The following is a 71,325-nucleotide window of genomic DNA, read 5'->3' as shown; positions in this document are numbered from 1 at the left end:
TGGAAACAGAAGGCTTTTTATCACAGGACAAGAAATCAGCCCTCAAAAACCTAACTGGCAGAAAATATTTTTTTGAAAAAATCCCTAAGCCCCGGGGTCACAATTTCAGCAAAAATCTAACTTTTGGGTGTTCACTCAAAAATGGTGCCAACCGGTTGCAAATGCTCCCTGAAAGCTTTGGCGATGGAAACAGAAGGCATTTATCACAGGACAAGAAATCAGCCCTCAAAAACTTAACCGGCAGAAAATATTTTTTTGAAAAAATCCCTAAACCCCGGGGTCACAATTTCAGCAATAATCTGACTTTTGGCAATTCATTCAAAAATGGTGCCAAAAGCTTGAAAATGCTCTCCTGAAAGGTTTGGCACTCGAAACAGAAGGCTTTTTATCACAGGACAAGAAATCAGCCCTCAAAAACTTAACCGGCAGAAAATATTTTTTTGAAAAAATCCCTCAGCCCCGGGGTCACAATTTCAGCAAAAATCTGACTTTTGGCAATTCAGTCAAAAATGGTGCCAACCGGTTGCAAATGCTCCCTGAAAGCTTTGGCGATGGAAACAGAAGGCTTTTTATCACAGGACAAGAAATCAGCCCTCAAAAACTTAACCGGCAGAAAATATTTTTTTGAAAAAATCCCTAAGCCCCGGGGTCACAATTTCAGCAAAAATCTGACTTTTGGCAATTCACTCAAAAATGGTGCCAAAAGCTTGAAAATGCTCTCCTGAAAGGTTTGGCACTCGAAACAGAAGGCTTTTTATCACAGGACAAGAAATCAGCCCTCAAAAACCTAACCGGCAGAAAATATTTTTTTGAAAAAATCCCTAAGCCCCGGGGTCACAATTCAGCAAAAATCTGACTTTTGGCTGTTCACTCAAAAATTGTGCCAACCGGTTGCAAATGGTCCCCTGAAAGCTTTGGCGATGGAAACAGAAGGCTTTTTATCACAGGACAAGAAATCAGCCCTCAAAAACCTAACCGGCAGAAAATATTTTTTTGAAAAAATCCCTAAGCCCCGGGGTCACAATTTCAGCAAAAATCTAACTTTTGGGTGTTCACTCAAAAATGGTGCCAACCGGTTGCAAATGCTCCCTGAAAGCTTTGGCGATGGAAACAGAAGGCTTTTTATCACAGGACAAGAAATCAGCCCTCAAAAACTTAACCGGCAGAAAATATTTTTTTGAAAAAATCCCTAAACCCCGGTGTCACAATTTCAGCAATAATCTGACTTTTGGCAATTCATTCAAAAATGGTGCCAAAAGCTTGAAAATGCTCTCCTGAAAGGTTTGGCACTCGAAACAGAAGGCTTTTTATCACAGGACAAGAAATCAGCCCTCAAAAACTTAACCGGCAGAAAATATTTTTTTGAAAAAATCCCTCAGCCCCGGGGTCACAATTTCATCAAAAATCTAACTTTTGGGTGTTCACTCAAAAATGGTGTCAACCGGTTGCAAATGCTCCCTGAAAGCTTTGGCGATGGAAACAGAAGGCTTTTTATCACAGGACAAGAAATCAGCCCTCAAAAACTTAACCGGCAGAAAATATTTTTTTGAAAAAATCCCTAAGCCCCGGGGTCACAATTTCAGCAAAAATCTAACTTTTGGGTGTTCACTCAAAAATGGTGTCAACCGGTTGCAAATGCTCCCTGAAAGCTTTGGCGATGGAAACAGAAGGCTTTTTATCACAGGACAAGAAATCAGCCCTCAAAAACTTAACCGGCAGAAAATATTTTTTTGAAAAAATCCCTAAGCCCCGGGGTCACAATTTCAGCAAAAATCTGACTTTTGGCTGTTCACTCAAAAATGGTGCCAAAAGATTGAAAATGATCCCCTGAAAGCTTTGGCGATGGAAACAGAAGGCTTTTTATCACAGGACAAGAAATCAGCCCTCAAAAACTTAACCGGTAGAAAATATTTTTTTGAAAAAATCCCTAAGCCCCGGGGTCACAATTTCATCAAAAATCTGACTTTTGGCAATTCACTCAAAAATGGTGCCAAAAGATTGAAAATGATCCCCTGAAAGCTTTGGCGATGGAAAAAGAAGGCTTTTTATCACAGGACAAGAAATAAGCCCTCGAAAACCTAACCGGCAGAAAATATTTTTTTAAAAAAATCCCTAAGCCCCGGGGTCACAATTTCAGCAAAAATCTGACTTTTGGCAATTCAGTCAAAAATGGTGCCAACCGGTTGCAAATGCTCCCTGAAAGCTTTGGCGATGGAAACAGAAGGCTTTTTATCACAGGACAAGAAATCAGCCCTCAAAAACTTAACCGGCAGAAAATATTTTTTTGAAAAAATCCCTAAGCCCCGGGGTCACAATTCAGCAAAAATCTGACTTTTGGCTGTTCACTCAAAAATTGTGCCAACCGGTTGCAAATGGTCCCCTGAAAGCTTTGGCGATGGAAACAGAAGGCTTTTTATCACAGGACAAGAAATCAGCCCTCAAAAACCTAACCGGCAGAAAATATTTTTTTGAAAAAATCCCTAAGCCCCGGGGTCACAATTTCAGCAAAAATCTAACTTTTGGGTGTTCACTCAAAAATGGTGCCAACCGGTTGCAAATGCTCCCTGAAAGCTTTGGCGATGGAAACAGAAGGCTTTTTATCACAGGACAAGAAATCAGCCCTCAAAAACTTAACCGGCAGAAAATATTTTTTTGAAAAAATCCCTAAACCCCGGGGTCACAATTTCAGCAATAATCTGACTTTTGGCAATTCATTCAAAAATGGTGCCAAAAGCTTGAAAATGCTCTCCTGAAAGGTTTGGCACTCGAAACAGAAGGCTTTTTATCACAGGACAAGAAATCAGCCCTCAAAAACTTAACCGGCAGAAAATATTTTTTTGAAAAAATCCCTCAGCCCCGGGGTCACAATTTCATCAAAAATCTGACTTTTGGCAATTCATTCAAAAATGGTGCCAAAAGCTTGAAAATGCTCTCCTGAAAAGTTTGGCACTCGAAACAGAAGGCTTTTTATCACAGGACAAGAAATCAGCCCTCAAAAACTTAACCGGCAGAAAATATTTTTTTGAAAAAATCCCTAAGCCCCGGGGTCACAATTTCATCAAACATCTAACTTTTGGGTGTTCACTCAAAAATGGTGCCAACCGTTTGCAAATGCTCCCTGAAAGCTTTGGCGATGGAAACAGAAGGCTTTTTATCACAGGACAAGAAATCAGCCCTCAAAAACTTAACCGGCAGAAAATATTTTTTTGAAAAAATCCCTAAGCCCCGGGGTCACAATTTCAGCAAAAATCTGACTTTTGGCTGTTCACTCAAAAATGGTGCCAAAAGATTGAAAATGATCCCCTGAAAGCTTTGGCGATGGAAACAGAAGGCTTTTTATCACAGGACAAGAAATCAGCCCTCAAAAACTTAACCGGCAGAAAATATTTTTTTTAAAAAATCCCTAAGCCCCGGGGTCACAATTTCATCAAAAATCTGACTTTTGGCAATTCACTCAAAAATGGTGCCAAAAGATTGAAAATGATCCCCTGAAAGCTTTGGCGGTGGAAACAGAAGGCTTTTTATCACAGGACAAGAAATAAGCCCTCGAAAACCTAACCGGCAGAAAATATTTTTTTAAAAAAATCCCTAAGCCCCGGGGTCACAATTTCAGCAAAAATCTAACTTTTGGGTGTTCACTCAAAAATGGTGCCAACCGGTTGCAAATGCGCCCTGAAAGCTTTGGCGATGGAAACAGAAGGCTTTTTATCACAGGACAAGAAATAAGCCCTCAAAAACTTAACCGGCAGAAAATATTTTTTTGAAAAAATCCCTAAGCCCCGGGGTCACAATTTCAGCAAAAATCTGACTTTTGGCAATTCACTCAAAAATGGTGCCAAAAGCTTGAAAATGCTCTCCTGAAAGGTTTGGCACTCGAAACAGAAGGCTTTTTATCACAGGACAAGAAATCAGCCCTCAAAAACTTAACCGGCAGAAAATATTTTTTTGAAAAAATCCCTAAGCCCCGGGGTCACAATTTCATCAAAAATCTGACTTTTGGCAATTCACTCAAAAATGGTGCCAAAAGATTGAAAATGATCCCCTGAAAGCTTTGGCGATGGAAACAGAAGGCTTTTTATCACAGGACAAGAAATAAGCCCTCGAAAACCTAACTGGCAGAAAATATTTTTTTGAAAAAATCCCTAAGCCCCGGGGTCACAATTTCAGCAAAAATCTAACTTTTGGGTGTTCACTCAAAAATGGTGCCAACCGGTTGCAAATGCTCCCTGAAAGCTTTGGCGATGGAAACAGAAGGCTTTTTATCACAGGACAAGAAATAAGCCCTCAAAAACTTAACCGGCAGAAAATATTTTTTTGAAAAAATCCCTAACCCCCGGGGTCACAATTTCAGGAAAAATCTGACTTTTGGCAATTCACTCAAAAATGGTGCCAAAAGCTTGAAAATGCTCTCTTGAAAGGTTTGGCACTCGAAACAGAAGGCTTTTTATCACAGGACAGGAAATCAGCCCTCAAAAACCTAACTGGCACAAAATATTTTTTTGAAAAAATCCCTAATTCCCGGGGTCACAATTTCAGCAAAAATGTGACTTTTGGCAATTCACTCAAAAATGGTGCCAAAAGCTTGAAAACGCTCTCTTGAAAGGTTTGGCACTCGAAACAGAAGGCTTTTTATCACAGGACAGGAAATCAGCCCTCAAAAACCTAACTGGCAGAAAATATTTTTTTGAAAAATTCCCTAAGCCCTGGGGTCACAATTTCAGCAAAAAATCTGACTTTTGGCAATTCATTCAAAAATGGTGCCAAAAGCTTGAAAATGCTCTCCTGAAAGGTTTGGCACTCGAAACAGAAGGCTTTTTATCACAGGACAAGAAATCAGCCCTCAAAAACTTAACCGGCAGAAAATATTTTTTTGAAAAAATCCCTAAGCCCCGGGGTCACAATTTCAGCAAAAATCTGACTTTTGGCAATTCATTCAAAAATGGTGCCAACCGGCTGCAAATGCTCCCCTGAAAGCTTTGGCGATGGAAACAGAAGGCTTTTTATCACAGGACAGGAAATCAGCCCTCAAAAACCTAACTGGCAGAAAATATTTTTTTGAAAAAATCCCTAAGCCCCGGGGTCACAATTTCAGCAAAAATCTAACTTTTGGGTGTTCACTCAAAAATGGTGCCAACCGGTTGCAAATGCTCCCTGAAAGCTTTGGCGATGGAAACAGAAGGCTTTTTATCACAGGACAAGAAATAAGCCCTCAAAAACTTAACCGGCAGAAAATATTTTTTTGAAAAAATCCCTAAGCCCCGGGGTCACAATTTCAGCAAATATCTGACTTTTGGCAATTCACTCAAAAATGGTGCCAAAAGCTTGAAAATGATCCCCTGAAAGCTTTGGCGATGGAAACAGAAGGCTTTTTATCACAGGACAAGAAATCAGCCCTCAAAAACCTAACCGGCAGAAAATATTTTTTTGAAAAAATCCCTAAGCCCCGGGGTCACAATTTCAGCAAAAATCTGACCTTTGGCAATTGACTCAAAAATGGTGCCAAAAGCATGAAAATGCTCTCCTGAAAGGTTTGGCACTCGAAACAGAAGGCTTTTTATCACAGGACAAGAAATCAGCCCTCAAAAACCTAACCGGCAGAAAATATTTTTTTGAAAAAATCCCTAAGCCCCGGGGTCACAATTCAGCAAAAATCTGACTTTTGGCTGTTCACTCAAAAATTGTGCCAACCGGTTGCAAATGGTCCCCTAAAAGCTTTGGCGATGGAAACAGAAGGCTTTTTATCACAGGACAAGAAATCAGCCCTCAAAAACCTAACCGGCAGAAAATATTTTTTTGAAAAAATCCCTCAGCCCCGGGGTCACAATTTCAGCAAAAATCTGACTTTTGGCAATTCACTCAAAAATGGTGCCAAAAGCTTGAAAATGCTCTCCTGAAAGGTTTGGCACTCGAAACAGAAGGCTTTTTATCACAGGACAAGAAATCAGCCCTCAAAAACTTAACCGGCACAAAATATTTTTTTGAAAAAATCCCTAATTCCCGGGGTCACAATTTCAGCAAAAATGTGACTTTTGGCAATTCACTCAAAAATGGTGCCAAAAGCTTGAAAATGCTCTCCTGAAAGGTTTGGCGCTCGAAACAGAAGGCTTTTTATCACAGGACAAGAAATATGCCCTCAAAAACTTAACCGGCAGAAAATATTTTTTTGAAAAAATCCCTAAGCCCCGGGGTCACAATTTCAGCAAAAATCTGACTTTTGGCAATTCACTCAAAAATGGTGCCAAAAGCTTGAAAATGCTCTCCTGAAAGGTTTGGCGCTCGAAACAGAAGGCTTTTTATCACAGGACAAGAAATATGCCCTCAAAAACTTAACCGGCAGAAAATATTTTTTTGAAAAAATCCCTAAACCCCCGGGTCACAATTTCTGCAATAATCTGACTTTTGGCAATTCATTCAAAAATGGTGCCAAAAGCTTGAAAATGTTCTCCTGAAAGGTTTGGTACTCGAAACAGAAGGCTTTTTATCACAGGACAAGAAATCAGCCCTCAAAAACTTAACCGGCAGAAAATATTTTTTTGAAAAAATCCCTAAGCCCCGGGGTCACAATTTCAGTAAAAATCTAACTTTTGGGTGTTCACTCAAAAATGGTGCCAACCGGTTGCAAATGCTCCCTGAAAGCTTTGACGATGGAAACAGAAGGCTTTTTATCACAGGACAAGAAATCAGCCCTCAAAAACTTAACCGGCAGAAAATATTTTTTTGAAAAAATCCCTAAGCCCCGGGGTCACAATTTCAGCAAAAAATCTGACTTTTGGCAATTCATTCAAAAATGGTGCCAAAAGCTTGAAAATGCTCTCCTGAAAGGTTTGGCACTCGAAACAGAAGGCCTTTAATCACAGGACAAGAAATCACCCCTCAAAAACCTAACCGGCAGAAAATATTTTTTTGAAAAAATCCCTAATTCCCGGGGTCACAATTTCAGCAAAAATGTGACTTTTGGCAATTCACTCAAAAATGGTGCCAAAAGCTTGAAAATGCTCTCCTGAAAGGTTTGGCGCTCGAAACAGAAGGCTTTTTATCACAGGACAAGAAATATGCCCTCAAAAACTTAACCGGCAGAAAATATTTTTTTGAAAAAATCCCTAAGCCCCGGGGTCACAATTTCAGCAAAAATCTGACTTTTGGCAATTCACTCAAAAATGGTGCCAAAAGCTTGAAAATGCTCTCCTGAAAGGTTTGGCGCTCGAAACAGAAGGCTTTTTATCACAGGACAAGAAATATGCCCTCAAAAACTTAACCGGCAGAAAATATTTTTTTGAAAAAATCCCTAAACCCCCGGGTCACAATTTCTGCAATAATCTGACTTTTGGCAATTCATTCAAAAATGGTGCCAAAAGCTTGAAAATGTTCTCCTGAAAGGTTTGGTACTCGAAACAGAAGGCTTTTTATCACAGGACAAGAAATCAGCCCTCAAAAACTTAACCGGCAGAAAATATTTTTTTGAAAAAATCCCTCAGCCCCGGGGTCACAATTTCATCAAAAATCTAACTTTTGGGTGTTCACTCAAAAATGGTGTCAACCGGTTGCAAATGCTCCCTGAAAGCTTTGGCGATGGAAACAGAAGGCTTTTTATCACAGGACAAGAAATCAGCCCTCAAAAACTTAACCGGCAGAAAATATTTTTTTGAAAAAATCCCTAAGCCCCGGGGTCACAATTTCAGCAAAAATCTAACTTTTGGGTGTTCACTCAAAAATGGTGTCAACCGGTTGCAAATGCTCCCTGAAAGCTTTGGCGATGGAAACAGAAGGCTTTTTATCACAGGACAAGAAATCAGCCCTCAAAAACTTAACCGGCAGAAAATATTTTTTTGAAAAAATCCCTAAGCCCCGGGGTCACAATTTCAGCAAAAATCTGACTTTTGGCTGTTCACTCAAAAATGGTGCCAAAAGATTGAAAATGATCCCCTGAAAGCTTTGGCGATGGAAACAGAAGGCTTTTTATCACAGGACAAGAAATCAGCCCTCAAAAACTTAACCGGTAGAAAATATTTTTTTGAAAAAATCCCTAAGCCCCGGGGTCACAATTTCATCAAAAATCTGACTTTTGGCAATTCACTCAAAAATGGTGCCAAAAGATTGAAAATGATCCCCTGAAAGCTTTGGCGATGGAAAAAGAAGGCTTTTTATCAGAGGACAAGAAATAAGCCCTCGAAAACCTAACCGGCAGAAAATATTTTTTTAAAAAAATCCCTAAGCCCCGGGGTCACAATTTCAGCAAAAATCTGACTTTTGGCAATTCAGTCAAAAATGGTGCCAACCGGTTGCAAATGCTCCCTGAAAGCTTTGGCGATGGAAACAGAAGGCTTTTTATCACAGGACAAGAAATCAGCCCTCAAAAACTTAACCGGCAGAAAATATTTTTTTGAAAAAATCCCTAAGCCCCGGGGTCACAATTCAGCAAAAATCTGACTTTTGGCTGTTCACTCAAAAATTGTGCCAACCGGTTGCAAATGGTCCCCTGAAAGCTTTGGCGATGGAAACAGAAGGCTTTTTATCACAGGACAAGAAATCAGCCCTCAAAAACCTAACCGGCAGAAAATATTTTTTTGAAAAAATCCCTAAGCCCCGGGGTCACAATTTCAGCAAAAATCTAACTTTTGGGTGTTCACTCAAAAATGGTGCCAACCGGTTGCAAATGCTCCCTGAAAGCTTTGGCGATGGAAACAGAAGGCTTTTTATCACAGGACAAGAAATCAGCCCTCAAAAACTTAACCGGCAGAAAATATTTTTTTGAAAAAATCCCTAAACCCCGGGGTCACAATTTCAGCAATAATCTGACTTTTGGCAATTCATTCAAAAATGGTGCCAAAAGCTTGAAAATGCTCTCCTGAAAGGTTTGGCACTCGAAACAGAAGGCTTTTTATCACAGGACAAGAAATCAGCCCTCAAAAACTTAACCGGCAGAAAATATTTTTTTGAAAAAATCCCTCAGCCCCGGGGTCACAATTTCATCAAAAATCTGACTTTTGGCAATTCATTCAAAAATGGTGCCAAAAGCTTGAAAATGCTCTCCTGAAAAGTTTGGCACTCGAAACAGAAGGCTTTTTATCACAGGACAAGAAATCAGCCCTCAAAAACTTAACCGGCAGAAAATATTTTTTTGAAAAAATCCCTAAGCCCCGGGGTCACAATTTCATCAAACATCTAACTTTTGGGTGTTCACTCAAAAATGGTGCCAACCGTTTGCAAATGCTCCCTGAAAGCTTTGGCGATGGAAACAGAAGGCTTTTTATCACAGGACAAGAAATCAGCCCTCAAAAACTTAACCGGCAGAAAATATTTTTTTGAAAAAATCCCTAAGCCCCGGGGTCACAATTTCAGCAAAAATCTGACTTTTGGCTGTTCACTCAAAAATGGTGCCAAAAGATTGAAAATGATCCCCTGAAAGCTTTGGCGATGGAAACAGAAGGCTTTTTATCACAGGACAAGAAATCAGCCCTCAAAAACTTAACCGGCAGAAAATATTTTTTTTAAAAAATCCCTAAGCCCCGGGGTCACAATTTCATCAAAAATCTGACTTTTGGCAATTCACTCAAAAATGGTGCCAAAAGATTGAAAATGATCCCCTGAAAGCTTTGGCGGTGGAAACAGAAGGCTTTTTATCACAGGACAAGAAATAAGCCCTCGAAAACCTAACCGGCAGAAAATATTTTTTTAAAAAAATCCCTAAGCCCCGGGGTCACAATTTCAGCAAAAATCTAACTTTTGGGTGTTCACTCAAAAATGGTGCCAACCGGTTGCAAATGCGCCCTGAAAGCTTTGGCGATGGAAACAGAAGGCTTTTTATCACAGGACAAGAAATAAGCCCTCAAAAACTTAACCGGCAGAAAATATTTTTTTGAAAAAATCCCTAAGCCCCGGGGTCACAATTTCAGCAAAAATCTGACTTTTGGCAATTCACTCAAAAATGGTGCCAAAAGCTTGAAAATGCTCTCCTGAAAGGTTTGGCACTCGAAACAGAAGGCTTTTTATCACAGGACAAGAAATCAGCCCTCAAAAACTTAACCGGCAGAAAATATTTTTTTGAAAAAATCCCTAAGCCCCGGGGTCACAATTTCATCAAAAATCTGACTTTTGGCAATTCACTCAAAAATGGTGCCAAAAGATTGAAAATGATCCCCTGAAAGCTTTGGCGATGGAAACAGAAGGCTTTTTATCACAGGACAAGAAATAAGCCCTCGAAAACCTAACTGGCAGAAAATATTTTTTTGAAAAAATCCCTAAGCCCCGGGGTCACAATTTCAGCAAAAATCTAACTTTTGGGTGTTCACTCAAAAATGGTGCCAACCGGTTGCAAATGCTCCCTGAAAGCTTTGGCGATGGAAACAGAAGGCTTTTTATCACAGGACAAGAAATCAGCCCTCAAAAACTTAACCGGCAGAAAATATTTTTTTGAAAAAATCCCTAACCCCCGGGGTCACAATTTCAGGAAAAATCTGACTTTTGGCAATTCACTCAAAAATGGTGCCAAAAGCTTGAAAATGCTCTCTTGAAAGGTTTGGCACTCGAAACAGAAGGCTTTTTATCACAGGACAGGAAATCAGCCCTCAAAAACCTAACTGGCACAAAATATTTTTTTGAAAAAATCCCTAATTCCCGGGATCACAATTTCAGCAAAAATGTGACTTTTGGCAATTCACTCAAAAATGGTGCCAAAAGCTTGAAAACGCTCTCTTGAAAGGTTTGGCACTCGAAACAGAAGGCTTTTTATCACAGGACAGGAAATCAGCCCTCAAAAACCTAACTGGCAGAAAATATTTTTTTGAAAAATTCCCTAAGCCCTGGGGTCACAATTTCAGCAAAAAATCTGACTTTTGGCAATTCATTCAAAAATGGTGCCAAAAGCTTGAAAATGCTCTCCTGAAAGGTTTGGCACTCGAAACAGAAGGCTTTTTATCACAGGACAAGAAATCAGCCCTCAAAAACTTAACCGGCAGAAAATATTTTTTTGAAAAAATCCCTAAGCCCCGGGGTCACAATTTCAGCAAAAATCTAACTTTTGGGTGTTCACTCAAAAATGGTGCCAACCGGTTGCAAATGCTCCCTGAAAGCTTTGGCGATGGAAACAGAAGGCTTTTTATCACAGGACAAGAAATAAGCCCTCAAAAACTTAACCGGCAGAAAATATTTTTTTGAAAAAATCCCTAAGCCCCGGGGTCACAATTTCAGCAAATATCTGACTTTTGGCAATTCACTCAAAAATGGTGCCAAAAGCTTGAAAATGATCCCCTGAAAGCTTTGGCGATGGAAACAGAAGGCTTTTTATCACAGGACAAGAAATCAGCCCTCAAAAACCTAACCGGCAGAAAATATTTTTTTGAAAAAATCCCTAAGCCCCGGGGTCACAATTTCAGCAAAAATCTGACCTTTGGCAATTGACTCAAAAATGGTGCCAAAAGCATGAAAATGCTCTCCTGAAAGGTTTGGCACTCGAAACAGAAGGCTTTTTATCACAGGACAAGAAATCAGCCCTCAAAAACCTAACCGGCAGAAAATATTTTTTTGAAAAAATCCCTAAGCCCCGGGGTCACAATTCAGCAAAAATCTGACTTTTGGCTGTTCACTCAAAAATTGTGCCAACCGGTTGCAAATGGTCCCCTAAAAGCTTTGGCGATGGAAACAGAAGGCTTTTTATCACAGGACAAGAAATCAGCCCTCAAAAACCTAACCGGCAGAAAATATTTTTTTGAAAAAATCCCTCAGCCCCGGGGTCACAATTTCAGCAAAAATCTGACTTTTGGCAATTCACTCAAAAATGGTGCCAAAAGCTTGAAAATGCTCTCCTGAAAGGTTTGGCACTCGAAACAGAAGGCTTTTTATCACAGGACAAGAAATCAGCCCTCAAAAACTTAACCGGCACAAAATATTTTTTTGAAAAAATCCCTAATTCCCGGGGTCACAATTTCAGCAAAAATGTGACTTTTGGCAATTCACTCAAAAATGGTGCCAAAAGCTTGAAAATGCTCTCCTGAAAGGTTTGGCGCTCGAAACAGAAGGCTTTTTATCACAGGACAAGAAATATGCCCTCAAAAACTTAACCGGCAGAAAATATTTTTTTGAAAAAATCCCTAAGCCCCGGGGTCACAATTTCAGCAAAAATCTGACTTTTGGCAATTCACTCAAAAATGGTGCCAAAAGCTTGAAAATGCTCTCCTGAAAGGTTTGGCGCTCGAAACAGAAGGCTTTTTATCACAGGACAAGAAATATGCCCTCAAAAACTTAACCGGCAGAAAATATTTTTTTGAAAAAATCCCTAAACCCCCGGGTCACAATTTCTGCAATAATCTGACTTTTGGCAATTCATTCAAAAATGGTGCCAAAAGCTTGAAAATGTTCTCCTGAAAGGTTTGGTACTCGAAACAGAAGGCTTTTTATCACAGGACAAGAAATCAGCCCTCAAAAACTTAACCGGCAGAAAATATTTTTTTGAAAAAATCCCTAAGCCCCGGGGTCACAATTTCAGTAAAAATCTAACTTTTGGGTGTTCACTCAAAAATGGTGCCAACCGGTTGCAAATGCTCCCTGAAAGCTTTGACGATGGAAACAGAAGGCTTTTTATCACAGGACAAGAAATCAGCCCTCAAAAACTTAACCGGCAGAAAATATTTTTTTGAAAAAATCCCTAAGCCCCGGGGTCACAATTTCAGCAAAAAATCTGACTTTTGGCAATTCACTCAAAAATGGTGCCAAAAGCTTGAAAATGCTCTCCTGAAAGGTTTGGCACTCGAAACAGAAGGCCTTTAATCACAGGACAAGAAATCAGCCCTCAAAAACCTAACCGGCAGAAAATATTTTTTTGAAAAAATCCCTAATTCCCGGGGTCACAATTTCAGCAAAAATGTGACTTTTGGCAATTCACTCAAAAATGGTGCCAAAAGCTTGAAAATGCTCTCCTGAAAGGTTTGGCGCTCGAAACAGAAGGCTTTTTATCACAGGACAAGAAATATGCCCTCAAAAACTTAACCGGCAGAAAATATTTTTTTGAAAAAATCCCTAAGCCCCGGGGTCACAATTTCAGCAAAAATCTGACTTTTGGCAATTCACTCAAAAATGGTGCCAAAAGCTTGAAAATGCTCTCCTGAAAGGTTTGGCGCTCGAAACAGAAGGCTTTTTATCACAGGACAAGAAATATGCCCTCAAAAACTTAACCGGCAGAAAATATTTTTTTGAAAAAATCCCTAAACCCCCGGGTCACAATTTCTGCAATAATCTGACTTTTGGCAATTCATTCAAAAATGGTGCCAAAAGCTTGAAAATGTTCTCCTGAAAGGTTTGGTACTCGAAACAGAAGGCTTTTTATCACAGGACAAGAAATCAGCCCTCAAAAACTTAACCGGCAGAAAATATTTTTTTGAAAAAATCCCTCAGCCCCGGGGTCACAATTTCATCAAAAATCTGACTTTTGGCAATTCATTCAAAAATGGTGCCAAAAGCTTGAAAATGCTCTCCTGAAAAGTTTGGCACTCGAAACAGAAGGCTTTTTATCACAGGACAAGAAATCAGCCCTCAAAAACTTAACCGGCAGAAAATATTTTTTTGAAAAAATCCCTAAGCCCCGGGGTCACAATTTCAGTAAAAATCTAACTTTTGGGTGTTCACTCAAAAATGGTGCCAACCGGTTGCAAATGCTCCCTGAAAGCTTTGACGATGGAAACAGAAGGCTTTTTATCACAGGACAAGAAATCAGCCCTCAAAAACTTAACCGGCAGAAAATATTTTTTTGAAAAAATCCCTAAGCCCCGGGGTCACAATTTCAGCAAAAAATCTGACTTTTGGCAATTCACTCAAAAATGGTGCCAAAAGCTTGAAAATGCTCTCCTGAAAGGTTTGGCACTCGAAACAGAAGGCCTTTAATCACAGGACAAGAAATCAGCCCTCAAAAACCTAACCGGCAGAAAATATTTTTTTGAAAAAATCCCTAAGACCCGGGGTCACAATTTCAGCAAAAATCTGACTTTTGGCAATTCACTCAAAAATGGTGCCAAAAGCTTGAAAATGCTCTCCTGAAAGGTTTTGCACTCGAAACAGAAGGCTTTTTATCACAGGACAAGAAATCAGCCCTCAAAAACCTAACCGGCAGAAAATATTTTTTAAAAAAAATCCCTAAGCCCCGGGGTCACAATTTCAGCAAAAATCTGACTTTTGGCAATTCATTCAAAAATGGTGCCAAAAGCTTGAAAATGCTCTCCTGAAAAGTTTGGCACTCGAAACAGAAGGCTTTTTCTCACAGGACAAGAAATCAGCCCTCAAAAACTTAACCGGCAGAAAATATTTTTTTGAAAAAATCCCTAAGCCCCGGGGTCACAATTTCAGCAAAAATCTGACTTTTGGCAATTCACTCAAAAATGGTTCCAAAAGCTTGAAAATGCTCTCCTGAAAGGTTTGGCACTCGAAACAGAAGGCTTTTGATCACAGGACAAGAAATCAGCCCTCAAAAACTTAACCGGCAGAAAATATTTTTTTGAAAAAATCCCTAAGCCCCGGGGTCAGAATTTCAGCAAAAATCTGACTTTTGGCAATTCACTCAAAAATGGTGCCAACCGGTTGCAAATGCTCCCCTGAAAGCTTTGGCGATGGATCAGAAGGCTTTTTATCACAGGACAAGAAATCAGCCCTCAAAAACATAACCGGCAGAAAATATTTTTTTGAAAAAATCCCTAAGCCCCGGGGTCACAATTTCAGCAAAAATCTGACTTTTGGCAATTCACTCAAAAATGGTTCCAAAAGCTTGAAAATCCTCCCCTGAAAGCTTTGGCACTCGAAACAGAAGGCTTTTTATCACAGGAAAAGAAAACAGCCCTCAAAAACTTAACTGGCAGAAAATATTTTTTTGAAAAAATCCCTAAGCCCCGGGGTCACAATTTCAGCAAAAATCTGACTTTTGGCAATTCATTCAAAAATGGTGCCAACCGGTTGCAAATACTCTCCTGAAAACTTTGGCGATGAAAAAACAGAAGGCTTTTTATCCCAGGACAAGAAATCAGCCCTCAAAAACTTAACCGGCAGAAAATATTTTTTTGAAAAAATCCCTAAGCCCCGGGGTCAGAATTTCAGCAAAAATCTGACTTTTGGCAATTCACTCAAAAATGGTGCCAACCGGTTGCAAATGCACCCCTGAAAGCTTTGGCGATGGAAACAGAAGGCTTTTTATCACAGGACAAGAAATCAGCCCTCAAAAACATAACCGACAGAAAATATTTTTTTGAAAAAATCCCTAAGCCCCGGGGTCACGATTTCAGCAAAAATCTGACTTTTGGCAATTCACTCAAAAATGGTTCCAAAAGCTTGAAAATCCTCCCCTGAAAGCTTTGGCACTCGAAACAGAAGGCTTTTTATCACAGGAAAAGAAATCAGCCCTCAAAAACTTAACCGGCAGAAAATATTTTTTTGAAAAAATCCCTAAGCCCCGGGGTCACAATTTCAGCAAAAATCTGACTTTTGGCAATTCACTCAAAAATGGTGCCAAAAGCTTGAAAATGCTCTCTTGAAAGGTTTGGCACTCGAAACAGAAGGCTTTTTATCACAGGACAGGAAATCAGCCCTCAAAAACCTAACTGGCAGAAAATATTTTTTTGAAAAAAATCCCTAAGCCCTGGGGTCACAATTTCAGCAAAAAATCTGACTTTTGGCAATTCACTCAAAAATGGTGCCAAAAGCTTGAAAATGCTCTCTTGAAAGGTTTGGCACTCGAAACAGAAGGCTTTTTATCACAGGACAGGAAATCAGCCCTCAAAAACTTAACCGGCAGAAAATATTTTTTTGAAAAAATCCCTAAGCACCGGGGTCACAATTTCAGCAAAAATCTGACTTTTGGCAATTCACTCAAAAATGGTCCCAAAAGCTTGAAAATCCTCCCCTGAAAACTTTGGCGATGGAAACAGAAGGCTTTTTATCACAGGACAAGAAATCAGCCCTCAAAAACTTAACCGGCAGAAAATATTTTTTTGAAAAAATCCCTAAGCCCCGGGGTCACAATTTCAGCAAAAATGTGACTTTTGTCAATTCACTCAAAAATGGTGCCAAAAGCTTGAAAATGCTCCCCTGAAAGGTTTGGCACACGAAACAGAAGGCTTTTTATCACAGGACGAGAAATCAGCCCTCAAAAACCTAACTGGCAGAATATATTTTTTTGAAAAAATCCCTAAGCCCCGGGGTCACAATTTCAGCAAAAATCTGACTTTTGGCAATTCACTCAAAAATGGTGCCAAAAGCTTGAAAATGCTCTCCTGAAAGGTTTGGGACTCGAAACAGAAGGCTTTTTATCACAGGACAAGAAATCAGCCCTCAAAAACTTAACCGGCAGAAAATATTTTTTTGAAAAAATCCCTAAGCCCCGGCGTCACAATTTCAGAAAAAAACTGACTTTTGGCAATTCTTCAAAAATGGTGCCAAACGCTGGCAAATGCTCCCCTGAAAGCTTTGGCAGTTGAAACAGAAGGCTTTTTGTCACGGGAAAAGAAATCAGCCCTCAACAACTTAACCGGCGGCATTTTTTTTTTTTTTTTGAAAAAAACCCAAAGCCCCGGGGTCACAATTTCAGCAAAAATCTGACTTTTGGCAATTCACTCAAAAATGGTGCCAAACGCTTGCAAATGCTCCCCTGATACCTTTGGCAGTGGAAGCAGAAGCCTTTTTGTCACGGGAAAAGAAATCAGCCCTCAGCAACTTAACCGGCGGAAAATAATTTTTTGAAAAAATCCCTAAGCCCCGGGATCAAAATTTCAGCAAAAATCTGACTTTTGGCAATTCCCTCAAAAATGGTGCCAAACACTTGCAAATGCTCCCCTGAAAGCTTTGGCAGTCGAAACAGAAGCCTTTTTGTCACGGGAGAAGAAAGCAGCCTTCAACAACTTAACCCGTGGAAAATTATTTTTTTGAAAAAATCCCTAAGCCCCGGGGTCACAATTTCAGCAAAAATCTGACTTTTCTCAATTCACTCAAAAATGTTGCCAAACGCTTGCAAATGCTCCCGTGAAAGCTTTGGCAGTGGAAGCAGAAGCCTTTTTGTCACGGGAAAAGAAATCAGCCCTCAGCAACTTAATTAGCGGAAAATAATTTTTTAAAAAAATCCCTAAGCCCCGGGCTCACAATTTCAGCAAAAATCTGATTTTTTTCCAATTCACTCAAAAATGGTGCCAAACGCTTGCAAATGCTCCCCTGAAAGCTTTGGCCGTCGAAACAGAAGGCTTTTTGTCACAGGAGAAGAAATCAGCCCTCAACAACTTAAACAGCGGAAAATATATTTTTTTTAAATCCCTAAGCCCCGGGGTCACAATTTCAGCAAAAATCTGACTTTTGGCAATTCACTCAAAAATGGTGCCAAACGCTTGCAAATGCTCCCCTGAAAGCTTTGGCAGTCGAAACAGAAGCCTTTTTGTCACGGGAAAAGAAATCAGCCCTCAGCAACTTAACCGGCGGAAAATAATTTTTTGAAAAAATCCCTAAACCCCGGGGTCACAATTTCAGCAAAAATCTGACTTTTGGCAATTCACTCAAAAATGGTGCCAAACGCTTGCAAATGCTCCCCTGAAAGCTTTGGCAGTCGAAACAGAAGGCTTTTTGTCACAGGAGAAGAAAGCAGCCTTCAACAACTTAACCAGCGGAAAATTATTTTTTTGAAAAAATCCCTAAGCCCCGGGGGTCACAATTTCAGCAAAAATCTGATTTTTTTCAATTCACTCAACAATAGTGCCAAACGCTTGCAAATGCTCCCCTGAAAGCTTTGGCCGTCGAAACAGAAGGCTTTTTGTCACAGGAGAAGAAATCAGCCCTCAACAACTTAAACGGCGGAAAATATTTTTTTAAAAAAATCCCTAAGCCCCGGGGTCACAATTTCAGCAAAAATCTGACTTTTGGCAATTCACTCAAAAATGGTGCCAAAAGCTTGAAAATGCTCTCCTGAAAGGTTTGGCGCTCGAAACAGAAGGCTTTTTATCACAGGACAAGAAATATGCCCTCAAAAACTTAACCGGCAGAAAATATTTTTTTGAAAAAATCCCTAAACCCCCGGGTCACAATTTCTGCAATAATCTGACTTTTGGCAATTCATTCAAAAATGGTGCCAAAAGCTTGAAAATGTTCTCCTGAAAGGTTTGGTACTCGAAACAGAAGGCTTTTTATCACAGGACAAGAAATCAGCCCTCAAAAACTTAACCGGCAGAAAATATTTTTTTGAAAAAATCCCTCAGCCCCGGGGTCACAATTTCATCAAAAATCTGACTTTTGGCAATTCATTCAAAAATGGTGCCAAAAGCTTGAAAATGCTCTCCTGAAAAGTTTGGCACTCGAAACAGAAGGCTTTTTATCACAGGACAAGAAATCAGCCCTCAAAAACTTAACCGGCAGAAAATATTTTTTTGAAAAAATCCCTAAGCCCCGGGGTCACAATTTCAGTAAAAATCTAACTTTTGGGTGTTCACTCAAAAATGGTGCCAACCGGTTGCAAATGCTCCCTGAAAGCTTTGACGATGGAAACAGAAGGCTTTTTATCACAGGACAAGAAATCAGCCCTCAAAAACTTAACCGGCAGAAAATATTTTTTTGAAAAAATCCCTAAGCCCCGGGGTCACAATTTCAGCAAAAAATCTGACTTTTGGCAATTCACTCAAAAATGGTGCCAAAAGCTTGAAAATGCTCTCCTGAAAGGTTTGGCACTCGAAACAGAAGGCCTTTAATCACAGGACAAGAAATCAGCCCTCAAAAACCTAACCGGCAGAAAATATTTTTTTGAAAAAATCCCTAAGACCCGGGGTCACAATTTCAGCAAAAATCTGACTTTTGGCAATTCACTCAAAAATGGTGCCAAAAGCTTGAAAATGCTCTCCTGAAAGGTTTTGCACTCGAAACAGAAGGCTTTTTATCACAGGACAAGAAATCAGCCCTCAAAAACCTAACCGGCAGAAAATATTTTTTAAAAAAAATCCCTAAGCCCCGGGGTCACAATTTCAGCAAAAATCTGACTTTTGGCAATTCATTCAAAAATGGTGCCAAAAGCTTGAAAATGCTCTCCTGAAAAGTTTGGCACTCGAAACAGAAGGCTTTTTCTCACAGGACAAGAAATCAGCCCTCAAAAACTTAACCGGCAGAAAATATTTTTTTGAAAAAATCCCTAAGCCCCGGGGTCACAATTTCAGCAAAAATCTGACTTTTGGCAATTCACTCAAAAATGGTTCCAAAAGCTTGAAAATGCTCTCCTGAAAGGTTTGGCACTCGAAACAGAAGGCTTTTGATCACAGGACAAGAAATCAGCCCTCAAAAACTTAACCGGCAGAAAATATTTTTTTGAAAAAATCCCTAAGCCCCGGGGTCAGAATTTCAGCAAAAATCTGACTTTTGGCAATTCACTCAAAAATGGTGCCAACCGGTTGCAAATGCTCCCCTGAAAGCTTTGGCGATGGATCAGAAGGCTTTTTATCACAGGACAAGAAATCAGCCCTCAAAAACATAACCGGCAGAAAATATTTTTTTGAAAAAATCCCTAAGCCCCGGGGTCACAATTTCAGCAAAAATCTGACTTTTGGCAATTCACTCAAAAATGGTTCCAAAAGCTTGAAAATCCTCCCCTGAAAGCTTTGGCACTCGAAACAGAAGGCTTTTTATCACAGGAAAAGAAAACAGCCCTCAAAAACTTAACTGGCAGAAAATATTTTTTTGAAAAAATCCCTAAGCCCCGGGGTCACAATTTCAGCAAAAATCTGACTTTTGGCAATTCATTCAAAAATGGTGCCAACCGGTTGCAAATACTCTCCTGAAAACTTTGGCGATGAAAAAACAGAAGGCTTTTTATCCCAGGACAAGAAATCAGCCCTCAAAAACTTAACCGGCAGAAAATATTTTTTTGAAAAAATCCCTAAGCCCCGGGGTCAGAATTTCAGCAAAAATCTGACTTTTGGCAATTCACTCAAAAATGGTGCCAACCGGTTGCAAATGCACCCCTGAAAGCTTTGGCGATGGAAACAGAAGGCTTTTTATCACAGGACAAGAAATCAGCCCTCAAAAACATAACCGACAGAAAATATTTTTTTGAAAAAATCCCTAAGCCCCGGGGTCACGATTTCAGCAAAAATCTGACTTTTGGCAATTCACTCAAAAATGGTTCCAAAAGCTTGAAAATCCTCCCCTGAAAGCTTTGGCACTCGAAACAGAAGGCTTTTTATCACAGGAAAAGAAATCAGCCCTCAAAAACTTAACCGGCAGAAAATATTTTTTTGAAAAAATCCCTAAGCCCCGGGGTCACAATTTCAGCAAAAATCTGACTTTTGGCAATTCACTCAAAAATGGTGCCAAAAGCTTGAAAATGCTCTCTTGAAAGGTTTGGCACTCGAAACAGAAGGCTTTTTATCACAGGACAGGAAATCAGCCCTCAAAAACCTAACTGGCAGAAAATATTTTTTTGAAAAAAATCCCTAAGCCCTGGGGTCACAATTTCAGCAAAAAATCTGACTTTTGGCAATTCACTCAAAAATGGTGCCAAAAGCTTGAAAATGCTCTCTTGAAAGGTTTGGCACTCGAAACAGAAGGCTTTTTATCACAGGACAGGAAATCAGCCCTCAAAAACTTAACCGGCAGAAAATATTTTTTTGAAAAAATCCCTAAGCACCGGGGTCACAATTTCAGCAAAAATCTGACTTTTGGCAATTCACTCAAAAATGGTCCCAAAAGCTTGAAAATCCTCCCCTGAAAACTTTGGCGATGGAAACAGAAGGCTTTTTATCACAGGACAAGAAATCAGCCCTCAAAAACTTAACCGGCAGAAAATATTTTTTTGAAAAAATCCCTAAGCCCCGGGGTCACAATTTCAGCAAAAATGTGACTTTTGTCAATTCACTCAAAAATGGTGCCAAAAGCTTGAAAATGCTCCCCTGAAAGGTTTGGCACACGAAACAGAAGGCTTTTTATCACAGGACGAGAAATCAGCCCTCAAAAACCTAACTGGCAGAATATATTTTTTTGAAAAAATCCCTAAGCCCCGGGGTCACAATTTCAGCAAAAATCTGACTTTTGGCAATTCACTCAAAAATGGTGCCAAAAGCTTGAAAATGCTCTCCTGAAAGGTTTGGGACTCGAAACAGAAGGCTTTTTATCACAGGACAAGAAATCAGCCCTCAAAAACTTAACCGGCAGAAAATATTTTTTTGAAAAAATCCCTAAGCCCCGGCGTCACAATTTCAGAAAAAAACTGACTTTTGGCAATTCTTCAAAAATGGTGCCAAACGCTGGCAAATGCTCCCCTGAAAGCTTTGGCAGTTGAAACAGAAGGCTTTTTGTCACGGGAAAAGAAATCAGCCCTCAACAACTTAACCGGCGGCATTTTTTTTTTTTTTTTGAAAAAAACCCAAAGCCCCGGTGTCACAATTTCAGCAAAAATCTGACTTTTGGCAATTCACTCAAAAATGGTGCCAAACGCTTGCAAATGCTCCCCTGATACCTTTGGCAGTGGAAGCAGAAGCCTTTTTGTCACGGGAAAAGAAATCAGCCCTCAGCAACTTAACCGGCGGAAAATAATTTTTTGAAAAAATCCCTAAGCCCCGGGATCAAAATTTCAGCAAAAATCTGACTTTTGGCAATTCCCTCAAAAATGGTGCCAAACACTTGCAAATGCTCCCCTGAAAGCTTTGGCAGTCGAAACAGAAGCCTTTTTGTCACGGGAGAAGAAAGCAGCCTTCAACAACTTAACCCGTGGAAAATTATTTTTTTGAAAAAATCCCTAAGCCCCGGGGTCACAATTTCAGCAAAAATCTGACTTTTCTCAATTCACTCAAAAATGTTGCCAAACGCTTGCAAATGCTCCCGTGAAAGCTTTGGCAGTGGAAGCAGAAGCCTTTTTGTCACGGGAAAAGAAATCAGCCCTCAGCAACTTAATTAGCGGAAAATAATTTTTTAAAAAAATCCCTAAGCCCCGGGCTCACAATTTCAGCAAAAATCTGATTTTTTTCCAATTCACTCAAAAATGGTGCCAAACGCTTGCAAATGCTCCCCTGAAAGCTTTGGCCGTCGAAACAGAAGGCTTTTTGTCACAGGAGAAGAAATCAGCCCTCAACAACTTAAACAGCGGAAAATATATTTTTTTTAAATCCCTAAGCCCCGGGGTCACAATTTCAGCAAAAATCTGACTTTTGGCAATTCACTCAAAAATGGTGCCAAACGCTTGCAAATGCTCCCCTGAAAGCTTTGGCAGTCGAAACAGAAGCCTTTTTGTCACGGGAAAAGAAATCAGCCCTCAGCAACTTAACCGGCGGAAAATAATTTTTTGAAAAAATCCCTAAACCCCGGGGTCACAATTTCAGCAAAAATCTGACTTTTGGCAATTCACTCAAAAATGGTGCCAAACGCTTGCAAATGCTCCCCTGAAAGCTTTGGCAGTCGAAACAGAAGGCTTTTTGTCACAGGAGAAGAAAGCAGCCTTCAACAACTTAACCAGCGGAAAATTATTTTTTTGAAAAAATCCCTAAGCCCCGGGGGTCACAATTTCAGCAAAAATCTGATTTTTTTCAATTCACTCAACAATAGTGCCAAACGCTTACAAATGCTCCCCTGAAAGCTTTGGCCGTCGAAACAGAAGGCTTTTTGTCACAGGAGAAGAAATCAGCCCTCAACAACTTAAACGGCGGAAAATATTTTTTTAAAAAAATCCCTAAGCCCCGGGGTCACAATTTCAGCAAAAATCTGACTTTTAGCAATTCACTCAAAAATGGTGCCAAACGCTTGCAAATGCTACCCTGAAAACTTTGGCAGTCGAAACAGAAGTCTTTTTGTCACAGGAGAAGAAATCAGCCCTCAGCAACTTAACCGGTGGAAAATAATTTTTTGAAAAAATCCCTAAGCCCCGGGGTCAACATATCAGCAAAAATCTGACTTTTGGCAATTCATTCAAAAATGGTGCCAAAAGCTTGAAAATGCTCTCCTGAAAGGTTTGGCGCTCGAAACAGAAGGCTTTTTATCACAGGACAAGAAATATGCCCTCAAAAACTTAACCGGCAGAAAATATTTTTTTGACAAAATCCCTAAGCCCCGGGGTCACAATTTCAGCAAAAATCTGACTTTTGGCAATTCACTCAAAAATGGTGCCAAAAGCTTGAAAATGCTCTCCTGAAAGGTTTGGCGCTCGAAACAGAAGGCTTTTTATCACAGGACAAGAAATCAGCCCTCAAAAACCTAACCGGCAGAAAATATTTTTTTGAAAAAATCCCTAAGCCCCGGGGTCACAATTTCAGCAAAAATCTGACCTTTGGCAATTCACTCAAAAATGGTGCCAAAAGCATGAAAATGCTCTCCTGAAAGGTTTGGCACTCGAAACAGAAGGCTTTTTATCACAGGACAAGAAATCAGCCCTCAAAAACCTAACCGGAAGAAAATATTTTTTTGAAAAAATCCCTAAGCCCCGGGGTCACAATTGCAGCAAAAATCTAACTTTTGGGTGTTCACTCAAAAATGGTGCCAACCGGTTGCAAATGCTCCCTGAATGCTTTGGCGATGGAAACAGAAGGCTTTTTATCACAGGACAAGAAATCAGCCCTCAAAAACTTAACCGGCAGAAAATATTTTTTTGAAAAAATCCCTAAACCCCCGGGTCACAATTTCTGCAATAATCTGACTTTTGGCAATTCATTCAAAAATGGTGCCAAAAGCTTGAAAATGTTCTCCTGAAAGGTTTGGTACTCGAAACAGAAGGCTTTTTATCACAGGACAAGAAATCAGCCCTCAAAAACTTAACCGGCAGAAAATATTTTTTTGAAAAAATCCCTCAGCCCCGGGGTCACAATTTCATCAAAAATCTGACTTTTGGCAATTCATTCAAAAATGGTGCCAAAAGCTTGAAAATGCTCTCCTGAAAAGTTTGGCACTCGAAACAGAAGGCTTTTTATCACAGGACAAGAAATCAGCCCTCAAAAACTTAACCGGCAGAAAATATTTTTTTGAAAAAATCCCTAAGCCCCGGGGTCACAATTTCAGTAAAAATCTAACTTTTGGGTGTTCACTCAAAAATGGTGCCAACCGGTTGCAAATGCTCCCTGAAAGCTTTGACGATGGAAACAGAAGGCTTTTTATCACAGGACAAGAAATCAGCCCTCAAAAACTTAACCGGCAGAAAATATTTTTTTGAAAAAATCCCTAAGCCCCGGGGTCACAATTTCAGCAAAAATCTGACTTTTGGCAATTCACTCAAAAATGGTGCCAAAAGCTTGAAAATGCTCTCCTGAAAAGTTTGGCACTCGAAACAGAAGGCTTTTAATCACAGGACAAGAAATCAGCCCTCAAAAACCTAACCGGCAGAAAATATTTTTTTGAAAAAATCCCTAAGACCCGGGGTCACAATTTCAGCAAAAATCTGACTTTTGGCAATTCACTCAAAAATGGTGCCAAAAGCTTGAAAATGCTCTCCTGAAAGGTTTTGCACTCGAAACAGAAGGCTTTTTATCACAGGACAAGAAATCAGCCCTCAAAAACCTAACCGGCAGAAAATATTTTTTGAAAAAATTCCCTAAGCCCCGGGGTCACAATTTCAGCAAAAATCTGACTTTTGGCAATTCATTCAAAAATGGTGCCAAAAGCTTGAAAATGCTCTCCTGAAAAGTTTGGCACTCGAAACAGAAGGCTTTTTCTCACAGGACAAGAAATCAGCCCTCAAAAACTTAACCGGCAGAAAATATTTTTTTGAAAAAATCCCTAAGCCCCGGGGTCACAATTTCAGCAAAAATCTGACTTTTGGCAATTCACTCAAAAATGGTGCCAAAAGATTGAAAATGCTCTCCTGAAAGGTTTGGCACTCGAAACAGAAGGCTTTTTATCACAGGACAAGAAATCAGCCCTCAAAAACTTAACCGGCAGAAAATATTTTTTTGAAAAAATCCCTAAGGCCCGGGGTCACAATTTCAGCAACAATCTAACTTTTGGCTGTTCACTCAAAAATGGTGCCAACCGATTGCAAATGCTCCCCTGAAAGCTTTGGCGATGGAAACAGAAGGCTTTTTATCACAGGACAAGAAATCAGCCGTCAAAAACTTCACCGGCAGAAAATATTTTTTTGAAAAAATCCCTAAGCCCCGGGGTCACAATTTCATCAAAAATCTGACTTTTGACAATTCACTCAAAAATGGTGCCAAAAGCTTGAAAATGCTCTCCTGAAAGGTTTGGCACTCGAAACAGAAGGCTTTTTATCACAGGACAAGAAATCAGCCCTCAAAAAACTAACCGGCAGAAAATATTTTTTTGAAAAAATCCCTAAGCCCCGGGGTCAGAATTTCAGCAAAAATCTGACTTTTGGCAATTCACTCAAAAATGGTGCCAACCGCTTGCAAATGCTCCCCTGAAAGCTTTGGCGATGGAAACAGAAGGCTTTTTATCACAGGACAAGAAATCAGCCCTCAAAAGCATAACCGACAGAAAATTTTTTTTTGAAAAAATCCCTAAGCCCCGGGGTCACAATTTCAGCAAAAATCTGACTTTTGGCAATTCACTCAAAAATGGTTCCAAAAGCTTGAAAATCCTCCCCTGAAAGCTTTGGCACTCGAAACAGAAGGCTTTTTATCACAGGAAAAGAAATCAGCCCTCAAAAACTTAACTGGCAGAAAATATTTTTTTGAAAAAATCCCTAAGCCCCGGGGTCACAATTTCAGCAAAAATCTGACTTTTGGCAATTCATTCAAAAATGGTGCCAACCGGTTGCAAATACTCTCCTGAAAACTTTGGCGATGGAAACAGAAGGCTTTTTATCCCAGGACAAGAAATCAGCCCTCAAAAACTTAACCGGCAGAAAATATTTTTTTGAAAAAATCCCTAAGCCCCGGGGTCAGAATTTCAGCAAAAATCTGACTTTTGGCAATTCACTCAAAAATGGTGCCAACCGGTTGCAAATGCTCCCCTGAAAGCTTTGGCGATGGAAACAGAAGGCTTTTTATCACAGGACAAGAAATCAGCCCTCAAAAACATAACCGACAGAAAATATTTTTTTGAAAAAATCCCTAAGCCCCGGGGTCACGATTTCAGCAAAAATCTGACTTTTGGCAATTCACTCAAAAATGGTTCCAAAAGCTTGAAAATCCTCCCCTGAAAGCGTTGGCACTCGAAACAGAAGGCTTTTTATCACAGGAAAAGAAATCAGCCCTCAAAAACTTAACCGGCAGAAAATATTTTTTTGAAAAAATCCCTAAGCCCCGGGGTCACAATTTCAGCAAAAATCTGACTTTTGGCAATTCACTCAAAAATGGTGCCAAAAGCTTGAAAATGCTCTCTTGAAAGGTTTGGCACTCGAAACAGAAGGCTTTTTATCACAGGACAGGAAATCAGCCCTCAAAAACCTAACTGGCAGAAAATATTTTTTTGAAAAAAATCCCTAAGCCCTGGGGTCACAATTTCAGCAAAAAATCTGACTTTTGGCAATTCACTCAAAAATGGTGCCAAAAGCTTGAAAATGCTCTCTTGAAAGGTTTGGCACTCGAAACAGAAGGCTTTTTATCACAGGACAGGAAATCAGCCCTCAAAAACTTAACCGGCAGAAAATATTTTTTTGAAAAAATCCCTAAGCCCCGGGGTCACAATTTCAGCAAAAATCTGACTTTTGGCAATTCACTCAAAAATGGTTCCAAAAGCTTGAAAATCCTCCCCTGAAAGCTTTGGCACTCGAAACAGAAGGCTTTTTATCACAGGAAAAGAAATCAGCCCTCAAAAACTTAACTGGCAGAAAATATTTTTTTAAAAAAATCCCTAAGCCCCGGGGTCACAATTTCAGCAAAAATCTGACTTTTGGCAATTCATTCAAAAATGGTGCCAACCGGTTGCAAATACTCTCCTGAAAACTTTGGCGATGGAAACAGAAGGCTTTTTATCCCAGGACAAGAAATCAGCCCTCAAAAACTTAACCGGCAGAAAATATTTTTTTGAAAAAATCCCTAAGCCCCGGGGTCAGAATTTCAGCAAAAATCTGACTTTTGGCAATTCACTCAAAAATGGTGCCAACCGGTTGCAAATGCTCCCCTGAAAGCTTTGGCGATGGAAACAGAAGGCTTTTTATCACAGGACAAGAAATCAGCCCTCAAAAACATAACCGACAGAAAATATTTTTTTGAAAAAATCCCTAAGCCCCGGGGTCACGATTTCAGCAAAAATCTGACTTTTGGCAATTCACTCAAAAATGGTTCCAAAAGCTTGAAAATCCTCCCCTGAAAGCGTTGGCACTCGAAACAGAAGGCTTTTTATCACAGGAAAAGAAATCAGCCCTCAAAAACTTAACCGGCAGAAAATATTTTTTTGAAAAAATCCCTAAGCCCCGGGGTCACAATTTCAGCAAAAATCTGACTTTTGGCAATTCACTCAAAAATGGTGCCAAAAGCTTGAAAATGCTCTCTTGAAAGGTTTGGCACTCGAAACAGAAGGCTTTTTATCACAGGACAGGAAATCAGCCCTCAAAAACCTAACTGGCAGAAAATATTTTTTTGAAAAAAATCCCTAAGCCCTGGGGTCACAATTTCAGCAAAAAATCTGACTTTTGGCAATTCACTCAAAAATGGTGCCAAAAGCTTGAAAATGCTCTCTTGAAAGGTTTGGCACTCGAAACAGAAGGCTTTTTATCACAGGACAGGAAATCAGCCCTCAAAAACTTAACCGGCAGAAAATATTTTTTTGAAAAAATCCCTAAGCCCCGGGGTCACAATTTCAGCAAAAATCTGACTTTTGGCAATTCACTCAAAAATGGTCCCAAAAGCTTGAAAATCCTCCCCTGAAAACTTTGGCGATGGAAACAGAAGGCTTTTTATCACAGGACAAGAAATCAGCCCTCAAAAACTTAACCGGCAGAAAATATTTTTTTGAAAAAATCCCTAAGCCCCGGCGTCACAATTTCAGAAAAAAACTGACTTTTGGCAATTCTTCAAAAATGGTGCCAAACGCTGGCAAATGCTCCCCTGAAAGCTTTGGCAGTTGAAACAGAAGGCTTTTTGTCACGGGAAAAGAAATCAGCCCTCAACAACTTAACCGGCGGCATTTTTTTTTTTTTTTGAAAAAAACCCAAAGCCCCGGGGTCACAATTTCAGCAAAAATCTGACTTTTGGCAATTCACTCAAAAATGGTGCCAAACGCTTGCAAATGCTCCCCTGATAGCTTTGGCAGTGGAAGCAGAAGCCTTTTTGTCACGGGAAAAGAAATCAGCCCTCAGCAACTTAACCGGCGGAAAATAATTTTTTGAAAAAATCCCTAAGCCCCGGGATCAAAATTTCAGCAAAAATCTGACTTTTGGCAATTCCCTCAAAAATGGTGCCAAACACTTGCAAATGCTCCCCTGAAAGCTTTGGCAGTCGAAACAGAAGCCTTTTTGTCACGGGAGAAGAAAGCAGCCTTCAACAACTTAACCCGCGGAAAATTATTTTTTTGAAAAAATCCCTAAGCCCCGGGGTCACAATTTCAGCAAAAATCTGACTTTTCTCAATTCACTCAAAAATATTGCCAAACGCTTGCAAATGCTCCCGTGAAAGCTTTGGCAGTGGAAGCAGAAGCCTTTTTGTCACGGGAAAAGAAATCAGCCCTCAACAACTTAAACGGCGGAAAATATATTTTTTTAAAAAAATCCCTAAGCCCCGGGCTCACAATTTCAGCAAAAATCTGATTTTTTTCCAATTCACTCAAAAATGGTGCCAAACGCTTGCAAATGCTCCCCTGAAAGCTTTGGCCGTCGAAACAGAAGGCTTTTTGTCACAGGAGAAGAAATCAGCCCTCAACAACTTAAACGGCGGAAAATATATTTTTTTTAAATCCCTAAGCCCCGGGGTCACAATTTCAGCAAAAATCTGACTTTTGGCAATTCACTCAAAAATGGTGCCAAACGCTTGCAAATGCTCCCCTGAAAGCTTTGGCAGTCGAAACAGAAGCCTTTTTGTCACGGGAAAAGAAATCAGCCCTCAGCAACTTAACCGGCGGAAAATAATTTTTTGAAAAAATCCCTAAGCCCCGGGGTCACAATTTCAGCAAAAATCTGACTTTTGGCAATTCACTCAAAAATGGTGCCAAACGCTTGCAAATGCTCCCCTGAAAGCTTTGGCAGTCGAAACAGAAGGCTTTTTGTCACAGGAGAAGAAAGCAGCCTTCAACAACTTAACCAGCGGAAAATTATTTTTTTGAAAAAATCCCTAAGCCCCGGGGGTCACAATTTCAGCAAAAATCTGATTTTTTTCAATTCACTCAACAATAGTGCCAAACGCTTGCAAATGCTCCCCTGAAAGCTTTGGCCGTCGAAACAGAAGGCTTTTTGTCACAGGAGAAGAAATCAGCCCTCAACAACTTAAACGGCGGAAAATATTTTTTTTAAAAAATCCCTAAGCCCCGGGGTCACAATTTCAGCAAAAATCTGACTTTTAGCAATTCACTCAAAAATGGTGCCAAACGCTTGCAAATGCTACCCTGAAAACTTTGGCAGTCGAAACAGAAGTCTTTTTGTCACAGGAGAAGAAATCAGCCCTCAGCAACTTAACCGGTGGAAAATAATTTTTTGAAAAAATCCCTAAGCCCCGGGGTCAACATATCAGCAAAAATCTGACTTTTGGCAATTCCCTCAAAAATGGTGCCAAACGCTTGCAAATGCTTCCCTGAAAGCTTTGGCAGTCGAAACAGAAGCCTTTTTGTCACGGGAGTAGAAAGCAGCCTTCAACAACTTAACCCGCGGAAAATTATTTTTTTGAAAAAATCCCTAAGCCCCGGGGTCACAATTTCAGCAAAAATCTGACTTTTGGCAATTCACTCAAAAATGGTGCCAAACGCTTGCAAATGCTCCCCTGAAAGCTTTGGCAGTCGAAACAGAAGGCTTTTTGTCACAGGAGAAGAAATCAGCCCTCGACAACTTAAACGGCGGAAAATATTTTTTTTTAAAATCCCTAAGCCCCGGGGTCACAATTTCAGCAAAAATCTGACTTTTGGCAATTCACTCAAAAATGGTGCCAAACCCTTGCAAATGTTCCCCTGAAAGCTTTGGCAGTCGAAACAGAAGCCTTTTTGTCACGGGAAAAGAAATCAGCCCTCAGCAACTTAAGCAGCGGAAAATGATTTTTTGAAAAAATCCCTAAGCCCCGGGGTCACAATTTCAGCAAAAATCTGACTTTTGGCAATTCACTCAAAAATGGTGCCAAACGCTTGCAAATGCTACCCTGAAAGCTTTGGCAGTCGAAACAGAAGGCTTTTTGTCACGGGAAAAGAAATCAGCCCTCAGCAACTTAACCAGTGGAAAATAATTTTTTGAAAAAATCCCTAAGCCCCGGGGTCACAATTTCAGCAAAAATCTGACTTTTGGCAATTCACTCAAAAATGGTGCCAAACGCTTGCAAATGCTCGCCAGAAAGCTTTGTCAGTCGAAACAGAAGGCTTTTTGTTACGGCAAAAGAAATCAGCCCTCAGCAACTTAACCAGCGGAAAAGGATTTTTTGAAAAAATCCCTAAGCCCCGGGGTCACAATTTCAGCAAAAATCTGACTTTTGGCAATTCACTCAAAAATGGTGCCAAACGCTTGCAAATGCTCCCCTGAAAGATTTGGCAGTCAAAACAGAAGCCTTTTTGTCATGGGAAAAGAAATCAGCCCTCAGCAACTTAACCAGCGGAAAATGATTTTTTGAAAAAATCCCTATACCCCGGGGTCACAATTTCAGCAAAAATCTGACTTTTGGCAATTCACTCAAAAATGGTGCCAAACGCTTGCAAATGCTCCCCTGAAAGATTTGGCAGTCGAAACAGAAGCCTTTTTGTCACGAGAAAAGAAATCAGCCCTCAGCAACTTAACCAGCAGAAAATGATTTTTTGAAAAAAAATCCCTAAGCCCCGGGGTCACAATTTCAGCAAAAATCTGACTTTTGGCAATTCACTCAAAAATGGTGCCAAACGCTTGCAAATGCTCCCCTGAAAGATTTGGCCGTCGAAACAGAAGGCTTTTTGTCACAGGAGAAGAAATCAGCCCTCAACAACTTAAACGGCGGAAAATATTTTTTTTTTAAATCCCTAAGCCCCGGGGTCAGAATTTCAGCAAAAATCTGACTTTTGGCAATTCACTCAAAAATGGTGCCAAACGCTTGCAAATGCTCCCCTGAAAGATTTGGCAGTCGAAACAGAAGCCTTTTTGTCACGGGAAAAGAAATCAGCCCTCAGCAACTTAACCAGCGGAAAATGATTTTTTGAAAAAATCCCTATACCCCGGGGTCACAATTTCAGCAAAAATCTGACTTTTGGCAATTCACTCAAAAATGGTGCCAAACGCTTGCAAATGCTCCCCTGAAAGATTTGGCAGTCGAAACAGAAGCCTTTTTGTCACGGGAAAAGAAATCAGCCCTCAAAAACTTAACCGGCAGAAAATATTTTTTTGAAAAAATCCCTAAGCCCCGGGGTCACAATTTCAGCAAAAATCTGACTTTTGGCAATTCATTCAAAAATGGTGCCAACCGGCTGCAAATGCTCCCCTGAAAGCTTTGGCGATGGAAACAGAAGGCTTTTTATCACAGGACAAGAAATCAGCCCTCAAAAACATAACCGACAGAAAATATTTTTTTGAAAAATTCCCTAAGCCCTGGGGTCAAAATTGCATCAAAAATCTGACTTTTGGCAATTCACTCAAAAATGGTGCCAAAAGATTGAAAATGATCCCCTGAAAGCTTTGGCGATGGAAACAGAAGGCTTTTTATCACAGGACAAGAAATAAGCCCTCGAAAACCTAACCGGCAGAAAATATTTTTTTGAAAAAATCCCTAAGCCCCGGGGTCACAATTTCAGCAAAAATCTAACTTTTGGGTGTTCACTCAAAAATGGTGCCAACCGGTTGCAAATGCTCCCTGAAAGCTTTGGCGATGGAAACAGAAGGCTTTTTATCACAGGACAAGAAATAAGCCCTCAAAAACTTAACCGGCAGAAAATATTTTTTTGAAAAATTCCCTAAGCCCCGGGGTCACAATTTCAGCAAAAATCTGACTTTTGGCAATTCACTCAAAAATGGTGCCAAAAGCTTGAAAATGCTCTCCTGAAAGGTTTGGCACTCGAAACAGAAGGCTTTTTATCACAGGACAAGAAATCAGCCCTCAAAAACATAACCGGCAGAAAATATTTTTTTGAAAATATCCCTAAGCCCCGGGGTCACAATTTCAGCAAAAATTTGACTTTTGGCAATTCACTCAAAAATGGTGCCAAAAGCATGAAAATGCTCTCCTGAAAGGTTTGGCACTCAAAACAGAAGGCTTTTTATCACAGGACAAGAAATCAGCCCTCGAAAACTTAACTGGCAGAAAATATTTTTTTGAAAAAATCCCTAAGGCCCGGGGTTACACTTTCAGCAAATATCTGACTTTTGGCAATTCACTCAAAAATGGTGCCAAAAGCTTGAAAATGATCCCCTGAAAGCTTTGGCGATGGAAACAGAAGGCTTTTTATCACAGGACAAGAAATCAGCCCTCAAAAACCTAACCGGCAGAAAATATTTTTTTGAAAAAATCCCTAAGCCCCGGGGTCACAATTTCATCAAAAATCTGACTTTTGACAATTCACTCAAAAATGGTGCCAAAAGCTTGAAAATGCTCTCCTGAAAGGTTTGGCACTCGAAACAGAAGGCTTTTTATCACAGGACAAGAAATCAGCCCTCAAAAAACTAACCGGCAGAAAATATTTTTTTGAAAAAATCCCTAAGCCCCGGGGTCACAATTTCAGCAAAAATCTGACTTTTGGCAATTCACTCAAAAATGGTTCCAAAAGCTTGAAAATGCTCTCCTGAAAGGTTTGGCACTCGAAACAGAAGGCTTTTGATCACAGGACAAGAAATCAGCCCTCAAAAACTTAACCGGCAGAAAATATTTTTTTGAAAAAATCCCTAAGCCCCGGGGTCAGAATTTCAGCAAAAATCTGACTTTTGGCAATTCACTCAAAAATGGTGCCAACCGCTTGCAAATGCTCCCCTGAAAGCTTTGGCGATGGAAACAGAAGGCTTTTTATCACAGGACAAGAAATCAGCCCTCAAAAACATAACCGACAGAAAATTTTTTTTTGAAAAAATCCCTAAGCCCCGGGGTCACAATTTCAGCAAAAATCTGACTTTTGGCAATTCACTCAAAAATGGTTCCAAAAGCTTGAAAATCCTCCCCTGAAAGCTTTGGCACTCGAAACAGAAGGCTTTTTATCACAGGAAAAGAAATCAGCCCTCAAAAACTTAACTGGCAGAAAATATTTTTTTGAAAAAATCCCTAAGCCCCGGGGTCACAATTTCAGCAAAAATCTGACTTTTGGCAATTCATTCAAAAATGGTGCCAACCGGTTGCAAATACTCTCCTGAAAACTTTGGCGATGGAAACAGAAGGCTTTTTATCCCAGGACAAGAAATCAGCCCTCAAAAACTTAACCGGCAGAAAATATTTTTTTGAAAAAATCCCTAAGCCCCGGGGTCAGAATTTCAGCAAAAATCTGACTTTTGGCAATTCACTCAAAAATGGTGCCAACCGGTTGCAAATGCTCCCCTGAAAGCTTTGGCGATGGAAACAGAAGGCTTTTTATCACAGGACAAGAAATCAGCCCTCAAAAACATAACCGACAGAAAATATTTTTTTGAAAAAATCCCTAAGCCCCGGGGTCACGATTTCAGCAAAAATCTGACTTTTGGCAATTCACTCAAAAATGGTTCCAAAAGCTTGAAAATCCTCCCCTGAAAGCTTTGGCACTCGAAACAGAAGGCTTTTTATCACAGGAAAAGAAATCAGCCCTCAAAAACTTAACCGGCAGAAAATATTTTTTTGAAAAAATCCCTAAGCCCCGGGGTCACAATTTCAGCAAAAATCTGACTTTTGGCAATTCACTCAAAAATGGTGCCAAAAGCTTGAAAATGCTCTCTTGAAAGGTTTGGCACTCGAAACAGAAGGCTTTTTATCACAGGACAGGAAATCAGCCCTCAAAAACCTAACTGGCAGAAAATATTTTTTTGAAAAAAATCCCTAAGCCCTGGGGTCACAATTTCAGCAAAAAATCTGACTTTTGGCAATTCACTCAAAAATGGTGCCAAAAGCTTGAAAATGCTCTCTTGAAAGGTTTGGCACTCGAAACAGAAGGCTTTTTATCACAGGACAGGAAATCAGCCCTCAAAAACTTAACCGGCAGAAAATATTTTTTTGAAAAAATCCCTAAGCACCGGGGTCACAATTTCAGCAAAAATCTGACTTTTGGCAATTCACTCAAAAATGGTCCCAAAAGCTTGAAAATCCTCCCCTGAAAACTTTGGCGATGGAAACAGAAGGCTTTTTATCACAGGACAAGAAATCAGCCCTCAAAAACTTAACCGGCAGAAAATATTTTTTTGAAAAAATCCCTAAACCCCGGGGTCACAATTTCAGCAAAAATGTGACTTTTGTCAATTCACTCAAAAATGGTGCCAAAAGCTTGAAAATGCTCCCCTGAAAGGTTTGGCACACGAAACAGAAGGCTTTTTATCACAGGACGAGAAATCAGCCCTCAAAAACCTAACTGGCAGAATATATTTTTTTGAAAAAATCCCTAAGCCCCGGGGTCACAATTTCAGCAAAAATCTGACTTTTGGCAATTCACTCAAAAATGGTGCCAAACGCTTGCAAATCCTCCCCTGATAGCTTTGGCAGTGGAAGCAGAAGCCTTTTTGTCACGGGAAAAGAAATCAGCCCTCAACAACTTAAACGGCGGAAAATATATTTTTTTTAAATCCCTAAGCCCCGGGGTCACAATTTCAGCAAAAATCTGACTTTTGGCAATTCACTCAAAAATGGTGCCAAACGCTTGCAAATGCTCCCCTGAAAGCTTTGGCAGTCGAAACAGAAGGCTTTTTGTCACAGGAGAAGAAAGCAGCCTTCAACAACTTAACCAGCGGAAAATTATTTTTTTGAAAAAATCCCTAAGCCCCGGGGGTCACAATTTCAGTAAAAATCTGATTTTTTTCAATTCACTCAACAATAGTGCCAAACGCTTGCAAATGCTCCCCTGAAATCTTTGGCCGTCGAAACAGAAGGCTTTTTGTCACAGGAGAAGAAATCAGCCCTCAACAACTTAAACGGCGGAAAATATTTTTTTAAAAAAATCCCTAAGCCCCGGGGTCACAATTTCAGCAAAAATCTGACTTTTAGCAATTCACTCAAAAATGGTGCCAAACGCTTGCAAATGCTACCCTGAAAACTTTGGCAGTCGAAACAGAAGTCTTTTTGTCACAGGAGAAGAAATCAGCCCTCAGCAACTTAACCGGTGGAAAATAATTTTTTGAAAAAATCCCTAAGCCCCGGGGTCAACATATCAGCAAAAATCTGACTTTTGGCAATTCATTCAAAAATGGTGCCAAAAGCTTGAAAATGCTCTCCTGAAAGGTTTGGCGCTCGAAACAGAAGGCTTTTTATCACAGGACAAGAAATATGCCCTCTAAAACTTAACCGGCAGAAAATATTTTTTTGACAAAATCCCTAAGCCCCGGGGTCACAATTTCAGCAAAAATCTGACTTTTGTCAATTCACTCAAAAATGGTGCCAAAAGCTTGAAAATGCTCTCCTGAAAGGTTTGGCGCTCGAAACAGAAGGCTTTTTATCACAGGACAAGAAATATGCCCTCAAAAACTTAACCGGCAGAAAATATTTTTTTGAAAAAATCCCTAAGGCCCGGGGTTACACTTTCAGCAAATATCTGACTTTTGGCAATTCACTTAAAAATGGTGCCAAAAGCTTGAAAATGATCCCCTGAAAGCTTTGGCGATGGAAACAGAAGGCTTTTTATCACAGGACAAGAAATCAGCCCTCAAAAACCTAACCGGCAGAAAATATTTTTTTGAAAAAATCCCTAAGCCCCGGGGTCACAATTTCAGCAAAAATCTGACCTTTGGCAATTCACTCAAAAATGGTGCCAAAAGCATGAAAATGCTCTCCTGAAAGGTTTGGCACTCGAAACAGAAGGCTTTTTATCACAGGACAAGAAATCAGCCCTCAAAAACCTAACCGGCAGAAAATATTTTTTTGAAAAAATCCCTAAGCCCCGGGGTCACAATTCAGCAAAAATCTGACTTTTGGCTGTTCACTCAAAAATTGTGCCAACCGGTTGCAAATGGTCCCCTAAAAGCTTTGGCGATGGAAACAGAAGGCTTTTTATCACAGGACAAGAAATCAGCCCTCAAAAACTTAACCGGCAGAAAATATTTTTTTGAAAAAATCCCTAAGCCCCGGGGTCACAATTTCAGTAAAAATCTAACTTTTGGGTGTTCACTCAAAAATGGTGCCAACCGGTTGCAAATGCTCCCTGAAAGCTTTGACGATGGAAACAGAAGGCTTTTTATCACAGGACAAGAAATCAGCCCTCAAAAACTTAACCGGCAGAAAATATTTTTTTGAAAAAATCCCTAAGCCCCGGGGTCACAATTTCAGCAAAAATCTGACTTTTGGCAATTCACTCAAAAATGGTGCCAAAAGCTTGAAAATGCTCTCCTGAAAGGTTTGGCACTCGAAACAGAAGGCTTTTAATCACAGGACAAGAAATCAGCCCTCAAAAACCTAACCGGCAGAAAATATTTTTTTGAAAAAATCCCTAAGACCCGGGGTCACAATTTCAGCAAAAATCTGACTTTTGGCAATTCACTCAAAAATGGTGCCAAAAGCTTGAAAATGCTCTCCTGAAAGGTTTTGCACTCGAAACAGAAGGCTTTTTATCACAGGACAAGAAATCAGCCCTCAAAAACCTAACCGGCAGAAAATATTTTTTTAAAAAAATCCCTAAGCCCCGGGGTCACAATTTCAGCAAAAATCTGACTTTTGGCAATTCATTCAAAAATGGTGCCAAAAGCTTGAAAATGCTCTCCTGAAAAGTTTGGCACTCGAAACAGAAGGCTTTTTCTCACAGGACAAGAAATCAGCCCTCAAAAACTTAACCGGCAGAAAATATTTTTTTGAAAAAATCCCTAAGCCCCGGGGTCACAATTTCAGCAAAAATCTGACTTTTGGCAATTCACTCAAAAATGGTGCCAAAAGATTGAAAATGCTCTCCTGAAAGGTTTGGCACTCGAAACAGAAGGCTTTTTATCACAGGACAAGAAATCAGCCCTCAAAAACTTAACCGGCAGAAAATATTTTTTTGAAAAAATCCCTAAGGCCCGGGGTCACAATTTCAGCAACAATCTAACTTTTGGCTGTTCACTCAAAAATGGTGCCAACCGATTGCAAATGCTCCCCTGAAAGCTTTGGCGATGGAAACAGAAGGCTTTTTATCACAGGACAAGAAATCAGCCCTCAAAAACTTCACCGGCAGAAAATATTTTTTTGAAAAAATCCCTAAGCCCCGGGGTCACAATTTCATCAAAAATCTGACTTTTGGCAATTCACTCAAAAATGGTGCCAACCGGTTGCAAATGCTCCCCTGAAAGCTTTGGCGATGGAAACAGAAGGCTTTTTATCACAGGACAAGAAATCAGCCCTCAAAAACATAACCGACAGAAAATTTTTTTTTGAAAAAATCCCTAAGCCCCGGGGTCACAATTTCAGCAAAAATCTGACTTTTGGCAATTCACTCAAAAATGGTTCCAAAAGCTTGAAAATCCTCCCCTGAAAGCTTTGGCACTCGAAACAGAAGGCTTTTTATCACAGGAAAAGAAATCAGCCCTCAAAAACTTAACTGGCAGAAAATATTTTTTTGAAAAAATCCCTAAGCCCCGGGGTCACAATTTCAGCAAAAATCTGACTTTTGGCAATTCATTCAAAAATGGTGCCAACCGGTTGCAAATACTCTCCTGAAAACTTTGGCGATGGAAACAGAAGGCTTTTTATCCCAGGACAAGAAATCAGCCCTCAAAAACTTAACCGGCAGAAAATATTTTTTTGAAAAAATCCCTAAGCCCCGGGGTCAGAATTTCAGCAAAAATCTGACTTTTGGCAATTCACTCAAAAATGGTGCCAACCGGTTGCAAATGCTCCCCTGAAAGCTTTGGCGATGGAAACAGAAGGCTTTTTATCACAGGACAAGAAATCAGCCCTCCAAAACATAACCGACAGAAAATATTTTTTTGAAAAAATCCCTAAGCCCCGGGGTCACGATTTCAGCAAAAATCTGACTTTTGGCAATTCACTCAAAAATGGTTCCAAAAGCTTGAAAATCCTCCCCTGAAAGCTTTGGCACTCGAAACAGAAGGCTTTTTATCACAGGAAAAGAAATCAGCCCTCAAAAACTTAACCGGCAGAAAATATTTTTTTGAAAAAATCCCTAAGCCCCAGGGTCACAATTTCAGCAAAAATCTGACTTTTGGCAATTCACTCAAAAATGGTGCCAAAAGCTTGAAAATGCTCTCTTGAAAGGTTTGGCACTCGAAACAGAAGGCTTTTTATCACAGGACAGGAAATCAGCCCTCAAAAACCTAACTGGCAGAAAATATTTTTTTGAAAAAAATCCCTAAGCCCTGGGGTCACAATTTCAGCAAAAAATCTGACTTTTGGCAATTCACTCAAAAATGGTGCCAAAAGCTTGAAAATGCTCTCTTGAAAGGTTTGGCACTCGAAACAGAAGGCTTTTTATCACAGGACAGGAAATCAGCCCTCAAAAACTTAACCGGCAGAAAATATTTTTTTGAAAAAATCCCTAAGCCCCGGGGTCACAATTTCAGCAAAAATCTGACTTTTGGCAATTCACTCAAAAATGGTCCCAAAAGCTTGAAAATCCTCCCCTGAAAACTTTGGCGATGGAAACAGAAGGCTTTTTATCACAGGACAAGAAATCAGCCCTCAAAAACTTAACCGGCAGAAAATATTTTTTTGAAAAAATCCCTAAGCCCCGGGGTCACAATTTCAGCAAAAATGTGACTTTTGTCAATTCACTCAAAAATGGTGCCAAAAGCTTGAAAATGCTCCCCTGAAAGGTTTGGCACACGAAACAGAAGGCTTTTTATCACAGGACGAGAAATCAGCCCTCAAAAACCTAACTGGCAGAATATATTTTTTTGAAAAAATCCCTAAGCCCCGGGGTCACAATTTCAGCAAAAATCTGACTTTTGGCAATTCACTCAAAAATGGTGCCAAAAGCTTGAAAATGCTCTCCTGAAAGGTTTGGCACTCGAAACAGAAGGCTTTTTATCACAGGACAAGAAATCAGCCCTCAAAAACTTAACCGGCAGAAAATATTTTTTTGAAAAAATCCCTAAGCCCCGGCGTCACAATTTCAGAAAAAAACTGACTTTTGGCAATTCTTCAAAAATGGTGCCAAACGCTGGCAAATGCTCCCCTGAAAGCTTTGGCAGTTGAAACAGAAGGCTTTTTGTCACGGGAAAAGAAATCAGCCCTCAACAACTTAATTAGCGGAAAATAATTTTTTAAAAAAATCCCTAAGCCCCGGGGTCACAATTTCAGCAAAAATCTGATTTTTTTCCAATTCACTCAAAAATGGTGCCAAACGCTTGCAAATGCTCCCCTGAAAGCTTTGGCAGTCGAAACAGAAGCCTTTTTGTCACGGGAAAAGGAATCAGCCCTCCACAACTTGACCTGCGGAAAATAATTTTTTGAAAAAATCCCTAAGCCCCGGGGTCACAATTTCAGCAAAAATCTGACTTTTGGCAATTCACTCAAAAATGGTGCCAAACGCTTGCAAATGCTTCCCTGAAAGCTTTGGCAGTCGAAACAGAAGCCTTTTTGTCACAGGAGAAGAAATCAGCCCTCGACAACTTAAACGGCGGAAAATTATTTTTTTGAAAAAATCCCTAAGCCCCGGGGTCACAATTTCAGCAAAAATCTGACTTTTGGCAATTCACTCAAAAATGGTGCCAAACGCTTGCAAATGCTCCCCTGAAAGCTTTGGCAGTCGAAACAGAAGGCTTTTTGTCACAGGAGAAGAAATCAGCCCTCGACAACTTAAACGGCGGAAAATATTTTTTTTTAAAATCCCTAAGCCCCGGGGTCACAATTTCAGCAAAAATCTGACTTTTGGCAATTCACTCAAAAATGGTGCCAAACCCTTGCAAATGTTCCCCTGAAAGCTTTGGCAGTCGAAACAGAAGCCTTTTTGTCACGGGAAAAGAAATCAGCCCTCAGCAACTTAAACGGCGGAAAATATATTTTTTTAAAATCCCTAAGCCCCGGGGTCACAATTTCAGCAAAAATCTGACTTTTGGCAATTCACTCAAAAATGGCTTTTTGTCACGGCAAAAGAAATCAGCCCTCAGCAACTTAACCAGCGGAAAAGGATTTTTTGAAAAAATCCCTAAGCCCCGGGGTCACAATTTCAGCAAAAATCTGACTTTTGGCAATTCACTCAAAAATGGTGCCAAACGCTTGCAAATGCTCCCCTGAAAGCTTTGGCAGTCGAAACAGAAGCCTTTTTGTCACGGGAAAAGAAATCAGCCCTCAACAACTTAAACGGCGGAAAATATTTTTTTGAAAAAATCCCTAAGCCCCGGGGTCACAATTTCAGCAAAAATCTGACTTTTGGCAATTCACTCAAAAATGGTGCCAAACGCTTGCAATTGCGCCCCTGAAAGATTTGGCCGTCGAAACAGAAGGCTTTTTGTCACAGGAGAAGAAATCAGCCCTCAACAACTTAAACGGCGGAAAATATTTTTTTTTTAAATCCCTAAGCCCCGGGGTCACAATTTCAGCAAAAATCTGACTTTTGGCAATTCACTCAAAAATGGTGCCAAACGCTTGCAAATGCTCCCCTGAAAGATTTGGCAGTCAAAACAGAAGCCTTTTTGTCATGGGAAAAGAAATCAGCCCTCAGCAACTTAACCAGCGGAAAATGATTTTTTGAAAAAATCCCTATACCCCGGGGTCACAATTTCAGCAAAAATCTGACTTTTGGCAATTCACTCAAAAATGGTGCCAAACGCTTGCAAATGCTCCCCTGAAAGATTTGGCAGTCGAAACAGAAGCCTTTTTGTCACGGGAAAAGAAATCAGCCCTCAGCAACTTAACCAGCGGAAAATGATTTTTTGAAAAAAATCCCTAAGCCCCGGGGTCACAATTTCAGCAAAAATCTGACTTTTGGCAATTCACTCAAAAATGGTGCCAAACGCTTGCAAATGCTCCCTTGAAAGCTCTGGCAGTCGAAACAGAAGGCTTTTTATCATAGGAAAAGAAATCAGCCCTCAGCAACTTAGCCGGCTGCAAATAATTTTTTGAAAAAATCCCTAAGCCCTGGTGTCACAATTTCAGCAAAAATCTGACTTTTGCCAATTCACTCAAAAATGGTGTCAAACGCTTGCAAATGCTCCCCTGAAAGCTTTGGCAGTCGAAACAGAAGGCATTTTGTCACAGGAAAAGAAATCAACCCCCCACAACTTGACCTGCGGAAACAGATTTTTTTGAAAAAATCCCTAAGCCCCAGGGTCACAATTTCAGAAAAAATTTGACTTTTGGCAATTCACTCAAAAATGGTACCAAACCCTTGCAAATACCCCCCTGAAAGCTTTGGCAGTCGAAACAGAAGGCTTTTTATCACAGGAAAAGAAATCAGCCCTCAGCAACTTAACCGGCGGAAAATAATTTTTTGAAAAAATCCCTAAGCCCCAGGGTCACAATTTCAGCAAAAATCTGACTTTTGGCAATTCACTCAAAAATGGTGCCAAACGCTTGCAAATGCTCCCCTGAAAGCTTTGGCAGTCGAAACAGAAGGCTTTGTGTCACGGGAAAAGAAATCAGCCCTCCACAACTTGACCTGCGAAAATAGATTTTTTTAAAAAATCCCTAAGCCCCGGGGTCACAATTTCAGCAAAAATCTGACTTTTTGCAATTCACTCAAAAATGGTGCCAAACGCTTGCAAATGCTCCCCTGAAAGCTTTGGCTGGCGAAACAGAAGGCCTTTTATCACAGGACAAGAAATCAGCCCTCAACAACTTAATTGGAGGGAAAAGATTTTTTTGAAAAAATCCCTAAGCACCAAGGACACAATTTCAGCAAAAATCTGACTTTTATCAATTCTCTCAAAAATGGTGCCAAACGTTTGCAAATGTTCCCCTTAAAGGTTTTGCAGGCGGAACAGAAGGGTTTTTATCACAGGAGAAGAAATCAGCCCTCGACAACTTAACCGGCGGAAAATAATTTTTTTGAAAAATCCCCTATGCCCCGGGGTCATAATTTCAGCAAAAATCTGACTTTTGTCAATTCACTCAAAATGGTGCCAAACTTTTGCAAAAGCTCCCCTTAAATGTTTTGCAGGCGAAACAGAAGGATTTTTATCACAGGACAAGAAATCAGCCCTCAACAACTTACCCGGAGGAAAAAGATTTTTTTGAAAAAATCCCTAAGCTCCGGGTTCACAATTTCAGCAAAAATCTGACTTTGGGCAATTCACTCAAAAATGGTGCCAAACGCTTGCAAATGCTCCCCTGAAAGCTTTGGCAGTCGAAACAGAAGGCTTTTTGTCACAGGAGAAGAAATCAGCCCTCGACAACTTAAACGGCGGAAAATATTTTTTTTTTAAATCCCTAAGCCCCGGGGTCACAATTTCAGCAAAAATCTGACTTTTGGCAATTCACTCAAAAATGGTGCCAAACCCTTGCAAATGTTCCCCTGAAAGCTTTGGCAGTCGAAACAGAAGCCTTTTTGTCACGGGAAAAGAAATCAGCCCTCAGCAACTTAACCGGCGGAAAATAATTTTTTGAAAAAATCCCTAAGCCCCGGGGTCACAATTTCAGCAAAAATCTGACTTTTGGCAATTCACTCAAAAATGGTGCCAAACGCTTGCAAATGCTCCCCTGAAAGCTTTGGCCGTCGAAACAGAAGGCTTTTTGTCACAGGAGAAGAAATCAGCCCTCAACAACTTAAACGGCGGAAAATATATTTTTTTTAAATCCCTAAGCCCCGGGGTCACAATTTCAGCAAAAATCTGACTTTTGGCAATTCACTCAAAAATGGTGCCAAACGCTTGCAAATGCTCGCCAGAAAGCTTTGTCAGTCGAAACAGAAGGCTTTTTGTCACGGCAAAAGAAATCAGCCCTCAGCAACTTAACCAGCGGAAAAGGATTTTTTGAAAAAATCCCTAAGCCCCGGGGTCACAATTTCAGCAAAAATCTGACTTTTGGCAATTCACTCAAAAATGGTGCCAAACGCTTGCAAATGCTCCCCTGAAAGATTTGGCCGTCGAAACAGAAGGCTTTTTGTCACAGGAGAAGAAATCAGCCCTCAACAACTTAAACGGCGGAAAATATATTTTTTTTAAATCCCTAAGCCCCGGGGTCACAATTTCAGCAAAAATCTGACTTTTGGCAATTCACTCAAAAATGGTGCCAAACGCTTGCAAATGCTTCCCTGAAAGATTTGGCAGTCAAAACAGAAGCCTTTTTGTCACGGGAAAAGAAATCAGCCCTCAGCAACTTAACCAGCGGAAAATGATTTTTTGAAAAAATCCCTATACCCCGGGGTCACAATTTCAGCAAAAATCTGACTTTTGGCAATTCACTCAAAAATGGTGCCAAACGCTTGCAAATGCTCCCCTGAAAGATTTGGCAGTCGAAACAGAAGCCTTTTTGTCACGAGAAAAGAAATCAGCCCTCAGCAACTTAACCAGCGGAAAATGATTTTTTGAAAAAAAATCCCTAAGCCCCGGGGTCACAATTTCAGCAAAAATCTGACTTTTGGCAATTCACTCAAAAATGGTGCCAAATGCTTGCAAATGCTCCCTTGAAAGCTCTGGCAGTCGAAACAGAAGGCTTTTTATCATAGGAAAAGAAATCAGCCCTCAGCAACTTAGCCGGCTGCAAATAATTTTTTGAAAAAATCCCTAAGCCCTGGTGTCACAATTTCAGCAAAAATCTGACTTTTGCCAATTCACTCAAAAATGGTGTCAAACGCTTGCAAATGCTCCTCTGAAAGCTTTGGCAGTTGAAACAGAAGGCATTTTGTCACAGGAAAAGAAATCAACCCCCCACAACTTGACCTGCGGAAACAGATTTTTTTGAAAAAATCCCTAAGCCCCAGGGTCACAATTTCAGAAAAAATTTGACTTTTGGCAATTCACTCAAAAATGGTACCAAACCCTTGCAAATACCCCCCTGAAAGCTTTGGCAGTCGAAACAGAAGGCTTTTTATCACAGGAAAAGAAATCAGCCCTCAGCAACTTAACCGGCGGAAAATAATTTTTTGAAAAAATCCCTAAGCCCCAGGGTCACAATTTCAGCAAAAATCTGACTTTTGGCAATTCACTCAAAAATGGTGCCAAACGCTTGCAAATGCTCCCCTGAAAGCTTTGGCTGGCGAAACAGAAGGCCTTTTATCACAGGACAAGAAATCAGCCCTCAACAACTTAATTGGAGGGAAAAGATTTTTTTGAAAAAATCCCTAAGCACCAAGGACACAATTTCAGCAAAAATCTGACTTTTATCAATTCTCTCAAAAATGGTGCCAAACGTTTGCAAATGTTCCCCTTAAAGGTTTTGCAGGCGGAACAGAAGGGTTTTTATCACAGGAGAAGAAATCAGCCCTCGACAACTTAACCGGCGGAAAAAGATTTTTTTGAAAAAATCCCTAAGCTCCGGGTTCACAATTTCAGCAAAAATCTGACTTTGGGCAATTCACTCAAAAATGGTGCCAAACGCTTGCAAATGCTCCCCTGAAAGCTTTGGCAATCGAAACAAAAGGCTTTTTGTCACAGGAAAAGAAATCAGCCCTCAGCAACTTAACCGGTGGGAAATGGTTTTTTTGAAAAAATCCCTAAGCTCCGGGGTCACAATTTCAGCAAAAATCTGACTTTTGGCAATTCACTCAAAAATGCCTGTTTGTAGTTTTGCTACGTAAAGTTAGGAGAGTTTGACTGTGTTGGAATCTCCCCCTGCCCCAAGAACTACCCCTCCCCCAGAATTGCTAAATTAAAGTAACAATTTATAACTCTAATGTCTTGCAGAAAATCTGAAAGATGACTGTTACAACATGGAGAAAAAATCGTACGATACGAAAACTGATCTTACGCAAAAGCTGATCCCTCCCGTCTTGTATCTGATTTTGGCTGTGCTGCTTGTGAACTTGCTGCTGTATCAATATTTCAGCTACGTATATCCTTCCTATGGACAGGCCGACGTTGAACATGACTCTTGTCAGCACGGTTACTTCAGATTAGGAACAGTGAAGAACTGCTCACCATGGTTGTTTTGTGAAACGCTGAAAAGAGAAGTCCGCAAACTGAAACGCATTGGTGAAGGAGCTGTGAAAAGGGTTGGTTTATAATAATGAATCTTGAATATAATAAAAAATGTTGTAAATTTGCCATTCACCTTTTTTCGTACCAGACATACGCTTCAGAAAAAGTTCTAAATGACATTGTCAGCTGGGAGAAAGGCTGATAGGATTGTTAGGCTCCAGCCGTGGGGGCATGCAGACTGGTTCTGGCGGGCTGCGTTCTCCTGAAGAGGAGGCAGCTGCTCAGAGCTCACATGCCAGCCAGGAAGTAGCTTAGAGGCACACTACATCTCAGCTGGGGACACGGGTAGCGCTGTGGGTTAAACCACAGAGCCTAGGACTTGCCGATCAGAAGGTCGGCGGTTCGAATCCGCACACCAGGGTGAGCTCCTGTTGTCCGGTCCCAGCTTCTGCCAACCTAGCAGTTCGAAAGCACGTCAAAGTGCAAGTAGATAAATAGGTACCACTCCGGCAGGAAGAAGAAGCGGCTTAGTCATGCTGGCCACATGACCCGGTACGCCGGCTCCCTCGGCCAATAAAGCGAGATGAGCGCCGCAACCCCAGAGTCGGCCACGACTGGACCTAACAGGGGTCAGGGGTCCCTTTACCTTTACCTTACATCTCAGCTGAGAAGTAGGGAAAGAGCAAGGTGTTCACGTTGCTGCATATAAACTGCAGCTGACGCCATGAAAATGGCGGAGAAGGAAAGGTGGACAGACAGAGAAGGAGAGCAGAATAACAGGGAAAGGAGGGTCCAAAGGGAGAAAGGACTGGAAAGGTGGGGAAGGCACAAAGAGGGGACAATTCCAGGGTGAACTGGAGGTAGCAAGGGAAAGAGGAGGGGTGTTTGGGCTTGCCTGAATGGAACCTGAATCCTGTAGCAAAAGAGAGTAACAAGGGAGGGAGGACTTAAAGGATTTAAGAGGTCTTCTCTACTCCATGGACACACCCAGTGGGGGTATAGTTGACAAGCCTCTAAACTGAGGATGCTGTATGTTCGTTCCGCCTGGGCCACCTCAGATGTCAAGCAAAATCTTCCGAAGGAGGCCAGAGGAGACGCTTCCTTACTTGCAGTGGATTCTGAAGAAAGACAAGCTTGGGCAATGGCCACTTGACAGAACTGGTCAAATATCCCACTTGCCTGAATTTGACACCTGACCGAATTAACTCAGAGCTGTAACGAGGGTCATAAAAGGGAAACTTACCATGAACAACTGAGGGAAGGAAGGTGATGGATGTGAGTGGCTTTGATGTATGTTTCAGTGAATCTTAAATCTGTCATTGTTTATATGTGGATGCTGACAATCCCAGCTGAATCTACATCTAGAAATATATATCTAAAGTGGTACCTTGGTTTACAACCATAATCTGTTCCGGAGATCCGTTTGTAAACCAAAACAGGTTGTAACCCAAGGTGCACTTTCGCCAATGGGGCCTACAAAATTTTTTTGTTTGTAATCCGAAAAAATGGGTTGTAATCCAAAAAAAGGTTGCAAACTGGGACACGTACTTCCGGGTTTGACGTGTTGTAAGACGTATCAAACCAAGGTACCACTGTGTTTCCTCATGTTGCAGGAGCACAACACCAAGTGAATGTTCACAGTTACATTTGAGTGACTGTACATATTCACCTCTCTATTTCCAGACACTCTGGGATTTGTAAACATTACCGATTTTCAGATATTTGCTGTGACATAACTTGCTTTGTTGTGGCATAGACCTTGTATCTATTCATGTGTTTTGTTCTTGTGTGTGTGTGTGTTTAACACATAGGGTTGGATTTGCGTTTGTCAAGACTAAACTGTTGTCCCCCATATTGAAAAACAGCTTGGCTTTTACAAACTGCATTTCAGAGTTTGGATCTCCAAAGTTTGAACATTGTTCTCCTTGTTCTAGGTCTTCCTTTCTGAGTGGAAGGAAAACAAAGTCGCCCTTTCCCGGTTAACTGTGCCGGAACTTCAAGAGGACTTCATTCATGGCTTACAGATGCTGAAATCTCTACAAAGCAGACATGTGGTCAAGCTGATTGGCTATTGTGAGGAGGAGTTCACCGTTCTTACGGAGTACCACCCATTCGGCTCTCTGAAGAATCTGAACGAGATCTTGAACCTTCCAAAGTACAAGAGCTTCAACACGTGGCACGTCAGGTTCCTGCTTGCCATCGATTACGTGAGCATCCTCCATTACTTGCACAACAGTCCCCTGGGCACCCTTGTGATGTGTGACTCCAGCGACTTGGATAAAGTTCTTTCTCAGTACTTGCTGACCAGCAGCTTCCATGTTATTGTGAATGACTTGGATGCTTTGCCTCTTGTAGACAAGAATGCTGGTCAACTGATCAAATGTGGCCATCGGGAACTTCAGGGTGACTTTGTCGCTCCAGAACAGCTTTGGCCTCATGGAAATGAAATGGCCTTTGAAGACAGCCTCATGCCTCCTTATGATGAAATGGCAGATATATGGAAAATCCCCGATGTTTCCAATTTTATCTTGGGGGATGTCGATGGGAGCGATCTTGTCAGGTTCCACCTCTTTGACATCCACGGGGCCTGCAAAAGGAGCCCAGCTGAAAGACCTTCTGCTCAGACTGTTTTGGACACATACAAGAAAGTGCTAGCGTCGCTTGTGAGAGAAACAGTTATGCCAAGGAGAAGGGACATGTTATAAAACACACACACATGCCTTGGTACATATTTAGCACATTTGACTCTTCCTGATCTGAGAAGTACATGGAAACATAAGGATAATTAGAAAAACTCTAAAATGGCTTCTTAAAAATGACTCCCGATTGCACCTTCTGTGACAAATTGGGGGGAGGGGAATAGTATATGTTGTGTGTGGTAAATTTCTGAATGAGTATTTCTTCCTAAATCAAGTTGGCATAGGCAGGATAGATGTAGCTACAGTGGTACCTCGGGTTACATACGCTTCAGGTTACAGACTCCGCTAACCCAGAAATACTACCTCGGATTAAGATCTTTGCTTCAGGATGAGAACAGAAATCGTGCTCCGGCGGCGGCAGGAGGCCTCATTAGCTAAAGTGGTGCTTCAGGTTAAGAACAATTTCAGGTTAAGAACGGACCTCCAGAACGAATTAAGTACTTAACCCGAGGTACCACTGCATATGACAGGAGATGTAATAGAAGCAGTGGCGTAGCGTGGGGGGTGCAGGGGGGGCCGGCCGCACCGGGCGCAACATCTGGGGTTAGGGCAAATCCATTGGTTAGGGGGCGCAAATCCACAGGTTAGGGGCGCAAATTACTTGCCTTGCCCCGGGTGCTGACAACCCACGCTACGCCACTGAATAGAAGTGTTAGTATTTCACGCCTCTGATGCTCCAGATGAGATTTGTGTAAATCACATGCCTGTCTGGGAAGAGTGTGGGAACGGAAGACAGTCTTATCTCTTCTGGTGTATGTACTCTTGTACTGTACTTTTGCTTTTACTTGTTCCTGTTCTTCTCTCGGAGCTGGAGAGAGAGGTCGCCATGACTCCTTTGTCTGTACATAGTGTGTAAATAAATACGTAGATTAGTTCTATGATCTCTCACGCTTCTGGCTGTGTTATGCTAGAAGATTAGTGTGCATATATCATTTGATATATGTCACTGAAGCACGCTGGAGAAGAAGGGAAATGCCATTTCCAGAGCTGCGCATACCGGAGGACGCACAGAGTTCATGGGCTGCAGTGGCACCCCAGACTGTTTTCCAACAGTTTTTGTTCTCTTCGAATTATGGCCTACTTTGCTTTTCTTCTCCCCTCCCTTTCAGCATTTCTCGACTCCTATTTACCCCCATCTCCTCCAGCATAACAAAATTGCTCCTTGGAAGCTAATTCCATCCAACCTAACATTAAGGTGGTCCTGAGTACAGCTTGTACAGTTTCTTGTTATCAATACACATAGGCAAATAGTTTATATAGAGCTAGCAGAATCAGGAAGTGAGGCAAACTTGTACTTTTGTATCTAGTTGTGGTTAGTGCAGGAGTAAGTTATGGGTTCACAGATGACTGCCGTGTCCTGAGCAAGCAGTGCTGTTCACACAGGGAAGGCATGTTAGATGCTACAAAGCAAACACCAGGTTCCCAGTCCCTTTTAATGCTAATGTAGGAGTAAGCAATAGCTGGCTGTGCTTTCTTGAAAAGGACCCCCTCCTTCAAAGACCGTATTTTTCGCCCCGTAAGACGTACTGTTTTCCTCCTAAAAAGTAAGGGGAAATGTCTGTGCTTCTGATGGAGCGATTGTGTGGTCCCTGGAGCCGAATTGCCCAGGGGCAAAAAGCAGATCATGCTTTTTTTTTTTAAGAAAGAGGGTTGGGTGTGTTGAAACAAAGCCGCTGAGCAGCTGATCGGCAGGGAGATAAGGGACGCTAGTGATAAAGGAGGCTGCCTGGGAGGGCGACAGGAATACTAAAACATGCAATGAGGAGAGAAACTAGAAGAAAAGGAGGAGCAAAAAACTGCTCCAGCTAAGGAAAAGACGCTAAGGCAAACAAGAGGGAAGGGGGGGTTGAAACGAAGCCACTGAGCATCTGATTGGCAGGGAGATAAGGGACGCTAGTGATAAAGGAGGCTGCCTGGGAGGGGGGAGGTAAAAGCATATGGATTCTCAGGATTTTTGCATTGAGCTACCCCAAACTCACCATCAAATCACATATCATGTCTGTGGCCACAGCATGAACCACAAAAATCATACATCCACTGTTTCGTTCAGAATATTTTTTTCCCCTTGTTTGGATTTGGATTTGATATCCCGCCTTTCACTCCCTTTAAGGAGTCTCAAGGCGGCTAACATTCGCCTTTCCCTTCCTCCCCCACAACAAACACTCTGTGAGGTGAGTGGGGCTGAGAGACTTCAGAGAAGTGTGACTGGCCCAAGGTCACCCAGCAGCTGCATGTGGAGGAGCGGAGACGTGAACCCGGTTCCCCAGATTACGAGACTACCGCTCTTAACCACTACATCACACTGGCTCTGAAAACTAGGTGCGTCTAATGGAGCGAAAAATACGATACACACAGTGCTCTGTAACTTGGAATGAGCCCACTGGGGGCGGTGGGCAAGGAATCCATTTGCAGGGGAGAACTGGTGGGTGTGAGACAGGTTAAGCAAGCACCCCCCCCCACCAGCTGATCCGACAGATATCTGCACTTCCTCCCCATCCTTGAAGCAAATGCAAGTTTGGAGGCATCCTATGGGCAAACGCATATGTTTGCCAGAATGATAGAAAGTTCCGCCTTATACAAACGGAAGAAATGAGCCAAATTTGGGGTCTAAAGGCAGGGTCCTTTATAGCTGTCTGGGCCCCCACAATGGGAATTTCTGGATGGAGCAACAGGCCAGGATAATTCCATTATTTCATACTATCAGCCGACCCCCTAGACCCCCTCTGGGGTGTTACCTACGGGTTAGAAGTTTGATATACACAAAATAGGTCAGATGTCATTTTTCTGGGACCATTGTTTCTAGGTATGGGAATGCAAAGTTTTGAGTCCTGAGTAACTTCAAAGCTTGTGAACGCCTGTGCCAAACTACAGCTTTTAAACACTGATCTTTTTGGCATCCGCTGTTGGCTTAGGGCCCTTGTATTTACGGGACCGCTTCTCCTGGTATGCCCCGCAGAGGACCTTAAGGTCCATGAATAATCATAGTTTAGAGGTCCCGGGCCCTAAGGAAGTTGGAGTATCCTCCACCAGGGCCAGGGCCTTCTCAGTGATGGCTCCGACCTGGTGGAATGCTCTGTCCCATGAGACCAGGGCCCTGCAGGATTTAACTTCCTTCCGCAGGGCCTGTAAGACAGAGCTATTCCACCTGGCTTTCAATTTAAACTTAGCCTGATCTTTTATTCCCCTTCCTTCCCTCCCCCTCCCCTTTTTATGAAGATTACCTGCTGTGGGATCCCACAGCTAATTCTCCCCTGGTCTCCTCGCTGGCCCAAATAGGACTATTTTAGCCAGCTAGCCCTGGTGATCATCTAATGTTTATTGGATGGACTTCCCCCCTAAATTGATTTTTGAATTCTGAATTTATTGTTATTCACATTTTATACTGTATTTTATGCTGTTTTTTGTTGCATCAATTAAGTGTTTTACATTTGTTGCTAGCCGCCCTGAGCCCAGGTTTCTGAACCGGGAAGGGTGGGGTATAAATAAAAATTTATTATTATTTATAAGAGACATGGGACGCGGGTGGCGCTGTGGGTAAAAGCCTCAGCGCCTAGGGCTTGCTGATCGAAAGGTCGGCGGTTCGAATCCCCGCGGCGGGGTGCGCTCCCGTTGTTCGGTCCCAGCGCCTGCCAACCTAGCAGTTCGAAAGCACCTCCGGGTGCAAGTAGATAAATAGGGACCGCTTACTAGCGGGAAGGTAAACGGCGTTCCGTGTGCGGCTCTGGCTCGCCAGAGCAGCGATGTCACGCTGGCCACGTGACCCGGAAGTGTCTCCGGACAGCGCTGGCCCCCGGCCTCTTAAGTGAGATGGGCGCACAACCCTAGAGTCTGTCAAGACTGGCCCGTATGGGCAGGGGTACCTTTATAAGAGACATGGAGTGTGGGGGTGGACTCAGATCCCTCTGTTAGCTACCCCCAAGTGTAGTGTGGGGTGCAGGCTTGGGCAGTGTGTGTGGAGGTCCTGAGCTGCCCAGACAACAGACTCTCAGCCTTGTTGATGTGGTCCAAAGGAAAGGAAAGGAATATGTTTGGCAGCAGCTTGGCTGCAGGAGTTGACGGAGGGAGGTGTGCAAGACACCATTCAACCGTCTTAGGGATTCCACTCTGGATTTGTGTAGGGTTCACCTGTTTCTTCTTCTGAAGATGTCCCGCAAGGCAGCTGAGGTTTCGGATCAGAGTTTTCCTTCTAGAAATTAAAGTTCAATAACATCTGGAGAGAAACCTCTTGGCCTCCACCCCTGTCCGTTTTTGACTTTGTTGTTGTTGTTTAGTCGTTTAGTCGTGTCCGACTCTTCGTGACCCCATGGACCAGAGCACGCCAGGCACTCCTGTCTTCCACTGCCTCCCGCAGTTTGGTCAAACTCATGCTGGTAGCTTTGAGAACACTGTCCAACCATCTCGTCCTCTGTCGTCCCCTTCTCCTTGTGCCCTCCATCTTTCCCAACATCAGGGTCTTTTCCAGGGAGTCTTCTCTTCTCATGAGATGGCCAAAGTATTGGAGTCTCAGCTTCAGGATCTGTCCTTCCAGTGAGCACTCAGGACTGATTTCCTTCAGAATGGAGAGGTTTGATCTTCTTGCAGTCCATGGGACTCTCAAGAGTCTCCTCCAGCACCATAATTCAAAAGCATCAATTCTTTGGCGATCAGCCTTCTTTATGGTCCAGCTCTCACTTCCATACATCACTACTGGGAAAACCATGGCTTTTACTATACGGAACTTTGTTGGCAAGGTGATGTCTCTGCTTTTTAAGATGCTGCCTAGGTTTGTCATTGCTTTTCTCCCAAGAAGCAGGCATCTTTTAATTTCGTGGCTGCTGTCACCATCTGCAGTGATCATGGAGCCCAAGAAAGTAAAATCTCTCACTGCCTCCATTTCTTCCACTTGTTTTTGACTTTACAGAAGCTGAATGGGAGTTGTTTCTCCATGGGTTCATATCATGTCGCTGCTGTAATGTGTGGATCAATCGTGTGGGCGCTTTACAGCTTCCCAGTACGTTTCTGAGCACAATTCAAAGTGTTGGTGCTGACCTTTAAAGCCCTAAATGGCCTCAGCCCTGTATACCTGAAGGAGCGTCTCCACCTCCAACGTTCTGCTCGGACACTGAGGTCCATCTCCCAGGGCCTTCTGGTGGTTCCCTCATTGCGAGAAGTGAGGTTACAGGGAACCAGGCAGAGGGCCTTCTCGGTAGTGGCGCCCACCTTGTGGAACACCCTCCCTTCAGATGTGAAGGAAATAAGCAGTTATCCTATCTTTAAAAGACATCTGAAGGCAGCCCTGTTCAGGGAAGTTTTTAATATTTAATGCTGTACTGTTTTTAACATTTGATTGGGAGCCACCCAGAGTGGCTGGGGAAACTCCGCCAGATGGGTGGGGTATAAATAATAAATTATTATTATTATTATTATTATTATTATTATTATTATTATTACAGACAATTGTTAACTGGCTGGCATTGGGGATGGCAATCAGGTGGCAATCAGCACAATTGGTCCCGCCCATCTATAGTAGCAGACTTCTTAATGTTTCAGCAACCCAATGAGATGAACCTATCAAAATGATGACTTACTGTCTGAAGGCACATTGCCCTAGCTCTGATTTACAGAATTGCCTGAGATACCCTGCAGGAACACTAGATGACAGCAGACAGTAGAACGTATGCAAACTTCCTGTGGTTTCTATCTCCAAAATCACTTTATCCATTTCTTGGTGAAGCGAAACCTGAACATGAGTAGGGTATCAATGGTCACAGAGCATAAACTGTAAAATAGACTTTACTATCAAACAATGGCTTAAAGGCAGGTGCGTTTGTATGTGTGTGGTGGCTGAGAGAATAAACCTAGTGTTTCCCACCAGTGTTACCAGTGAAGTTGGCTTACTGGAAAAAGAAGTCATTGAAGGGCACTGACCACATGGGTAAGTGGTAAATATTGTTAACGGTAAAGGTAAAGGTAAAGGGACCCCTGACAGTTAAGTCCAGTCACAAACGACTCTGGGGTTGCGGTGCTCACTTTATTGGCCGAGGGAGCCGGTGTACAGCTTCCGGGTCATGTGGCCAGCAGGACTAAGCCGCTTCTGGCAAACCAGAGCAGCACACGGAAACGCCGTTTACCTTTGCGCCGGAGTGGTACCTTTTTATCCACTTGCACTTTGACTGCTTTTGAACTGCTAGGTGGGCAGGAGCAGGGACCGAACAATGGAAGCTCACCCCGTTGCGGGGATTAGAACCGCCGACCTTCTGATCGGCAAGTCCTTGGCTCTGTGGTTTAACCCACAGCGCCACCCGCGTCCCTTAATGGTAGCTTGGTCCTATTGTTGCAGACACTGGGGCACAATGTACAGAATAGCAGTGTGCTGGGAGAGGGAGAAAAAGTGAGAAGAGTTCTGCTGGATCATCCCAAAGGTTTTACCTAGTCCAGCATCTTCCAGCAGTGGCCAATTAGATGCCCCTGGAAAGCCCATAACCAGGATGTGAAGATGCTGGCCCTTTCCCATCGTTTGCCCCACATCAACTGGTTTTCATAGGATTTCTGCCTCTCATTCAGGAAGTTCTCTTTAGCTATTTGATGAATAGTCATTGATAGATCTTGTATCTATAGAGGCTCCCTGTATGTTTTGGAAACAAAACGTCAGCCGTGACCCTGATACACAAAGGGACACACACACCATTTCCCCATACAGTGGTACCTCAGGTTACATACGCTTCAGGTTACATACGCTTCAGGTTACAAACTCCGCTAACCCAGAAATAGTGCTTCAGGTTAAGAACTTTGCTTCAGGATGAGAACAGAAATCGTGCTCCGGCAGCACGGCGGCAGCAGGAGGCCCCATTAGCTAAAGTGGTGCTTCAGGTTAAGTAAAGTTTCAGGTTAAGTACGGACCTCCGGAACAAATTAAGTACCCACCTGTTGGTTCACTTCACAGAATCTGAAAAGGGGAACTCTTGTCTTGATGCAAGTTCCTTTGTAGGGCCACAGTGAATACGTCACATGAAACTCTCCAATGGTGCCTACTGCTTTTGCCCATAGATTTCAGAACATGGGGTTCAGTCTGCCAATAAGGAGATACACAGCTTTATTAAGGTGGCTGTTGAGGTCTAGCTTTTCCTTCTTACCCAGGGTGAACTTATTCCACGGGATAAGGTAAAGGTAAAGGGACCCCTGACTAGTCGCGGATGACTCTGGGGTTGCGGCACTCATCTCGCTTTATTGGCAGAAGGAGCTGGCGCACAGCTTCTGGGTCATGTGGCCAGCTTGACTAAGCCGCTTCTGGTGAACCAGAGCAGCGCACGGAAACACTGTTTAACTTCCCACCAGAGCAGTACCTATTTATCTACTTGGACTTTGATGTGCTTTTGAACTGCTAGGTTGGCAGGAGCAGGGACCGAGCAACGGGAGTTCACCCCATCGCGGGGATTCGAACCGCTGACCTTCTGATTGGCAAGCCCAAGAGGCTCAGTGGTTTAGACCACAGCGCCACCCACGTCCCTCCTATTCCATGGGATACAGGAGTTAATGCTCTTTATGTTAATAAACTATGGTTCATGGCACCATGGACTAGTGCCATAGCCACACACTCCTTCCTAAGGAGGTGTAAGGGTAAAGGGGATGGCCAAATAATTTCACCAGGCTTCTAGAACCTCAGGGATAAAAGGAGCTGGGTTGAATTGAAAGGGTGCCCGTAGAACTTTCCTGGATCATCATGAGTAACAAGAAGGCATGAGTTTAGTTGGAAGACTGAAGACAACGTCCGTCAGGTTGTTGTTTTTTTAATTTTTTAACATATAAAACACATACATATACATTTACACAATACACGTACACAACACACTACCTAATTTTCATAACATAAAACTTACCTACATTACTCTATATCATAGCTGTCAACCGTCCCTTATGTGGCGGGAAAGTCCCTTATCCCAGTGCCGTGTCCCGCTGCTGTCCCTTATTGATGATGTCCCTTAAATTTCCCGGGTTTCAAAGGAAGCAGCTCCTCTCCCTCCCTCCCTGCCGGCCAGGGAGGAGGGAGGCTCCAACTGTGTTGCTTGGCTGCGTTGCTCACCCAATAAGGAATCTAAGAACGACTGGGGGGTGGAGCTTGCATGCCTTGTGCCGATCAAATCGGCCGCGTTGCCTGGGGACTCGCCTTTGCTCAGCGCTTCCCAGCGGAGAAGTGACGCTCATTTTCCTTGCTGCATCCCCTTTGCCGGGTTGCTGCGCTGTGGGAACCACCGCTTGAGGCTTCGTTTGGCTGCTGGCTGGGCTTTCTGCCTTTGGCTCGGAGGGGCTCAGAAGTTGAACACACCTGTGCCTGGAAAATCCCTTATTTTGACAACTGATCCCTTATTTTCGAGGTTGCTGGTCCCTTATTTTCAAATCTGACAGCTATGCTCTATATAATACCTACCTACACTATACATACATACCTACATACCTACCCCACACGGACACCCACCAAGTGACTTGACTTCCAGCCGTTCTTGTTACGCTACTTTATTTTCCAACTAGCTTAAACGCATTTCATTATTTCTTTAATCTCTTCTTTTCTCTTAACTTTACTCTCCTTTCACTCTAATCATTTTCTGGATTCACTCAGTATCTGTCAGAAATTCTACTTTTCCCACATAAATTTTGATGTATTCATTAAAGATAGCCCACTCCTTATTCACTTTTGGTACCATATCTCCTCTTATCCTCCCTGTTAGTTCGGCAACATGGAAGTATTCCATCATTTTAGGTCAGGTCATTTTGACCACCTTCTTTAGTAATTACCGTATTTTTCGTCCCATAGGACGCACCGGCCCATAGGACGCACCTAGTTTTTTGGGGGGGAAATAAAGGAAATTTCCCCCCCTTTATTTCCCCCCCAAAACCAGGTCAGGGAATCCAAACCAGGTCGAGGAACAGCGGGATGGCGGCGCTGCGCCTCCCCGCTGTCCCCCGAGCTTGTGGGGCTGGCCGATGTCTGCCTGAAGTGCGGGGCGCTCTGCTTCAGTGCGCCCCGCGCTCCGGGCAAGCAGGCTGCTATTCGCAGCCTAGGGAGCCCGGCAGGAACTCCCGTGGGCTCCCCAGGCTTGCTGATAGCTTCCTGAAGCCTGGAGAGCGAGAGGGGTCGGTGCGCCATAGCTGTCAACCGTCCCTTATTTGGCGGGAAACTCCCTTATCCCAGCGCCGTTTCCCGCTGCTGTCCCAGATTGATGATGTCCCTTAAATTTCCCGGGTTTCATGCTTGCTCGGCTAGGGAGGGAAGCAGCGGCTCAGGGTCCTCCGCCGTGAGAGAGAGCATGCGCGCGAGCTGCCACATGAGGAGACGGGTGGCGGCGGGCGAGCAGGCAGCCCCTCTCTTGCGAGACTTCCACCGCGCTGCCAGGGGAAGCCGGAGGGGGCAGTGGTGGCTGAGGAGGTGGCCTGAGGGAGGAGGAAGAGGAGGGGATGGGGAGGGATGCAGAAGGGCAGCGCTTCAGCTGCCGCGTCGCCGCCGCAACCGCCTCATGCCGGGCTTGTGGGCAGCATGGGCGAGAGTCTCTCTCCCTCTCTCTTGGTCAGGGAAGGGCCGATGGAACTCCTCGCACCAGGACGACGGCAGCCCCAACGTGCTGCTTAGCATACCCTCCAATCAGTGCAGCATCTTAATGTAGTGATTTCCCCCTCTGCATCCCTTTCATAACTCTATTTTTATAAATCATTTGTCCATCCATAGTTCAAATTTTCACTACAAGTTTTCTGTCAATCCTACCAATGTATGTAACTCTTTACAATAGCATTTCAAATAAATGATAAACTTTCCCCATTCTTTATTAAAGAGGTCATCTTCCTGGTTTCTAATTCTGCCTGTAAGCTTTGCCAGCTCGACGTCGTTCATCAGTTTTGTCTGCCACTCTACTTTGGTCGGAGTTGTAGACCCTTAGGATCATCTAGTCCAACCCCCGCAAAACACAGTCAGTCGCAGCCAAAGCAGCATGGCTCCATCAGTGGCGGATTTCTGCATAAGCTAAGCAAAATCCCTTATTTCGGCTGCTGATCCCTTATTTTCGAGTCTGCCGGTCCCTTATTTTCAAATCTGTAAGTTGACAGCTATGGATCCGGCCCAACTGCTTTCTAAATCCAGCCCGCGGACGGTCCAGGAATCAGCATGTTTTCACATGAGTAGAATGTGTGCTTTTATTTAAAATGCATCTCTGGGTTATTTGTGGGGCATAGGAATTCATTCATTATTTTTTTTCAAAATATAGTCCGGCCCCCCACAAGGTCTGAGGGACAGTGGACTGGTCCCCTGCTGAAAAAGTTTGCTGACCCCTGATCCTCAGATCAAAGGTCCACTGAGGTAGGGGTAGCCAGTGTGGTACTGTCCAGATCAATACTCTGACCAGTCCCAGACAGCACAGAACCGCCCTGAGACCTCCAGGTATAGGGCGATATATAAATTCAACAAATAACAATAGTAATCCCTGGTCTAGAACGTCGTCTTTCCAGCGGAGAATGCTTTGGGGAAGTATACAAGCAGGGCAAGAAATCAGCAATCCTTTCCTCCCCGGAAGGTTCCATGTTCAGGGCTAATAGCTGTACCCAGGGCTGGATTTAGGTTTAGGTTTAGATTTAGGGCAGGATTTCAGGGCTAATAGCTGTACCTAGGGCTGGATTTAGGTTTGATGAGGCCCTAAGCTCTTGAAGATAATGGGGCCCTTTATATGTCCAGCTGTCGTTTGTCAACAACAAATTGTCACTGTTTTTTGTGTTGAATATATGCTATATGGTATTTTATGGACCTACACAATACAAAACACTGTTGCTGTATGTAGGTTTTATTTAATTTGTTTTTTTATCTTATATTTTGGAAATGCATGTCCAGGTTTTTTTCCTTTAATTTTTTGGGGGCCCCCAAGAGAGTGGGGCCCTAAGCTATAGCTTGTTAAGCTTATATGTAAATCCGGCGATGGCAGTACCATTCTGTTTTGGATGGCACAACCACGTGAATGGTAATGTCTGAGTGAATTTAGGAAACTTCTTTGTTGTTACTGCTTTGATTCCTTTTTTCATTTCCAGAGATTTCACTTTTCTCACGCTTCTTTTGTCTCTTAGGGCTTTCCTCCCAGGAAAAAAACCCCACAGCTCTTTAGTGCTCATTTGGAACAAATGGCCATTCGGGTTTTCTCCAGATGGATGTTTGCTCCAGTTTAGAGCTAAAGAGCTCCCTAGAAAGGAAGATGGCAAGGGGGAAAGCAGAAAACTGCTTGCCTAGAAACATGTCTAGAAACCATGGGGCAAACAGAAGTGTGGAAATGCCCTTAGCTGGCAGTGTGTGTGTCACACAGAATCCCTCAGAGGTACCCTGTTCGATTCCTGCACCAGTCTATCACATGCCACATTACTTGGCCATATCTCTAATTCCCACAGGTCCACATCCTTAATTTTAAACTCTATTAGTATACTGTACTGCATTTGCTATACTTAAGAACTAATCTCATGTAGACATTCTCAGTGCCGCAGGAATAAAAGAGGCTCCGGAATATGACTCTGCGAGGGAGGTTTGTTTCCTCCCTGGATCTCCCTTGAGAACAGCGATGTTCTTTTGGCAAAATGATCTCTGTAACCTTGCTAAAATTAAGCCCTATTCTACTCTAATTTACTCGAGTAAGTCAAGTTTCAGTTCACCGTTTCAAACAGTGTGTGTGAAAGAAATAGGAAACTTTGTTTAGTGGTTCCCACAACATTATGGTGTTTCCTTGGTGTGGTTTAAAGAAGTATTATTATGCCTAACTGATATTTATAGTTTCCTTGCATCATTTAACTCAACCCCCCCCCCCTTCAGGAAAGGAAACACGGGTATGGCAGTTGGAAGCAAGTGTATTGTTCTTGTAAATCTGTCCCTGAGAACTTTCCAGTTGAAAACCGTGGAAAAGTCATGAGTCAGTGTTTAATTTGCTGTTTACAATTTTGCTTGTTTACGGTTTTCCAAAAGTAGATTAAGCAATACCCTTAAGTATATGCTATTATGGATGAATGAAGCATAATTACATATAATACGTATTTATTAATTCCTACCTCTAATCTACAATGTAATTTATTCCAAACAACAAATGCCCAGAGTTGTTCACCCACTATCCAGAAACAAGGGATCGTGTCCCCACAACTCTATTACTTCCTCACTCTTGAGAGATAGGAGGAACATACTGTGGAAAGAATTGATGGAGCCTCAGAAACTGGAAAACTTTACTGGAAGTTGATATAGTAGGAGGCATTAGAAAAAAAGGCAAAGGACCCCTGGATGGTTAAGTCCAGTCAAAGGCAACTATGGGGTTGTGGTGCTCATCTCACTTTCAGGCCAAGGGAGCCGGCCTTTGTCCACAGAGTTTTCCAGGTCATGTGGCCAGCAGGACTAAACCGCTTCTGGCGCAATGGGACACCGTGACGGAAACCAAAGCACACGGAAATGCCATTTAGCTTCCCACCGCACTGATACCCATTTATCTACTTGCACTGGTGTGCTTTTGAACTGCTAGGTTGGCAGGAGCTGGGACAGAGGAATAGGAGCTCACCCCGTCACGGGGATTTGAACCGCCAACCTTCTGATCGGCAATCCCAAGAGTCCCAGTGGTTTTAGACCACAGCACCACCCACATCAGTAGGAGGCATAGAACTAATTGGAGACACGTCTCCCTAAAAAAATAAAACTAGATTTGAGGCAACACCAGTATTGGGAGCCGTTTAAAGATTTCCATCATATATGCAACACACATACATGCATGCAGTGGAGATTTAAAATCAAGGTTTTTTGTCTCTGAGATGGGCTGCCTTGCCAGGCCGACAAACCCCCTCTGCCCCTCACATCCCTGTACAGTACCTGCAGACCACTGGAACCACAATTGGTCTCCTCTGCTCAATCCACCAGAGCCTGTCTCTGTATTAACTCTCTGAGGGTTTGAGAACCATTGGTTACCCTCACTTGCTTTAGCTGGCTGGTCAAAGCCTTTCCTGGGGTGTGGCTGCTGCTACACGCTGATGGCTTTTACAGACCCTCCAAGTGTCCCTATTTTCCAGGAACATCCCTAATATGGAGAAGCCGTCTCGGTTTCTGATTTGATCCCACAATGCCCCACTTTTCCTTAATATGTCTCTATTTTCATTGGAGAGATGTTGGAGGTTATGGAGTTATCCAACCCCCGAGCTGTCTGAAGACAATCCTGTATAGGGAAGGTTTTTTTAAAAAAAAAAAAAAAAGTTTAATGTTTTATTATGTTTTTATATATGTTGGAAGCTGCCCAGAGTGGCTGGGGCAACCCAATCAGATGGGTAGGGTATAAATAGTAAAATTATCATTATGGAATGGGACATCCCTATTCTCACTGGAGAAATGTTGGAGGGCCTCCTTTTAGAAGCCACAGGCGACCATTACAAGACATTTGTACTGACAGTAAACACAGGACGAAAGTAATATATGGAAGCATTTAATGTGCCTTGTTTTCATCAAGGTAAACCACATTCTTTGTTATTTTAATTCCAGTAAAACCAAACCAAATACAAACAGCCAACAAGAGTACAAGTCCCTGCTCTCTGAGGACAAAGGGCAGCAGTGAGGGAGGGAGGCAAGGAGTCAACTCACTGCTCTATTAGTGGGGAGGACATTCACTGTGTTCACCTCAGCTATGGTAGGATGGATGCTTGGTGGCCCAGAAGACAAAGGATAAAACCCGCATGCGGGGAGGGAAAACCTAAAACCAGTGGGCCGGTCCCTTTCCCCTAGAGCAGCAGAAAGACAGATCAGATAGGTGTGGAAACCCCTTGTCACACTGGCTACCAATTGTACAGGAAGGTAGTGAGAGACTGCTTACGAAGGCCTGCCAGAGCCCTGCCGGAGCCAGTCTTCCTGAGCAAGGCGATGGTGCAGGGAATGGATGGGGGCAAGACAGAGGGGGAGGTCTCTTTAGTCCACCTCCTCCATGCGTGAGGCATCCTCGTCTCCTTCCAGAGGGGGAATATCTTCAGAGACAGCGGCACTAGGCTCTTCAGCACCAACCTCATCTTCCTCAATCCCGAGTCCCAGCTTGATCATCCTAGAGATACGGTTGGAGTGAGTCTGTGGGTCCTCCAAGGAGAAGCCAGAGGAAAGCAGTGCTGTCTCCAAAAGCAGCGCCACAAGGTCCTTGACGGCCTTGTCGTTCTTGTCTGCCTCGGCCTTCTGACGCAGCGTCTCTACAATGGGGTGGTCAGGATTGATCTCCAGGTGCTTCTTGGCCATCATGTAGCCCGTGGTGGAGTTGTCTCGCAAGGCCTGGGCCTTCATGATACGTTCCACGTTGGCGGTCCAGCCATAGGTGCTGGTGACAATACAGCAGGGCCAGGAGACCAGCCTGTTTGAGACCGTCACCTTGTCAACTTTCTTCTCCAGGATTTCCTTCATGAGTTTGCAAAGGTTCTCAAACTTGGCTTTGCTCTCCTCCATCTTCTGCTTCTCGTCCTCATCCTCTGGCAGCTCCAGCCCTTCTTTGGTGACGGACACCAAGGTCTTGCCATCAAATTCCTCCTGCTGCTGGACGCTCTACTCATCAATGGGCTCTGTCATGTACACCACCTCAAAACCACGTCTCCTCACTTGCTCCACAAAGGCAGAGTTAGCCACCTGCTCCTTGCTCTCACCTGTGATGTAAGAGATGCTTTCCTGGTTTTCCTTCATACGGGACACATATTCGGAGAGGGAATTCATCTCATCGCCGGAGTGGGAAGTGTGGTACCGCAACAGTTCTGACAGGCATTTCCTGTTGGTAGAGTCCTCATGGATCCCCGGCTTGAGATTTTTGGAGAAGGCCTCGTAGAACTTCTTGTAGTTTTCTTTGTCCTCCGCCAGCTCTGCAAAAAGCTCCAGGCATTTCTTGACGATGTTCTTGCGAATCACTTTGAGAATCTTGCTTTGTTGCAGCATCTCACGGGAGATGTTCAGGGGCAGATCCTCGGAGTCCACTACACCCCGGATGAAGTTCAGGTACACTGGGATGAGTTCATCACAGCTGTCCATAATGAAGACGCGCCTCACATAGAGCTTGATGTTGTTCTTTTTCTTCTTGTTCTCAAAGAGGTCAATGGGGCCCGGCGTGGGATGAAGAGAAGCGCCCGGAATTCCAACTGCCCCTCCACAGAGAAGCGCTTAACAGCCAGATGGTCTTCCCAATCATTAGTCAAGCTCTTGTAGAACTCGCCATACTCCTCCTGAGTGATGTCATCAGGGTTTCGAGTCCAGATGGGCTTGGTCTTGTTCAGTTCCTCCTGGTCGATGTACTTTTCCTTGTTCTTCTTGGTCTTCTTCTTGCTCTTGCCACCTTCCTCCTCTTCATCTGAGCCCACATCTTCAGTCTTGGGCTTCTTCTCCTCATCCTTGGGGGCTGCCTCTTCATCCTCCTTCTCCACTTTTTCCTTTTCCGCCTCATCGTCGCTGATTTCCTTCTCACGCTCCTTCTCCAGATAGAGGGTGATAGGGTAGCCGATGAACTGGGAGTGCTTCTTCACCACTTCCTTGATGCAACGTTCCTCCAGGTATTCAGTCTGACCTTCCTTCAGGTGCAAGATCACTTTGGTACCACGGACAATGGGTTCGCCATGGTCAGTTTTGACAGTGAAGCAGCTGCCTGCAGATGACTCCCAGGCATACTGTTCATCATCGTTGTGCTTGGTGATAACCACAACCTTCTCAGCCACAAGGTAAGCAGAGTAAAAGCCCACACCGAACTGTCCAATCATGGAGATGTCTGCACCAGCTTGCAAGGCTTCCATGAAGGATTTGGTGCCAGACTTCGCAATGGTGCCCAGAATGTTGATAAGGTCTGCCTTTGTCATGCCAATACCGGTGTCCACCAAGGTGAGGGTGCGATCATGGGGATTGGGAATGATATCTATCTTCAGCTCTTTGCCACTTTCCAGCTTTGAGGGATCTGTCAGACTCTCATAGCTGATCTTGTCCAGTGCATCAGAGGCGTTGGAAATGATCTCCTGCATAAAGATTTCCAGTCCTTCAGCTGAGATCCAAACGCTCTGGAATTCGCCTCAACCTGTGTTTTTTTATTAAAAAAAGAAGAAGGGGGGAAAGGACAGTCGTCAAGGACAATGGGAGCTGTAGTGAAGCAACCCCTGTAGGAAGGCCCCCAGCCTTCTCCTCGCCCCGTGCAAAGGTTCCCTTCCTCTTACCTAGTCTTTTGGGGGGAGGCTTGGGCAGCAGCCACAGCGGTGCACGATCGAGATCCTGCAAGAAAGAAGGGATCTTTGAAGCACTGCTTCTTGGGGTCGAATCCTGTTGACTGCTTTCGCAGTGGCATCTGGGTGGCCCCTGGGAGAAGAGGAGGGTGGACCAGATGGCCCCTTGGCCTGATCCTGCAGGCCCTCCTTGTGTGTTTCCTAAGGCCCCCCTCCTCCCCCCTGTCCCATTACCTCAGGGGCGAGAGGCCGTCGTCTGGGCTCCAGTCCCTCCCGGAGGAATGCGGCGGTTCCATGGCTGTACTTATCCCTCGCTGCAAAACAAACAGAGACATCAGAAGGCTCCTGTCTCCCAGCCACACTAGCCCCAGTCTGGGGCAGGAGGGTGGGGGACCTGAGAAGGGGGCATTTCCACTTACCTGATCTTAGAAGGGCTCCCCACTTCTCCACCGTACGGGCGTCCGACCGGCCTAGCACAGAAGCAACAGCCAAAGTCTCCTCCCTCAGCTGAGAAGCTGTTTTAATGGGAGGAAACTTTGGCTGCTGCTTCTGTGCCAAACCGGGCCGGGATGGAGCCATGCCCGTACGGAGGAGGGGCAGTGGGGATGCGCCGCGAGGGACGACAGCCGGGAACCGCCGGGATGTTGCTTGGTTCATTCCGGGAGCCGGCGCTGGAGCCTCATCCCTGGAGGCGTGGCCCTGTGGAGGAAGAAGGACATCGCATGAGAATGGAAGCCACAGGTGGGACTCCCAAAACATGTTTCACAAGGATCCCTTCATTCCCTCTGCCCTCGTACCTGATGTTCGCCACGCCTCTCCAGGGATTTCGCCAGAACAAAATATGTGTTGGGGAAAGGCTCCCACACTGCAAAGAAAAAAGAAACATGAGCAGGCGCCTGGCTCCCTGCCATGCTAGCCCCAGTCTGGGGCATGAGGATGGGGGACAAGGGAAGGAAGCATTCCTAAAATATGGGGCACTCAGTGGGCATTTCCACTTACCTGAGCTGGGAGCCTTTCCCCCTTTGTTCTGGCCGGCCTCTCGCCTAAGGAAGAAACAAGCTCAGTTAGTATGATTGGGGGAGACAGGGAGAATTCTGGGATTGATCTCCACCAGAGCCAGATTATTCAATGGGCAGAGTAGGCCTATGGGCCAGGCAACAACGGATCAGAATAAGTACTGTTTGTTTTGCCTATTAATTATTGTTGGTTGCTAAAATAAAAAACGTATCAGGATATGATTTGCAAGGAGCCCAGGGATATTTTGACTGCCTAGGGGCCTCCACAGGTTTCAACCTGGAACTGTGCCCAACCAAGGGCCAACTTTGGGCTCTCAAATGTCAAGGGCCTCCTGTACGCAGAGCCGTAGCTGAGTGATCTTGCGCCCCTGGAGAACCGTCCAGATCGCGCCCCCTAGCCACGGTCGAATGAGCTCTTCTTTCTGCCTCTCCTCCAACCCTCCACCCATTCAATTCACCCTCTATTAAAAACCTTTTCTTATGAGGCAATAGCCCAGCACACCGGCCGTGCCATCCTCAGACTGCCCCACCCCTGCCACAGAAGGGCACAGCATACCTGCTGATGTTGGTTTTGGACGTGGCACCGCTGGGCTGCTGCTTGGCCGGAGCCCTGACTGGCACTTCCAAACCACGGCCCTGCAAAGGAAGAAGGGCATTTTACTCTCCTGCCAAAGGCATCCACTCTAGGGGACAGGGGTCCCGTGGGCCCTCCCCAAAGATTTTCTTCTGGGGCAGATCGCCGTCCATATTTTCTCTCCCCACAGCCACATCAGGGGGCGGCCAGCCAGCGGAGGGACCTAGGGGGCAGGTGGGAGGGTGATGGCCGCTCCCTGCAAGGCCCTTTCCACCTGGCCAGGGGGCCAGGCCCAGACCCACCAGCCAGCCCCACTGAAGAGGCTCCCCAAGGAATTAACATACCACAATCTCCAGGGAGATTTGTTTATGCTGATGTCTTCCTGCCTGAGAACCTGTGAGACAGAAAGGAAAATAAAAACAGAGGAAGTTACCAACCAGTACCGTATTTTTCGCACCATAGGACGCACCGGACAATAGGACGCACCTTGTTTTAGAGGGGGAAGAACAAGAAAAAAAATTCTCCCCCTCTCTGCCCAGCGCCCCTTCAGTGAAGCGGCAGGAGGCGCTGCGCAGAGAGGGGGAGAATTTCCCCCCTCTTGTTTCCCCACTCTAAAACAAGGTGCCGTTCTTTTATATATATATATATATATATATAAATTTTTATTAGTTTTCCAACATAAATTTTTTAAACATACACAACGCAATACAAAAACAAACACAACATATAAAACACGTATAGGTTCATAACCCTCTTTTCATTTACCCTCTTTCACCGACTTCCCCATGCCTCCCTTTTCTGCATCTCTAGTTAGTAATTTTTCCAGCAACCCCTTACTTCTGCCAATAAAACAAGGTGCCGTTCAGGCGGCTTACCTTGGAAACCTGGAGAGCGAGAGGGGTCGGTGTGCACCGACCCCTCTCGCTCTCCAGGCTTCAGGTTCCTTTCGACCCGCTCTTTGGGGCTGGCGGAGGGAAGCCCACCACCAGCCCCAAAGAGCAGGTCAGGGAGCAGCGGAAAGGCGCAGCGGAGAGGCTGCTGCCATAGTCGCGCATCACCTTTCCAGCTGGGAGAGGGTCGCGGGGCTATGGCTTCTTCGCTCCATAGGACGCACACACATTTCCCCTTCATTTTTGAAGGGGAAAAAGTGCGTCCTATAGAGCGAAAAATATGGTAATTCACAACAGAAAATATCCTGCCCACAGCCAGCCCTGGCTGGGCTCCAAACTCCAACCATCTTCTTACCAGCCAGATGCACTGACCCCTTGCAATTCTGCATGGGGTGGAGAAAGGGGAGAGAGAAGCGTTTTGCTCTCTGTCCCTCAGGACATGGATATGAGAGCCACATCATGCAGCCCTCTCAATATCTCAAGGGCCGTCACAGGGAGGAAGGAGAAAGATTGTTTTCTCCTGCTCCAGAAGCCCTCAGGACCTGAAGCCGTAGATTCAAGCTACAATAAGGAGATTCTGACTCAACTTCAAGAAAAGCTTTCTGACAGCAAGAGCTGTTTGACAGTGGGAAGAAATCCCTCAGTGGGCAGTAGACTCTCCTTCCTTGGAGGTTCTTCAGCAGAGGTGGGATGGCCATCTGCCATGGATGCTTTAGCTGGGGGTTGGTCTAGATGACCCTTGGGGTCCCTCCCAACTCTACAATTCTATAATCCTATGGGGTTCCAGGTTCTTACCTTTGCGAAGGTCAGCCATAGCAGTGTAACTCAGTAACTCAGTTCACAGTAGTGGGGCAGAGTTATGCTATTAAAGCGAGTCTGAATGTTGGGGGGGAGGCAGTTGAGAGTTGGTTGAGAGTGGTGGGTTCTAGAAGGGGGGGGCAAGGGACGGCTTCTGATTGGCTGCAGGAGCTTCCTGCTCTCAGAAGGAAGCCATGTCAGATGTTGGGCTTCCAAAGAACGTTCCCAAGCCGGACACTCACTTATAATTATTTTATTTGTTGAATTTATATTTCACCCTTTCTCCCGAAGGAGGCCAGAATGACATGGGATGTGGGTCTATTCTGGGCAGTTTCCCGTAGATATGACACAGCTGAGGCACAACTGGGAACATTGTGTGAATAAAAACCACTGACTTCAAAGTGCCAAAACTTACCTGCTTCTTTAGATGTGTGTCAGTAATGAAAACAATAGTGGCTAGATTTCTTATTCTGTTGGATTGTTGCTTGATTCTGGCTTCCTCACATATAAATGTGGCAGACACACTTAAAGAACAAATACTGTTGCTTCCATCATGCCTACTTGGACCCATCAACCCTTACATCCGTGCCCTATTTTGCATGCTGAAATAATTCAATAAATACAGACAACAGCAACAACTGTGGGGCTGTGAAAAATTCACTCTGTGTGTTTTTCTCTTATATTGTTAGTTGCAGAAGAAGAGGGTGGGGCTCTTCGTCTCCCTGCCCATCCCTTTCCCCACAGAAGCAGCCTTCCGCTTTCCTTTCACTTGGCTGAATCAGGCCCCACAGGTTTAATCAGATGTGCATCCAAGGGCCAATTCTGACTATCTGTACTATCTGCACCCAGTTTACTGTGCGGTCCTCTAAGGAGGCCTTTCCCATCCAGTGTCCTGTTTTCCAAAGAGCGTTGTTGGTAGCGATGGCCTTGGCTATCCATGCCAATGAGCCTTTGATAGGATGTCCATCGCTTAGGAGTCCCAGCGAAAGCATAGCAGAAGGGGTGCTGCTGCCGCTATGGAGCTTGTGGCAGAGCTTAGGCTCTTCACTCTTCCTTTAGCATCATAGGATTGTGGAGATCGGAGGGACCAACCACAAGGACAATCCGTCTGCCTGCAATGCAGGAATCTTTCAACCAAAGTGGGGCTCAAACCCACGACCCTGAGGTTAAGAGTCAGGCTCTCCTGGCTGAGCCATGATTGGTGGTCAGCATTGAATCTCGGCCTCTCTGGCAGTGAGGAGCATTGCCCCCCCCCCTTTGCCACATTTGGGGGTGTTTTTGGAAGAAGCTGGAGGCCACCCCTGTATACTCTCCCATATTACATATTTAAGGTTACATGTTATCTTTATCATCCCCATTCTATAAATCAGAGCTTCCTAATCTTAAACACAATACAGTGCATAGCTGTCAAGTGTCCCTTATTCCAGCGCCATGTCCCACTGCTGTCCCTTATTGATGGATGTCCCTTAAATATCCCTTAAATGATGTCCCTTAAATTTCAAAGGAAGCAGCTCCTCTCCCTCCCTCCCTGCCGGCCAGGGAGGAGGGAGGCTCCAACTGTGTTGCTTGGCTGTGTTGCTCACCCAATAAGAAGTCTAAGAACGACTGGGGGGTGGAGCTTGCATGCCTTGTGTGTGGCTAGTTAATGCAAGCTGAGGGGTTTTTTGAATGCTGGACGCCATTTTGTTGCACGTGCTGCTGCAAACTTTGCAGTGCAAAGCCAGGCCGGGGAGCCATCTTAAATTGAGGCTGCATAGGCCTTGTGGTGCATTTGATTCAGATTCTATTCCGTTGAACCTCTGGTTACAAAGTTGGTTGGACAGTGTTCTCGAAGCTAACCAGCATGAGTTTGACCAGACTGCAGGAGGACAGGAAGACTGGAGTGCCTGGAACAGGTGAGGCTGCAGGTCCCTTATTTTCAAATCTGTAAGTTGACAGCTATGATACAGTGGTACCTCAAGTTAAGTACTTAATTCGTTCCAGAGGTCCGTTCTTAACCTGAAACTGTTCTTATCCTGAAGCACCACTTTGGCTAATGGGGCCTCCTGCTGCTGTTGCGCCGCTGCTGCGCGATTTCTGTTCTCACCCTGAAGCAAAGTTCTTAACCTGAAGCAATATTTCTGGGTTAGCGGAGTTTGTAACCTGAAGTGTATGTACCACTGAGGTACCACTGTATATCTGGAATAAGGTCTTGGGGCTTACTTGCATATGAAAAGATTTTAACCCAAAGATATTGGAAGTAATAATAACTACCCCCTGACAGTTATGTCATTTTAATAATCCATCATCTCTTTTTTCCCTTTATTAGTATTCTTCTGGAGACTGGAGGGTTCTGCCTCAGAACATACAGGTTGATTCTGTGACAGACCAGAACTGAGATGTAACTGTCATCTCAACAACCATGCAACAACTATGTTGTTTCTATGTTGCACGCTACTTGGAGATTTTAAAAAAATTAAGAAGTTTATATAGTGGTACCTCGGGTTACAGATGCTTCAGGTTACAGACGCTTCAGGTTACAGACTCCGCTAACCCAGAAATAGTACCTTGGGTTAAGAACTTTGCTTCAGGATGAGAACAGAAATCGTGCAGTGGTAGCGCGGTGGCAGCAGGAAGCCCCATTAGCTAAAGTGGCGCTTCAGGTTAAGAACAGTTTCAGGTTAAGAACAGACCTCCAGAACGAATTAAGTTCTTAACCCGAGGTACCACTGTAAATGCTTTTAAATATATTTAAATAAATAAATATGTGGCATAAATGCTACAGAAAACTCTTTTGGCTTTTAGCATTTAGGTGAAGTTTGTGAGTTGTTTTTTTATAGCTGTGTTCAGTATTCCTTGTCTGTCTGTGTTAGCAGTGTTTTGTGGTGTGAATACACTGCACACAGTCCTGTACTGTATTATCATAGGCAGTCAGCTCCACAATTATGTTTTTTTCTGACAGTCTTATTATTCATCGTTTCCACCAGCCAGCAAGCAATAAAGCAACCTAGATTTGTGGCAGACAATTTTATTCTCTACTCACTGTAAAAAAATATACCAGTATACTACTATTATTGCCACCCAAACCTTGTGGGCGTATTAGCCAGCCTTCTGACTGATGCAAAAATTGGGGTTGGGCTTTTGCTGCCCAACTCCCCATGGGACTCTGAGACCCCTAAGTCCATGATGCAATGCAATCATAACTCTGCTACATGCGTGTGCCAGTGGCGTAGCGTGGGTTGTCAGCACCCGGGGCAAGGCAAGTAATTTGCGCCCCCTAACCCGTGGATTTGCGCCCCCTAACCCGTGGATTTGCGCCCCCTAACCTGTGGATTTGCCCTAACCCCAGATGTTGCGCCCGGTGCGGCCGGCCCCCCCTGCACCCCCCACGCTACGCCACTGGCGTGTGCCCAGGGCCAGATTTAGATTTGATGAGGCTGCAAGCTACTGAAGGTAATGGGGCCCTTTATATGTCCACCTGTCTTTTGTCAACAACAAATTGTCGCTGTTTTTTGTGTTGAATATGTGTTATATGGTGATTTATGGACTTAATTGGTATCTAAAGCCATTTGCACATAACAAAATATGTATTTGATCAAAGTAATTATTGAACTGAAATACAGTTAAGAAGAAGTATATTAACAGTGAAATTAACAGTATATTAACAGTGAAGTAATTTCGTTGTCCCCGAGAGGGGGCAATGACAATAAAGATATTATTATTATATTATTATTATTTTTGGGGGCCCCCAAGAGAGTGGGGCCCTAAGCTATAGCTTGTTTAGCTTATATGTAAAACCAACACTGGCTAGTGTATTCATGGGGGTGGAGAGTGGAGGAGAGAATGAATGAGATGGATCTTGCTGTTTTACTGCGTGCCTGAATCTCTGTGCTTTTGCAGGCAAGGAAGATAGACCTGTCAAGTTCTCCTGAGACAAAGAATTCCAACGCATTGGGGCCACCACTGAAAATGCCCTGCCCTGATTCCTTATTGGCTTGTACCAAACACGGAATGCAGAGCAATATTTTGACATCGTATCTCATGGGGATAGTCACAAAAGGAGCATTAAGGGAATGTCAAATACTGTCTTATACGGAAGGAGACAGCTCGGTATTGCCTCTGTGGGCTGCTGGCCTGG

The 71,325-nt window shown here is 43.2% G+C and overlaps 1 protein-coding gene and 1 pseudogene across 1 annotated transcript; one reads left to right on the top strand and one right to left on the bottom strand.

Moving 5' to 3' along the window:
* The first annotated feature begins 44,785 nt into the window (after positions 1-44,785).
* On the top strand, positions 44,786-48,238 carry LOC144325154 (protein O-mannose kinase-like). Its single transcript, XM_077917581.1, has 2 exons — positions 44,786-45,129; positions 46,990-48,238. The coding sequence occupies exons 1-2, from the start codon at positions 44,848-44,850 to the stop codon at positions 47,758-47,760; spliced, it is 1,053 nt and encodes a 350-aa protein (XP_077773707.1). The 5' UTR covers positions 44,786-44,847; the 3' UTR covers positions 47,761-48,238.
* Positions 48,239-61,220: 12,982 nt separating this feature from the next.
* LOC114581544 (heat shock protein HSP 90-beta pseudogene) lies at positions 61,221-63,764 on the bottom strand (annotated as a pseudogene).
* Positions 63,765-71,325: the final 7,561 nt, after the last annotated feature.

This window comes from Podarcis muralis, chromosome 13 (genome assembly GCF_964188315.1).
Source record: "Podarcis muralis chromosome 13, rPodMur119.hap1.1, whole genome shotgun sequence".
In the NCBI taxonomy this organism is placed as follows: Eukaryota; Metazoa; Chordata; class Lepidosauria; order Squamata; family Lacertidae; genus Podarcis; species Podarcis muralis.
This window is presented reverse-complemented; position numbering and strand designations above follow the sequence as displayed.

Excerpts from the sequence above, each read along its gene's own strand:
- LOC144325154 (XM_077917581.1), top strand. The coding sequence starts at position 44,848 with ATGGAGAAAAAATCGTACGATACGAAAACTGATCTTACGCAAAAGCTG. Across the intron at positions 45,130-46,989 it reads GTGAAGGAGCTGTGAAAAGG|GTCTTCCTTTCTGAGTGGAA; the intron begins GTTGGTTTATAA and ends TCCTTGTTCTAG.